We start from the raw sequence: 70160 nt of genomic DNA on the forward strand, positions 1-70160 counted from the left end.
GCAAATAAAGTACATGAACGACACACAGTAACAATTTATCCAAATTGTACTGGCCACTTCATCATCGAGAATCACAAAAGAGCGATGGTTGCAAATCGCTGAATTTTTGTTTTTACATAGTTTGTGCTCTATGACAAATGTCCTGCCCAATGAAAATGCTTATGCCTCAATTATTCTCATTTGCAATATTAAAATTAACCGACATATAAGAACTTGATAAATGTGATCCATGGTGGATCGGTGGATTCGGCCCGGCGGAACTTAGGACGATTTTACTTGTTTTAATTTATAATTTACACGTTGATAATCATAAATATTTTGATCTACACATGATAATGGAAATAAAAACTAGAATGTCAATTAGGAAGTGTCCAGACATAGTGAATATGGAAATAAAAACTAGAATGTCAATTAGGAAGTGTCCAGACATAGCAAGTGACTTAGACATAGACTTGAAGTAGCTCCACAGGTAAAATCGCACGATCAAGGCGGCCAATCGACTGCACCATTTCGTGAGATAACACGTTCATCCAATAAATTGCGACATTCGCTTATTGTCGAAGTCACTTAGCTAGAAATGAGACTCCTCGCTATATTGGACTCCTCGCTTAACGTTGAGGTCACTGACTACGAATTTTAGTAGCTCGAATATGTTTCCATCATGAAAAGGCAAACATTACTGAACAGAAATGTCAAAAAAACCGCCAAACCATTTACCTTTCATTTAAGTCTCGATTAATCTACATATCATATTGGGGGGCATTTTGTGGAAACGGTGATCACCAGACTCTATTTGCCTCTGGACCATACAAATTTCGCTTAAATCGATGAAGCGATCTCCGAGATCTACGGTTTTTTTTAATTCTAAGTTGTACACTACTCTTAAATACCTTTCATTTAATACCCATATTGTCCCAATCGGCAAACATGTCCGTTCGGCTGGGTTTTGAGATGGGGCGTCCACCCAGGTTATTTGACCAACATTTTATACCAATTCCGTGTTTTTGGGGTACCATAAGATGGCATGCAAAATTTCGCTTAAATCGGTTCACCCATTTTCGAAAATAGGTGTATGGGTGAGGGTCCGCCACCCCTGCGAATAACGAAAAATGTTGAATCCTATTTTCCCCGGGGGGTTCAAACTCTACCATCTGCGAAAATTTTATGAAATTGATTCAGCTGTTTTTGAGTCTATACGGAACAGACAAACAAACTAACAAACAAACAAAGCACAGCAATTAACAAGTAAAAAGGCGTTATGTTCGGCCGAGCCGAACGTTGGATACCCACTACTTCGGATATATACATAAATCATCTTTCGTCCAAATCCGGTAAAAAATCCATATTTTATGCCCCAAAGCAGGTTCCGATTTGGATCAAATGTTATTAGTATTTGGTCAAGTCATTGTTCAATTGTGTATAACAAAATATTGGTATTTTAGTAGCTATATCTAAAAATAAACCGATCTGAACCATATACGACACGGATGTCGAAAAGCCTAACATAAGTCACTGTGTTCAATTTCAGTGAAATTGGATCATAAATGCGCCATGAGGTCTTTTATGACTTTAAATCGAGAGATCTATCTGCCATATAGACCGATCTCTCGATTTATATCCAAATCTGAACCTATTTGGGCCAAGTTGCAGAGAAATGTCGAAGAGCCAAACACAACTCACTATCTCAAATTTCGGCGAAACCGGACAATAAATGCGCCTTTTATGGGCCAAAACCTAAATCGAGAGATCGGTCTATATAACAGCTATATCCAAATCTGGACCGATCTGAGCCAAATTGAAGAAGAATGTCAAAGGGCCTAACAAAACTCACTGCCCCAAATTTCGGCGACATCGGACAATAAATCCGCCTTTTTTGGGCCCAAAACCTTAAATAGAGAGATGGCAGCTATATCCAAATCTGGACCAATCTATGCCATATTGCAGAAGTATGTCGAGAGGCTTAACTTAACTACCTGACCCAAATTTCGGCGACATCGGACAATAAATGCGCCTTTTATGGGCCCAAAACCAGAAATCGGGAGATCGGTCTATATGGCAGCTATATTCAAATCTCAAATCTAGAACGATGTGGGCCAAATAGAAGAAGGAGGTCGAAGGGCCTAATACAACTCACTGTCCCAAATTTCGGCGACTTCGGACAATAAATGCGCCTTTAATGCGCCCAAAACCAGAAATCGGGAGATCGGTCTATATGACAGCTATATCCTATCTGGACCGGTCTGTGTCTTATTGCAGAAGTATTTTGAGGGGATTAACTTAACTCCCTTTCCCAAATTTCGGCGACATCGGATAATTAATGCGCCTTTTAAGGGCGCAAACCCTTAAATCGAGAGATCGGTCAATATGGCAGCTATATCCAAATCTGGACCGATCTGGGGCAAATTGATGTAATATGCCGAGTGGCTTAACACAACGAACTGTTCCAAATTTCAGCAAAAACGGACAATAAATGTGGCTTTTATGGGTCCAAGACCCTAAATCGGAGGATCGGTCTATATGGGGGCTATAGCCCATTTTCGAACTTAACCTGCTTATGGACAAAAAAAGAATCTGTGCAAAGTTTTGATCTCAATATCTCTTTTTTTAAAGACTGTAGGGTGATTTCAACAGACAGACGGACGGGCATGGCTAAATCGTCTTAGATTTTTACGGCGATCAAGAATGTATATACTTTATAGGGTCGGAACTGGATATTTCGATATGTTGCAAACGGAATGACAAAATGAATATAGCCCCGTCCTTCGGTCGTGGGTATAATAAGGCTTGAAGGAATACAAAAATTGGCATTATTTTTAGTGCCATACATAAATCGCAGCTAACATGCATCGCACATTCGGCCAAATGTTTTCACTATGTTAGCTATTCATCACTTTTGAATATAAATATGTATGTAAACAAAACTTTTAATGGTCTTATCGCCAATCGTCATAATGTTTATGCTATTTTCTATACAAGTGATTGATGACGGCTGGCGTGTTAAAGGGTGTTTATATTAAACAACATATGAATATGCATTTTACTATTTAAAATATTTAATTATTTATTTGCTTGTGGGGTTTGTTGTGGTTTTTCTTAATGCGTTAAATTATATTTAATGTGAATATTGTTTTATAAATATAATCTTATTAAAATAGGTAATGTTCACCAAACCCCACGCCGAAAGCCTGAATTCAAGTCCTGGCGGAATAATTCAATCTATATTTTTAAACCTACCCCATACGGTGGGGGGTATACTGTCAATGTTATTATTGTTTGGTTGGCGATTTGTGTAGCCACCACAACTGGATGGAGCGTACACTACTATGCTGTTTTTAAAACCTCGAATTATTAATCTCTGACTCTACAAAGTATGTATTTTCATTATTGATCGTCGTGACATTCTAAGTCTATCTAACACCCATATAAACAGTTTTTTGATTTAACTTCTTAAACCTCTAAAAGTCTCCATTGAAAATCCATGCAATTAAGTTCGTTAACTATATTTAAGACCATACACCCTAGAGGAAGAGAGATAGACTCATTGCTAAGTATACCGATTGACTCAAAATCAATTTCTGATTCGATTATGCCCGGCCGTTTGTCTGTCCATGTTAATCACAATTTTTATCCGATCGTCTTCAAATTTGGCACAGACATCGGTTCAGATTTGGATATAGCTCCCATATATGTGTTCGTTTGCCAGCCGATTCTCACGAAATTTGGCACAAAGGATTCCCTTATGCTGCCGTCATGTTGAATTTCATTAAAATCTGGTCCGATTTAGATATGGCTCCCAATATTCAATTTTAGAGCCCTTGCCAGCGTATTTCTGAACTTACTTTCCCAAAAGGTTGCACAATGTGACTTTTACTACATATGTGTACCAATTTTGGTCGAAATCGATAGTGATTTTGATATAGCTCACATATATTCGTCCGATTTTGACTAATACTGCAACAATACAGTCATTTGTTACCCGATCCCCACGATTTTGGCACGAAGGTTTTTCTGATCACTGGTAAATCACTTAGAAATCGTTTCGGGTAAAGTTAGGCTGGCTGTGCCTAACTTTAACCCATCCTTACCTGTTAAGCTATATCTTGAATGTGCATAGAAATATGTGTTTTCTTTGCAACTATGCAAACAAAAACGCCAAAAAAAGAAATCGGTCCACGTAAAGGAAATTTTCAGCAAGCAAACTTCTTTTGTGAAAATTATTTTTTGCAATAAATTCTTGCAAGAATATGAATATATATTCGTTCTTGGCATAAAAAATATATACCATATTTCATCTAGTTTTTCATTATTTATAAATTTAATGTCATTCTTATGTACATACATATATAGATTATGCATATTGGAATGGATGACATGTTCCATTTAATGTTGCAACATACTTCAAACTCCATTTTTGCCAATTATAAGCATATCTCAGGTGGTAATTCAGACTCTTTCATAATTTAGTTGGACTTATTTCGATTTTAATTATATTAAAAGCCTTACGTTTTCGCAATACTTCAATATGGTCCCGTATTATGATCTTCTGTATTCATTATGCTATAAATAAAATAAAATTTACTTTTGGGAGTAGTTGTTTTCGCACATTTAAATACCTACTTTGTGATGGATATTTCTTTATCTTGTGAAAATTACCAAACAATGTTCTTTGTGCCTTAGAAATTCTTGTTTCGTTTTCTTGTACCTGGCAGCCATTTGTCTGTTGTTGTAATGATTTTTGTCATTTGGCATAGCAGCATTTTGGTTTCTAAGGCGAAACTTTTAAAATTTTCACTTTCTGAGCTTACGATCCGCACTCGACCAAGTTGCTCAACGTTAGATTAGGTGAGGTAAGTGAGAGAGGCAGTTCTTTACAGACTTACTTAGACAATTTTAAGTCCATTGTGATACCACAGAAGCCACAGACCAAGGCCCCTGGAGGGAATTGAACCTATAAACCCCGCCTTGGCAATCCGAGCACTATACCAACGCCGTTAGCGGGCGCCTAAACATACTGACTGCCTTTTACTCAGTCGAAATAAAGGGAAAATGTTGTGTGTAAGAATGGCTCCATGCCAGTGACGAGCCCACAATTGCGATTACGTGGAAGCTCATAGATTTGATTGGGATTACTTTCTGTGTACGCCCACCGTAAAGTGCAAAAGTGTGAGTATATTTGCCCATCACTCAAATACTCACCCAGCATTAGGAGAGACACAACATAATAATTACTGGTCCGGTAAACGAATAATAGTTTGCGCCTATAAAAACACTTTTGCTATTAAAGAGTTTTTGATTTTACAACAAAAGAAAGGTCGTTTTACCGCAGGTGAAGCTGCTAAAGGGATTACATTAAAAAAAGTTAGTTACGTTTATGGCTGACGTTCGATATGTTGAAGCAAAACGTTACACATTTAAAATAAAAGTATTTTGTTTGTCATAAAAATATCTCAAACACGTGTACCCATTGGGTTTATTATAGCTAAACGAAATATATTATATTGATCGTTCTGCGTTATCATCAGTTCGTCTGCTAACATTTCAAAGTGCTAGTAAGGCCGCTTGAAATTTGCATAAATAAATCAAGTTGATGTATTGTTATATGATTTCTTAAGTCCCCTGGTAAGAACGTCGAAAAGAATATTATTTTTTTGGAATCTGCTACAACGTTTTTTGATTTAAATCCAACTTCCGGTCTAAGTCTTGAGTACCTGGGGACCAAATTCTTATTTAATTAGGTTGAAATTGTTCATATGATGTACTACTAAGCCTTTCAATATTCATGCCATGGTATCAAGAGTAAGAAATCGCCCAGAAAACTTGTGTATTAGGGTTGATATTCTATTCTGCTTTCGGAATTGTCGGTGAAATGTTAAATTGTTTCGCGAGTGAAATTTGACAAAAATATTTTTTTTATTTCGCTAATAAATATCATAACAAAATGAAAAAACGAACCATTGAAACTAATAAAACAAACAAAACTGAAGTCGACAATGGTTTCAAGCATTGCCACTAAAATTTATTTTTGCCATTTTCCTCACTGTAAACAGACTATTATTTTGTGGTCTATTTTGCTCTAGTGTTCCGCCGACGTTTTTTCATAAACAGAATACTCAGCTTTACACAGAGGAGGATATATTTGATTCGAATCCGCCGAATAATACGCCTTTATAGAGTGCCACTTTTGCGCCACCCTTTTAGAAAAATTATGCTACTTTTCCAATGAATGTTACTTTTTTGGGCCGTTTTGACACGACTTACTACAGGTGTGTTCGTTAAACATTGTGATTTAAAATTCTTTCCATAGAGAACAAGTAAAAATGTGTTAAGTTCGGCCGGGCCGAACTTTGGATACCCACCACTTCGGGCATATTACATATATGCCCGAAGTGGCATAGTAATAGTTTTCGTCATAGTGCGGTAAAATGCATAATTTATGCCCCCATAACAGAAATATGGTCCGATTTGGACCAAATTAAGCACGGATATTGTGTGGTCTGATAAGTACAACAAGTCATTGTTCAATTTTATAAAACAAAATATTGGCCTTTTTGGTAGCTATATCCAAATATAGACGGATCTGAACCATATACGACATGGATGTCGAAAAGCCTATCAAATTTCAGCGAAATCGGATTTTAAATGCGCTTTTAATGAGGCCAAGACTTTAAATCGAGAGATCGGTCTATATAGAAACTATATCCAAATCTGAACCGATCTGAGCTAAACCGAAAAGAGATGTCAAGGGGCCTAGCAGAACTCACTGTCCCAAATTTCGGCGAAATCGGACAATAAATGAGCCATTTATGGGGCCATGACTTTAAATCGAGAGTCTTTATGCCAGCTTTATCTAAATATAGACCGATAGAAGCCAAATTGCAGAAAGATGCCGAGGGGCCTAACATAACTCACTGTCTCAAATTTCGGCGACATCGGACAATAAATCCGCCATTTATAGGACCATGACTTTAAATCGAGAGATCGGTCTATATGGCAGCTATATCCAAATCTGGACCGATCTAGGCCAAATTGCAGAAAAATTTCGGGGGGCCCAACACAACTCATTGTCGCAAATTTCGGCGACATCGGACAATAAATGCGCCATTTATGGGCTCATTACCTTAAATCGGCGAATCGGTCTATATGGCAGCTATATCCAAATCTGGACCGATCTAGGCAAAATTGCAGAAATATATCGAGTGGCCTAACTCAACTCATTGTGCCAAATTTCGCCGAAATCGGACATTAAATGCGCATTTTATGGGCCCAAGACCTTAAGAGATCGGTCTATATGGCAGCTATATCAAAATCTGGACCGATCTGGGCCAAATTGAAGAAGGATGTCGAGTGGCCTACCACAACTCACTGTCCAAAATTCCAGCAAAATCGGATAATAAATGTCGCTTTTATGGGCCTAAGACCCTAAATCGGCGCATCGGTCTATATAGGAGCCATATCAAGATATAGTCCGATATAGCCCATCTTCGAACTTAACCTGATTATGGACAAAAAAGGATTTGGGCAAAGTTTCAGCTCAATATCTCTATTTTTAAAGGGTGTAGCGTGATTTCAACAGGCTGACGGACGGACGGGCTAGATCGTCTTAGATTTTTACGCTGTTCAAGAATATATATACTTTTTAGGGTGGGAAATGTATATTTCGATGTGTTGCTAACGGAATGGCAAAATGAATATACCCCCATCTTTCGATGGTGGGTATAAAACTCTTTATGTTTTAGCAATCTTTTGTGTATGTGAATTTAAAAAGCTCTCAAACAGAATCAACAACCCATTGTACCTGACAGCCGGCAAGTAGCGTAACGAAGAAAGCACTCGACAACCGTTGACCAATACCCATGCTAGTGGTAGTACTCTGCACTCTCGATTTTTGCTATTTCAGTCAAGTCTTTAGAATCGGACGGTGCAGACGTGCTGGAAAATAAAATTTTAATTTGCTTTGCTCCATTGCATTGGAGCATTGAATTACGCGCGTAATAAGGCGACACCGAACACTCGCGGCCAACGCTACTATCAACGTCATAATTGTTACGGTCATTATTGTAATCAACGACATTCTCTCTCTCTCTCTCTTTCAATATCATTATCATCTTTATTGTCATAAGTACGATGTGGGAATATCATTCATTCATTTTTAAAAATATGCAAACATGTGTGTTTGTATACCTTCGGATGTGCATATGAGCGAGAGCAAACCGATGCATGGATAATTAAATATTCTTATACGACGATTGTGCTTTAATCTCATTGTTGTTACTCGCTTTTAATTATGTGCCATTAAAACAACAAAAATAAGAAGGGGAATTCAAAACAAGTTCGTTCTACAGTCCAATCATCACGAAACTTTTTAAGTCCACAATAATTAGACGTAAATAAACATCGACCTTTCGATACAAAAAAGAGAATAAAATTGGAATGAATTATGGCTACCAATTAACATACTTACTCCAGGATAATGTTGATGCATTAAAAAATTTAATACAAATGATGGCTGCCCTTAATCAGAAAGACAAAATAATAAAACTACAATCTCTATTTTATTGCCGTCATTTTAAAATAAAAATTAGAAACGAATTTAATCACGGCATTGTTCGATTCAATATTTGGTTGAACATTTTGCTTTGTTGTTGTTTTTTAGTTGATTTAAGGCTAATGCCCAAATTTAATGGTATACGTTTAGAGCACGGTTGAGTTCCGCGACCATATCGCTAATCTGAAGCATCTTAATGGGCTTTCATCCGCCAAATGACCGCTTTACAATTGGAGCTCAATGTCAATGATTCGGAATTCGTCTTTCCCAGACTGATGTTTTTGTTGTTGCTGCCTTCTGAGAATGGCAAACGCGTGATTATTTGTAAATCAAAAACATAATCGGTGAGAATCCATACAGTGAGTGTCATCGCAAATTCGTTATCACGTGTGTTTTGCTAAACTGAAATGAAACATTGGATCGCAGCTAGGTGTTTGTGTTGTGCATACTTTCTTTTTAAGCAAATACTACTGAAAAATAAGTATTGTTGAAATCATAGTTCGGATCGATTGATCGAAAATATGAGAACCGTACATAAAACAGACGTAGAGCATGGGCAAATATAACCAAATATTTAAATTTGTTCTCAAGGTATAAAATCGGGGTATCAATCTCAATGGTTTATATAGATAAGTGAACCTATTAATACAATAATTGGCGAGGATGTCGAAAAGGCTAACACAACTGATAATTTTGAATTTTATCACAATCAGATTTAAAATACACCCTATGTGCCCTTGAGAAGTCAAATCGGTCTATGTGTGGACTGTATCGGAAAGTGGACCGTTGCTTTAAGGTTATCTTAAGTGAAAGAAAAATCATCTTATGTATACACGCAAAAAATATTAAAACGGTTCGGACTTTTTTACGATAAACAAATTGTTTTTATCACGAAGTTTTTCTTTTATTGTAATCGAGTAAGGTTTCGCTTTAACATATTAAACGTTAGCCTACGGTAAAAGGTCCTTTCTTTTGTTGTAAAACCAAAAACTCTTTATTTGCAAAAGTAATTCGATAGCCGCAAACGATTATTTGTGTACCGGACTAATAATTATTATCTTGTGTCTTTTCTACTAGAGAGAAAGAATGAATATTTGGACGTATGGTCTCAGTATTTGGCAAAAAAAAAAACCATCTTATTGCACATTGCTTTGTGCGTATACATGAAATCTCAAATAGGCCCATGGGCTTGCAAATAATTGTAATTGTGTGATCCTCACTGGTATAGACACATTCTCACACACATACTCACATTACTGTGTACGTACAAGAGAAAATAATCCCAAGCAAGCCCATGGGTTTGTATATAATTGCAATTGTATGCTTGTCAATGTTTTTTTTGTTATGACTGAGCAAAAAGCAATCAGTATAGTGAAAAGCTCAGTCGAGAGAGGAACTAGTTGAAATCACGAATAATATGTTCTAGATATCAAGAAAGAAAGTATTGTCAAGGTAAAAGAACTTCATATTTGTCACAAATTCTTGCAAAAATTTATTGCAAAAAAGCATGTGCTTTTATAGTAAACAAAGTCCAACGTATTTCAGAAAATAAGTTCACTTGGCGAAAATTTCCTTTATGTGAAATAATTTTTTTTTTTGCGTGTATTATCGTCAGAATTTGAAGCCATTTTGCCAAAATGTGGGGATGATTCTGTGAATTATTGTTGTTGATTTTATGCACCGACCGTTATGAACATCATCCCTATGAAATGTGTATGTACACCCATTTAAAGTTTGAATGAGTCTGAAAACATTTTATGTACATTAGAGTGTCCCAAAAAAACAAAAAAAAAAAAGAAATTTTAAACGCATACCCTCGTATTTTCCATAGTGAAAATACGAAATATTATGGCGATCGGTTAACGATAACCCGACGTCCAAAGTTGGATATTGAGTATTTTAAGTCTTAGCATAAAATCGTTTAACTAAGTATACATTTATATGGAATTTATTACAAAACCACAAACTGTACCCTGCACCACTACTGTGGCTGTAATAAAATGTAAATATCGACTCAAAAATTTCTGCTGGTTCGGCTTAGCTATGTTCGCCTGTCTGGATATCCCTTATTTTACAAAAAAAAAAATTAAAAATTAGGTTCAATTAGGAAATTTGAATATTCAAAGTTCGAAAATGTCCACAGCCGTTCATATACGGACAACGTCTAGTGCACCGTTTTTTTAAAGATTTCAAAAAGTTTTTGTGGTCTTCTGAGTATAAAACCTGTTTTTCATTGACGCTATGATTGTGTTTTTACAATTGCCTTACCACATTGCATCGCCTTTGTACATTAGACCGTCCCGTCCTATAAGTAGATATTTTTTTTTTTTTGCAAATAGAAAACGCATCCCTTCCATTTTTTTCCTTTTGGTCCTAATAATTCCAATAAGAAATAGCATGAAAATACTTTTTGGTAAATACTAAAGAAAAGTGACCTCGAAAAAGAAAATCTAAGTAAGAATTCCGTCCTACTTGTGGAAGTAAATAAAATTTCAGAATCTATTTGCTTTTGCTCGATATGCCCACCTTTGGCCTCAATTCGGTCTGAGTTCGTCAAAAAACGAGTTGCAAGCTGCACGAACATGGTGAATTTTCGAACATCATGTTCTCTGAGAAGAACGACTTTCCAATCGTAAACTACCAAATTGATCGTTATCATCTAACCGAATCAAGTTATTTTCGATCTCAAGTGACGGTATGAACAGCTATGACCGCCGATGGACATACCAACATGACTCGAGCCGTCATATAAAGCACGTGCAAACCATGATGGTCAAAAAAAGTCCCGTACTTCATTTCGTCTACTCAGTGGCTGTCCTATTTGGCAGATGTCAATCCGAAGGACTTTGTAGAGAGCAATGCAGGGACTAAAATATATGCCAGTATGGATGCGCTGAAGAAAGCCATTGTACGGGAATGGATTAATATGAAGATGACTGACACGGAGCAAGTGTCAAGGCAATAGTCAATATATTCTGAAAATAGGATTGCTTCCATACATTTTAAATAGCCTGAATCAATAATAAATATTGTCAAAAGTATTTTCACACAATAAATCATATCGTTTTTAATTGGTAGCCCTTCGTGTTAGTTACCCAGTATAATTCGTTTCTAATATGATAGGTAAATCGAATTCTGAAAATAACACATCCTAACAAAACCTGATCGGCGGCTTTAAACCTTTTATAATTATTATACCTTACACCACCACTGGAGGCCACCGTAGCACAGCGGTTAGCATGTCCGACTATGACACTGAACGCCTGGGTTCGAATCCTGGCAAGATCATCAGAAACAATTTTCAGCGGTGGTTTTCTACTCTTAATGCATGCAACATTTGTGAGGTACTATGCCGTGTAAAATTTCTGTCCAAAGAGGTGTCGCACTGTGGCACTCCGTTCGGACTCGGCTATAGAAAGGAGGCCCCTTATCATTGAGCTTAAACTTGAATCGGACTGCACTCATTGATATGTGAGAAGTTTGCCCCTGTTTCTTAGTGGAATGTTCATGGGCAAAATTTGCATTGCATTTACACCACCACTGTGGTACAGGGTATTATAAGATTGTGAATTTGTTTGCAACGCTAAGAAGTAGAAGAACAAGACCCCTTGATTAGTATACCGATCGACTCAGAATGACTTTCTGATTCGATTAAGCCATGTCCGTCTGTGAGTCCATGCATTCTTGTAATCAAAGTGCAGGTCTTATTTGCTGTCCAATTGTTTGGCCCAAGGACGAACGCTATTGATTTTGGTAAAAATCGTTTCAGATTAAGATATAGCTCCCATATACAATATATGTATTGCCCGATTTTTACTTAAATGGCCGTAGAAGATACAATTTTCAACCGATCTACACAAAATTTGGCACGGATTTTTTTATTGATATTAACATACTTGCAAGATTTCATCAAAATCGGTTCAGATTCGGGTAAGCTCCCATGTATATGTATCGGCCGATTTACACTTATAACATTGTAATAAACACAATTTGTAACCGATCTACACAAAATTTAGCACGAATTGTTTTGTTACTGATCTTAACATATCTGCAAGATTTCATCAAAATCGGTTCCAATTTGGATGAAGCATTCATACATATTTATCGCAGGATTTGCACTTATATGGTCGTAGTAACAACAAATTTCAAACGATCGGTTTGAAAGTCGGTTCAGATTGAGATATAGCTCTCATATACATATTTATGTGTATTGCTCGTTTTTGTTTCGCTGTGTCCCGTTTATGACGACTTTGAATGCCACTCACTGTAGTCAACTATTAAATTATATGTTCTCATATAAAGTTATACACATTCATACATGCTAACATATGACATTCTCATTATTGTGTAGTGTACACGCTGTTGTGCTTTAGAAAGAATGTGTGCAAAAATATTCTAAAGGAAATGAACGTTTTTTTATGTTTCTCCTTTATTCATCAAAAGCACAGTGTGTGATTTTTTAACGCATTATTTAGGCAATTTAATGTCGTCAATCTGTTTTTTTTTCTGTTAAGAAGGCAAACTTTTGAAAAAAAGTTAATTCCTGAAAGATGCCAAATTGAAAAAAACAATTTGCTAAATGTGTGATTTTTTATAACAGGGAAATAAAAATTTTCAATATAAAATTTGTTGTTGTCAGATTAGAGAAGACGCCCGGTAGAATCCAATATCAATTTGTCCTTGCTTTATTCTTTTCAAATTCATAAAATCTCTCTTAATTTAAAAACGGAACACCATTCAGGGAAATAACTTTCCTGAAATCTAGATACCCTCTTGAAAGTGGTTGTTACTCCTATTAGTTATTGCCGTTTAAAATAGCCATTAGGTGTCCCAATCTTTCCCATAACCCATAAAGATCTTCTTAAACTTGCACACTGTTTAATATCCTGGGAAATAAATTTAAAAATCTAGGCACCTTGATGATTTTTAATTGTGTTCCTGACTGGTCATGCAGATTTTGAATGAAACCCAAATAAGCATTTCTAAGTTTTTATACGCTCCACCATAGGATGGGGGTATACTAATTTCATCATTCTGTTTGTAACTCCTCGAAATATTCGTCTAAGACCCCATAAAGTATATATGTACATTCTTGATCGTCATGACATTTTAAGTCGATCTAGCCATGTCCGTCCGTCTGACCGTCCGTCTGTCTGTCCAAAGCACTCTAACTTTCGAAGGAGTAAAGCTTGAAAGCCGCTTGAAATTTTGCACAAATACTTCTTATTACTGTAGGCCGGTTGGGATTGTAAATGGGCCATATCGGTTTATGTTTTGATATACCTGGCATATGAACCGATCATGGATCTTGACTTCTTGAGCCACTAGAAGGCGCAATTCTTATCCGACTTGGCTGACATTTTGCATGACGTGTTTTGCTATGACTTGCAAAAACTGTGCTATGTGTATGACTGTAATCGGTCTATAACGTGGTATAGCTGCCATATAAACCTATCTGGGGTCTTGACTTCTTGAGCCTCTACAGGGAGCAGTTCCTATCCGATTTCGCTGAAATTATGCATGACGTGTTTTGCTTTGACTTCCAATAACTATGTTAAGAATGGTTCAAATCGGTCCGTAATCTGATACAGCTGCCATAAAAACTGATCTGGGATCTTGACTTCTCGAGCCTCTAAAGGGAGCAATTATTATCCGATTTGGCTGAAATTTTGTGCAACGGCTTTTTTCATGACCTTTAACATACGTGTCGAATATGGTCTGAATCGGTTTATAGTCTAATACAGCTCCCCTATAAACCGATCTCCCTATCTTACTTCTTCAGCCCCTAATGGGCACAATTCTTACTAGATTTCGATGAAATTGTGCAGAATGACATCTACTATGGTATGGTTCTTTTCTTTTATCCTTTATTTACCTAAAAAGATTAGCCGGGAAAAGAGCTCGACAAATGCGATCCATGGTGGAGGGTACATAAAATTCGGCCGGGTCGAAGTTAGCACACTTTTACTGGTTGCAACTTTTGTTTATTTTTTGTTTTGTTTTCAAAACATATTTTTTTTATGTTTGCGCCAAAATGGGCCAAAGCATGTTTACACTGTGCGAAATGCTGCCGCCTTTAATCAGTTTTCTACTAATTTAGAATCTTGTGCGATAACCGTGAAACCGCTACTCACACAACTGACTAAAGTCGGCATATCGGTGGTGATAACACCTTTTTTGTTTCTATATTTTGCGCGTAAAGCAGAGAGACAGCAGAGAAATTCAAAACGATTTTTTGCCACAGTCGGAAGATAGTGTGTAACGAGCTCAGACATACGGAAAAATAAACAAAAAAAAAAAAAACGGAAGAGCAGTCGACATACAATTCAAAATAAACAAAATTGAGGATTTTCGTAATTAAAAGCAAAAGTAGTGAATCGAAGGACGAGTGCGCGAAAAAAGAAAAGAAAAAAAACTGCAACACCCACATCTGATAGCTGACCGCCACGGCCACAGTAAGCGTTTGGCTTTTGTGGGACCTAGACATCTCACGCTTGTGCCTCCCAAGACGATTGCCAATTCAGTTGGGGGACCGGCACTCAGACAGACAACATGTTGGGCGTTAAATATTTAACGGAAGCCCATTTGAAGGGCTTCGAGAAATACAAGGTAAGTACCTCAGTGTGGAATAGTCCAAAAGAGCAATAATTTAATTTAATTCTATTTACATACAATCAACCCCTCTGTAGACCCCCAAGGGTTGGTTGTTGGCAGCGAGGGAAACGAACCACATGCAAAATACAAACTTACAATTCACATGGTTGTGGCTTTTGTTCTAGGCATTCGCAATGGATTATTGTCCAACATTTGTGTCAATTATAAATGTCTATGACACTTAAGAGCATTTCAAGAGGGGTTAATAATACCCCATTTAATTATGCATAAAGTGTGGGTAGTGCATAAGAGATGTGCGAGTGAGTTTCTCCCGCGCTAACAAACTCACGTGCTAAAAGAGATAGTCACGCAAAACACACACTGACAAAAAAGGTTGACTTAATTTTAAAGATTCGAGCCAATTTTAAATTTAAACATGTTTTCCAACATTTTAAGGAACCATTTCCTTTGGGGAAAAGTATATCCTTCATATTAAAGATTTTTTATTTTAAATAGTGGGGTAATAAATCCTTAACTTTGCGTCTTTTCATTAAAGACGCAAATCTAAAATGAAGGTCAATATATCGTTGAAAGTTAGGAAAATGTCTTCGGGACAAGACAACTGTGAACCGTAGTTAAAGACGCAAAAAAGCCTCACAAATGGAAGCGTCTTTAAATGTTTTTTTTAGGATAAGATGCCAAGTTTAGGAATATAATTTTTCAAATAATAATAATTGGAGAGTCATTTATAAAGTAAAATAAGAATCATTTCATTCAAGTTTTATTCTTTGGCTCGTTTTCATTGCTAAATTCCCACGAATAAGAAGAATCTTAAATTTTGGGTCAACTTTTCTTCAGTACAGTTTTCAAGAACAAAGTTGTCATACATTTGGTGCTCTGAGAAAACTCAAGTACATACCAAACATTGGATATTAATTTTTATGGGAGTTAGTATAGAGTCGAGTGCTCGAGTTGTTGGCAAGCTGGGATTGACAGTGTGGTGAGTTCGATTTCCATCAGAGGCTTTGGTCTGTCGTCCCTGTGATATCACAATGGCCTACAAATTGGCTAGATGAGCCTTTGTTAAACCATGTACAATAACATTAGGAAAGAGATATACTGTTATACCGCAATATAGCTATTATGTTTTCTAGTTAAAACAAGTAAAAGCGTGCCAAGTTCGGCCCTGCTGAATCTTATATACCCTCCACCATGGATCGCATTTCTCGAGTTCTTTTCCCGGTTTCTCTTTTTAGGCCAACAAAGGATAAAAAAAAAATTATTGCTAAGTTATTGGAGCTATATCAAGTTATGGTCCGATTCGGACCATAATCGCGTTGAATGTTGAAAACCATAGTAGAAGACATTTTGTAAAATTGCAGGCAATTCGAATAAGAATTGCGCTTTAGGGGAGCTGTATCAGGCTATAGGCCGATTCAGACCATTTTTGACACGTATATTGAAGATCATGAGAAAAGCTGTTGTACAAAGCCAAATTAGCCCTCTAGAGGCTCAAGAAGTAAAGATCCCAGATCGTTTTATATGGCAGCTATATCAGGTTATGGAGCTATTTAAACCATAGTTGACACAGGTGTTGGAAGTTATACCAAAACACCACGTGTAAAATTACAGTAAATCGAGAATTGCGAATTGCACTCTCTAAAAGCTGATGAAGTCAAGACCCCAGATCGGTTTCTATGGCAGCTATATCAGGATATGAACCGATTTGAATCATACTTAGCACAGTTGTTTACAATCCCACCGACCTACACTAATAAAAAGTATTTGTGCAAAATGTTAAGCGCCTAGCTTTACTCTTTCGAAAGTTAGCGTGCTTTCGACAGACAGACATGGCTAGATCGACTTAATATATATATATGGGGTCTTAGACGTATATTTTGAGGTGTTACAAACGGAATGGGGAAATTATTATACCCCCATCCTACGGTGGAGGGTATAAAAATGATATCGGTGAGATGGTGTTCCACTTCCTTGAATGCAGATTTAGTGAAACGTTTGCAGGGTTAAATTACCTTAAACACAGTGTAAACGGTCTGGATTTAGTCACATAAATCAAGATCTATAAATTTGCATTTTAAACGTGCTTCAACATTGCATCGTTTCTTTTTATATTCATTGGACGTTTGCTTAAATCACCCGTGACTTAATAAATTCATTTCACGCTCCCACCTCCTTCAAAAATGTTTAATAAAATATACACATGTACGAGTATGTACATATTAAAATCCGAGCAAATTCGACATTTATAACCTCAGATTATAATTTAATCGCCGGCGAATCGAAAAATTCATTTATTTTTGTATTCCTCACTTCATATGAAGCGGATATTGCCCCATGGCTGATCATAATCAGAGAAAGGTGTAGTGAAACATCAAAATTTCAGCGAAGGTTTAGCTAGGCAAAGGCCAATGAAGTGATTCGTATGGCTCTACGATTTAGAGTACAGAATATAAATTATGGGATATATGTAAGTACATCCGAGTAAATGTCAAAAAATAAGAAGTTTTAAGAAATGTGGATCAAGTTCATACTCTAGGAGTTATTTTATAAGAGATACATATATGATTTCAATTCGAAAATTTTAAAGCAGACAGCATTTAAAATTTAACTTCTATCTTTAATATTCAAAAAATTTAAAAATTCAAAAAAAGTTTTAAAATTTTGTTCTTAATTTTTATACCCTCCGCCACAGGCTGGGCGGATCTGATCTGATCTGAGATCCAGCAAGGTATATTCTTGATCTTCACGATATTCTACGTCTATTAAGTCATGTCCGTCCGATATTAACTATCTTTAAGTGTTGGTCGGTTGGGATTGTGAATGGGCCATATCGGTCTATGTTTTGATAGAATTGCTATTTAAACCGACCTTGGATCTTGACATCATGAACCTTCAGTGGGCTCAATTCTTTTCCGATTTGGCTGAATTTTGTTTGAAGTGTTTTGTATTGATTGTTAACAACTATGCGAAGTATGATCTAAATCGGTTCATAACCTTATATAGCTCCCATATAAACAAATCTTCCCATTATACTTTCTAAACCTCTAGAGGGCGCAATTCATATCTGATTTAGCTGAAATTAGGCATGAGGTGTTTCATTTTAACGTCCAATATGGTCTAAGAATGGTCTTAATTGGTTCATAACCTTGCTTAGCTCTCATTTAACCGATCATAGGACGCCGAATTCTTATTTGATTCGACTGAAATTTTGTACCATGACGTTTTCAATGACATTAAACATATGTGCCTAGTATGGAATTGGAGGTCATACCACCGAAAAAAAAATCGCAAAATTTTTTTCAATTAAACTTAAGGCTAGTTTGTACAATATAATAGGTAAGGAGATATCAAAGACCCATAGTCGCACATTTCGACAAATCTATACCAATACCGTGGTTGCCATGCCGGATCAACCTGATGGAGTCCTTCATCCGCAAAGGGCTACCGACTTTGTGCACAAGACACTACTACGATAGCAAAATTAAATCTATAGGGCACCCCTACCATGGACCATTGCCCAAACAATGCTCCTCAAGTTCATGTCCCAGGAGGTAAACATCTGTGTACCAAATATAGAAATTAAATCAAATTTTCGAAAAATTTCAATAATTTTTTAATTGGATCAATTAACAAATAAATTCAAAATTTTAAAAATTTCAATAATTTTTTAATTAAATCAATTAAAAAATCAATTGAAATGCAATTTTTTTAATTGAAAAATTTCAATTACTTTCTTAAAAACCAAGATCGATATTATCACTTTTGTGATACAAGCAGTTTGAATCAAAAAATTTATTGAATCAGTTATTTTTGTGATTGAAAACGATTATTATTTTTTTCTGTGCGTAGCGCAGAGGTTAGCTTGTCCGCCTATGACGTTGAACTCTTCAATGTTGTCTTCCAATGCGTCAATTGAAGCGGGCTTGTCTGTATAGACACAAGATATAGAATAATATTATAATAACATAATATAATTATGTCAAAGTATAGACATGAGCTTTAACATAACCCCACAAAAAATAGTCTAATGGCATTAAATCGCACAATCTAGGCGTACAGGATCCGAAAGTGAAATAAAATGTTTACCGAACTCGCCTCTGGCATGTTGTGTGACATGTGTCACCGTCTTGTTGAAACCACATGTCAATGCAAGTCAAGCTCTTGGATTTTGGGCGATATCATCTCACGATAGCACTCATCATTCACAGTTATGTTACGATTCGTATCATCTTTGAAGAAGTATGGTCCAATGATGCCACCAGCCCATAAACCGCACCAAACTGTGACATTTTCTGGATGCATTGGTGGCTCTTGCAATGTTTCTGGCGGATTTTCACTCCAAAAGACAATTCTGCTTATTTACGTAAACTGACGTAAACTGACGTAAACTGACCATAAAATTGAAAAAGTGCTCGATGAACTTTCTTAACAGAGCACGCATTTTGATATTAAAATTCGATCATGCAAGCAAGCGTTGTTCGTTTAAAAGAAGATTCATGGTGAAATTATAGACCAAAGAAATCGAGAGGTCGACTTTTAATCTCTGCTTGACTTTATTTTAAAAATATTAATTTAAAAGTTCTCATAGCTGGTGGCCATAGTAGCCAAAGCTATATATCTAACTTTACTTACTTACTTTAATTGGCTATGACAGAACATTTGTTCCAGTAGCCGAACGCAGAATAGCGTTCCAAGCGCCTCGATCTTCTGCGCTCATTCTTAAATCTCTGACACTAAGTTTCGAGGTGTCTCCCACCATTTGATCTTTCCATCGGGCTTTTGGTCTTTCCGGTTTGCGCGTGCCACCGTTTTTGCTTTCAAAAGACTTCTTTGCTGGATCGCCGTCAAATTCTAAGACGATTTAACCATGTCCATGTGTCTGTCCGTCCGTCTGTTGTAATCACTTTAGAGCCTTTAAGAATTGAAATATTGAGCTGAAATTTAGCACAGATACGTCTTTTTGATGCGCGCTGGTTAAGTTCTTGAACGGGCCAAATCGGACCATATTTGGATATAGCTGCTATATAGACCGATTTTCCGATAAAGGGTCTAATGCCAATAAAAACTTTATTTTTCATTCGATTTTGCTGAAATTCAAAACAGTGAGTAGTTTAAGGCTTCCCGACAACTGACCCAAATATGGTTCAGATTGGACTATATTTAGATATAGCTATCATATAGACCGGTCTCCCGATAGAGGGTCTGAAGACCATAAAAACTTTATTTGTTACCCGATTTTGCTGAAATTTGCAACATTGGTTTATTTTAAGCCTCCCGATATCTAACGTCAATATGGTTCAGATCGGACTATATTTAGATATAGCTGTCATATAGACCGATCTCCCGATAAAGGGTCTGAAGACCATAAAAGCTTTATTTATTACCAGATTTCGCTAAAATTTAAAAAGTGGGTTATTTTAAGCCTTCCGACATCTGACCTAAGTATGGTTCTGATCGGACTAGATATAGCTGCCAATAAAGGGTCTGAAGGCCATACATGCTTTATTTTTTTTATCCGGTTTCGCTGAAAATTGGAATAGTGCGCAGTTTTAAGTCTCCCAATATCCGACCCAAATATAGTACTGATCGGACTATGTTTAGATATAACTGTCATATAGACCGATCTGCCAATAAAGGGCGTGAAGCCCATAAAAGCTTTATTTTTTAAACGATTTCGCTAAAATTTGAAACAGTGAGTTATTTTTAGCCTCCTGACACCCGATCTAAATATGATTCAGTTAGGACTATATATAGATATAGCCGCCATATAGACCGATCTGCCGATGAGAGGTCTGAAGCCAATAAAAGCTTTATTTATTACCCGACTTCGCTAAAATTTTAAACAGTGAGTAGGTTAATACCTCTCAACATCCGACCTAAATATGGTTCTGGTCGGACTATATTTAGATATAGCTGCCATATAGACCGATCTGCAGATAAGGAGACTGAAGCCCATAAAAGCTTTAAATATTACTCGATTTCGCTGAATTTTAAACAGTGAGTTTTTCTGAGCCTCACGATATCCGTCCTTAATGTGGATCAGATCGGTTTATAATTGTATATATCTGTCAAAAAGACCAATATTTTGTTCTACAAAATTGAACAGTGAAATATATATTAGACAACTTAACGTCCGTGTCGAATTTGGGTGCTTAAGTTATGGTGGGTATCCAATGCCTTTTTACTTGTTGTATTTACTATAGGCTTAGTATCTATTAAATTAATAAATAAAGTTCTCATCTTAAAAAAAGGAATTTAGCGTCGCTTAAACAGACGTTTAAAAACACTGACAACAAATGACCATTTAAATGCTATTCATTTGAATTGAAGGTAGTTATTAATTGGCCAACCAAATAGCAACAAGGTGCACAATTTTATTCAAGTTTGATAAAGAAAGTAATCAATGGTCGTGATAACAGGCGGGCTGCAGTTTTTTTCTTTGTCATTATATTGGGCTAATAAATCATGGATTTTCATAAAGTTTGCCTAGCAGACAGATTGATCGATAAAAATGTCTCTATGTTCTTATCGTATGCTAAAGTAGACGAAATATTATAGAATATCAAATGTGACAGGGAATCAATATTAAAGATCATATATTGCTTTTTTGGGGGCTACGTAAAGCCAATGGTAGTTAATGCATAATGAAATGCAAGCATAAGTAAACCGAAAAAGAACTGTGGAAAGCACCTTTGAGGGTTACAAAATATATATTTTCTGAAGAACTTTTTGATTTGCTGCTGAAAGTTGTGTCATTTCATTTAGGTCATCAACATCCGTGCAGCATTCCGTTAAGATTTTTTCAAGCACATGTACTTTTAAGGTAAAATCGTGTTATCACCATGACGAATGGAATGCGAAGTAAACCATCGGTTTATGGTTTTAAGTTTATTTCGATAATGGAAAATGATTCATTTGATTTGTGTAAAGGTTTTCAATTAGCTCAGCTTTTCCAAGCCAACAATATGCTGTAATAGAAAGTATTCCATGAACCGAAGTAAATTGAAATGTCTTTTAGAAAACTCGTAAATTTCTTTGAATAATCCAATACTTTTGGTTCCCCTAGCATACCGGTGTTGTGGATAACAGCTAATTGCAAATTTTCTCAAAAACATTCCATGAAGAAACAGCGAGGCTTATCCCACATTAAGCAAAGTTAGATAGGCAACCGGATATCAGACCCAAAAAGACAAATTTGTATACCACATCTAGTCGTTGGTGGTAATAGAATTTAAGCTCCCTACCAACGCGGTCGCCGAAAACAAAACTTCATCAAAATGTCTTTCGAAATATTTCATAGAAACTGTTGTTGAAAAAAATGTTATTGAAATGTTGTGTTTAGAAAAAAGTCCTCAAGTTCTTTTTTTGAAATTGTATATGGATTTTTTAAATTTTGTTTAGAGGAAAATGCTCTTTAAAATGTTTCCTTAGATTTTTTTAAATCCCTAAGAGATTTTATTGAAACTTCGTTTACATCTGGAATTCAATTTTATAAGGCCTAAAATAATATTGGGATCTAAAAGCAAGTTCGTTTTCAAACCGGATCCATCTGTTTCGTTTCCTATAGCATGATAATTGGCTCAAATTTAAAATTTTTCATTTTGAACCATAGACTCTGCTAGTTGGTTGCTCTTCTCTGTGGCTGTTATCATCTTATCATCACCAGTTCTTAGCGTTTATTCTATTTATTGTGCTGCCTGTCGGTTTTATTTATACTATTTTACCCATTTGTTGCTGCTGATGATGTTGTTGTTGTTGTAATTTTTCAAATGATCAGCAATCTTCCATTCATTCCTCCAATCCGCCTTAGCCAGCCTAACGTCGTTGATATGCAAAAAAGCGGGGCAAATTAAATGAAATGTCATTGACCACGTGAAGAGCTGAGCTGATATATTCTCTGGTTATGCTCTCTTCTCACAATTGTTTGTATTTTTTTCATATTGTCCAGCTACTTGATTAGAGATTTTTCTCAATGAGATGAGGTTCTCGACGCTTTCCCATGTAAATCAAATCAAAATAAATCCAAAGACACTGCGTCCCAAATGCGATAAGAGTTGTAGGCTGTTATCAGCATCATCAGCAGCTAATGACACATTGCTAACATACAAACTACATATTAATTAATTGTTGTTGTTGTTTTCTGTGCAAATGACCCTCAAATTAATTGCGTTAAATAGCTAATCATATTAAATCGATTTTCCTGGGACCTCATGCACACATGTATTTGAATTGATAATAAATGGAAGGAATGACTTAAAACATTCTCCGTCTAAAGGTTGTCTTTTACGTACTGAAGGCCAAGAAACGTTTTTACAAATTTGATAAGCATTGTGATTTTTTTAGACGAAAATATTAATACCATGGCATAAAAAAATTCGGGGGATTGGGGTCTCCCCCGTATGTATATTGAGTTGTGAAGTTACAAAACAAGTAATAGTTCGATTCGGACCATAAGTGAATTGAAAGTTGTAGAACATAGTAGTAGTCATTGGGTAATATTTCAGGGCATTCGGATAAGAATTGCGCCTTGTAGGGGCTCAAGAAGCATAATCGGGAGATCGGTTCATATGGCAGCTGTTTCAGGCTATAGATTGATTAAGACCATATTGGACATGTATGTTGCAGGTCATGGAAGAAGCCGTTGTACAAAATTTCAGCAAATTCGGATAAGAATTGCGGCCTCTAGAGGCTTAAGAAGTCAAGATACCAGATCGGCTCCCTCTACTGGCTCAAGAAGTCAAGATCCCATATCGGTTTATTATATGGCAGTTATAACAGGTGATTTGAACCATATTATATACCATAACCTGGTATAGCTGCCATATAAACCGATCTGGGGTCTTGACTTCTTGAGCCTCTACAGGGAGCAATTCCTATCTGGTTTGGCTGAAATATTGCATGACGTGTTTTGTTATGAGTTCCAACAGCTGTATTAAGAATGGTTCAAATCGGTCCATAACCTAGCTGATATTTTACATGAGGTGTTTTGTTATGACTTTCAACAACTGTGCTGAGAAAAGTTCAAATCGGTCAATAACCTGATATAGCTGCCATATAAACCGATCTGGGGTCTTGACTTCTTGAGCCACTAGAGGGCGCAATTATCCAATTTAGCTGAAATTTTTTACATACATGTCGAAAATGGCATGAATCGGTTTATAGCCTAATGCAGCTCCCCTATAAACCGATCTCCCTATTTTACTTCGTCAGCTAAAGTGCGCAATTCTTACTAGATTTGGCTGAAATTTTACACAATAACTTCTACTATGGTCTCCAATATTCAGTTCAATTATGGTCTGAAATGAACCATAACTTGATATTGTTCATATAACAACGCAATTCTGGGGCCAAATTACCTGGGGTCAGATTCGAACTCTACTCCCAAATACGCTCCATTTGAAACCTATTTTGTCCCTAATGACTTACATGCCTACTTAGTTGATTTTAAGGTAGGGCGTTCCTCCCGGTTGATGGACTCAAAATTGTTTATATTTTTCGTATTTTGGGTTACCACAAAATACTAAACACTACTCAACTCCAGAAAATTACACGTTTTACTAGAATCTACATATCCGTTGGGAACCAAGTCTTTCGAAATTGGTTAAATCATTTAATGCATCGATTAAACACAAATTTATTTGCACTTTCATGGTATCCCAAAACAAGAATTTTGTATAAAATTTGGTGTTCAGTAAACTGGGTTACACAAAATTTCGGCGGAATCGGACAGTAAATGCGCCTTTTATGGGCCCAAAACCTTAAATCGAGAGATCGTTCTATATGGCAACTATATCCAAATCTGAACCGATCTCGACCAAATTGATAAAGGGTGTCGAAGGGCCTGACTATCCCAAATTTTGGAGACATCGGACAAAATTTTTTTTTCACCTAACCAAAACGCAGGGTATGTCCCCTATATATGCAGTGCATTGCGTTGGCAATTAGGAAAGTTAAGGGTTGGAGGGGGGAAGAGAGAGTAGTGTTCATTGATATTAGTCTTACATTTCTGAACGTCGATGTCAGTGGGAAAGACATTAGCCGGAAGTCGATTCCACATACGAATGGTTCGGACGAAAAATGAATTTTCTCGGTAATTCATGGTTCGGTCGGCTGGCCAATCAATTATTAACGGGTGTGAGTTCCTGGCAAATCTTGTATTCCTGGTGAACAATCTAACGTCAGGCATAAGAAGACGAATATCCCTGGAACACACGCCATGAAAATAACGATAGAGCAATACAACGCTACCCACATTCCGACGATGTTCAAGGGAAGCAATAGAGTTGGATACCCTATCCTATCCCCAATCAACACCATCGCTCTCCGTTGAACCCGGTCAAGTAGCTCCAAGGATAATTTTGGAGCTCCTGCCCATATATGAGAGTTATATTCCGTCCTCCTTTGTTAAATAGTGTATTTAGCACTCATAATTAGGTTAGGTTAGGTTAAAATGGCAGTCTGCCATCAGACTAACTTAGACGTTTTTGTCCATTGTGATACCACAAATCACCGATAATTAGCCTCTTTCCAATGGGAGACATCATTTACTTTGCCCACCAAGGTCATTATTAGGTATATCTTGCCTGCTCTGTTCGTTTCTGTGCCAACCAACTTAAGTCAATAATTTTAGAAACTTTATGAAAACAAGTACTACTAATAATGAAATTCTCATCTACAGTACAGCAGTATTGACACAAGTTATCTGAGCGTCTATGTTATGCATCCTTTTTGGAACAAATGTGTGGAGGTATGTATGTCTAACATTTAAAACTCGATATAATTCTATATTCCTAAAATCCAAGTACATCTTATTAATTTCAGTTTTTACCCATGTGGCTGGCGCCGAATATCCTGACTTTTGTGGGATTTCTTATGACAGTCATTAATTTTCTGCTGTTGGCCTACTATGATTGGGATTTTGCGGCGGCGAATCCAGCTGAAAACACAGTTCCCCGTTGGGTGTGGTCGGTGGCGGCCTTGAACATAATGCTTTACTACAATCTGGGTACAGTAGTATCCATAGGCTTTATCTTCATTAACCGATTCTATGACATAATTCTTACTTGCAGATGGCATGGATGGTAAACAGGCAAGACGGACAGGAACCAGTGGTCCTTTGGGTGAATTATTCGATCATGGCTTGGACTCGTATTCAGCTGTACTCATACCCATCTATATGTTTTCTTTGTTTGGCACTGATGACCTGCCACCTTATCGCATGTTCTTTGTGATATGGAATGTGTTTCTGAATTTCTATTTGACGCATGTGGAGAAATATAATACGGGTGTTATGTTTCTGCCCTGGGGATATGATTTTACCATGTGGGTGAGTGAAGCAATTGTCATTGTCTGATTATCAATCTCTAATGCGGTGCTATGTTGCAGGGTGTAAGCATTACCCTTTTCTTAACTACAATTGTGGGGCCGGGTATATGGCGCTATCGTCTTGAAACCTATAACATTTCCATGGCAAACATCTTTGAAGTTATACTCATCGGTTCGGGTATTGTTACCAGTCATCCTATAATTCTGAAAAATATTTACATGTAAGTATTAGGGAAATGTATGCTTGTTATGTTTTTCAATGACAATCTTCAGCATGTCTCTATAAAATTATGATTTAACCTTCAGTTGGCTTAATTTCAAATAGGTCTATATTATAGAACTGTAGAATTAACCTATTTTAAGGCTTCATTAAGTTTTGTGAATACGGGCTTAAGCCTATTTTGTCAACCTCCCTGCAAATATTTTTAATAATTTGGGACGAGCGTTCGTCATCGTAATGAAGAAAACAATCTTCTGGAGAATATTTATGCAGTTTTTCTTCCGCATGAGTCACGAAACCCTCTTCTACGATATCACTAGGAAATACATTGCGTATGTGGTAGTTTTAGGAACTCTTCGCGACGGTTTTCATACGACACATTGCATTATAATCGTCCGTAAGAGTCGCGAAACACTCTTTTAGGATATCATTTAATAATCCATACGCAAGGTATTGCTTCAAAAGCAATATAAATCGGCTAAGTTAACTGTTCGCGATGGTTTTTATATTTGTACCTGGAGTGTAGGACTTGCATTGAATTATGTTATGTTTGAAGTGGACAACTTCCACAACACCAGGTATTATTCTTACTTTGTTTATATGATGATTGGTATTTAGTATGACCAATATGACGAGTAATAGAATATATATATATAAAGGGTGATTTTTTTGAGGTTAGGATTTTCATGCATTAGTATTTGACAGATCACGTGGGATTTCAGACATGGTGTCAAAGAGAAAGATGCTCAGTATGCTTTGACATTTCATCATGAATAGACTTACTAATGAGCAACGCTTGCAAATCATTGAATTTTATTACCAAAATCAGTGTTCGGTTCGAAATGTGTTCATTCACCGTAACGTTGCGTCCAACAGCATCTTTGAAAAAATACGGTCCAATGATTCCACCAGCGTACAAACCACACCAAACAGTGCATTTTTCGGGATGCATGGGCAGTTCTTGAACGGCTTCTGGTTGCTCTTCACTCCAAATGCGGCAATTTTGCTTATTTACGTAGCCATTCAACCAGAAATGAGCCTCATCGCTGAACAAAATTTGTCGATTCACTGAAAATGATTTCACTGAAAATGATTCACTGAAAATGATTTGCAAGCGTTGCTCGTTAGTAAGTCTATTCATGATGAAATGTCAAAGCATACTGAGCATCTTTCCCTTTGACACCATGTCTGAAATCCCACGTGATCTGTCAAATACTAATGCATGAAAATCCTAACCTCAAAAAAATCACCCTTTATTTCTTGACTCTTGGGTGAACTTGTCCGCAAACTTAAACTTAATGTGGAAGAATCGCGGAAAATTTTTTTTATAATAGAAAATGTTTGCAGGGTTGCTGGGTTAATGGGTTGTAGAGAAAACTTGTTTCATTCATTTCAATAAATTTTCAATATAAACACTGTGTTTATAATAGTTTCTTTTTTAAAGTTGACTTTGCGTGCAATTAATTGTATTTTATTTTAATAATGTTTTGAAATTAACGCCCAGTATTTAGCTGTGAGGGGGTTTACCATTCACCCCTCACAGCAAAGTACTGGGAAGTGAAATAAAGGAAAACTTTTGAAATGCTCACTTATTGTGTTTTGCGATATATATAAGCTGTGAGAAAGAATGCAAATTTTTCCGTTAAGGAACAGCGGCAAACTTCCCACCTATCAATGAGTGCCGATTCAAGCACTTCTTTGCGTGGCATAGTACCTCACAAATGCCGGCAGCATTATGGGGGGAAAACAACGACTGAAATTTTTTTTCTGATCAGGATTTGAACCCATACGGACATGATAATACACAAACCATAAATAAATTTAACCAAGTGTCAATTTTATATCGAGATCATCGGAAGATACATATGTTTATATGGCATATACATTTAAATATGATCAAATATTGACCATATTAGGTTAGCGTATCGAGGGGCTAGCACAATTCAATTTTCACCGGTCTATAGGACAGCTATAAAAAAGTATTGTCTGGTCTGGGCAATATTCGGTTCGGACAATATGATACCTAGTCCAACTCACTGTTCTAAATTTCAGCGAAATGCGTCTTCTATGTGTAGAGCGATTTCAACGGTAACTGTTGGTCGGTAAGAAGGCCATTGGTCGGTAAGAAGGCCATTGGTCGGTAAGAAGGCCATTAGACTCTAAATACCTCACATGATGGTGATAAACCATACTCTCCATAACCTTGGAGAGAGCGGAACATTTCGCAAGTGGCTGGTAATTCGCAGCAGTGCTACCAGTTTTGCTGATCTTCCGATTTTTAATCTAAAAATGTCGATTTTTAAGAAAAGAAAAAAAAAAATTTTTAAAGTGGTATTTTTATTATGGACAGATTTAGTTCGAAGATAACCGATCTTCAGATTAAACCGATCTTTAGATTAACCCGATCTTCAGATTAAACTTCTTCAGTTCACAAAAGGCGCATTTTTCACTAGATTCGACTAATGGGGTGCAGAGAGTAATAAGGGACCAAATGGTATATAACTGCCATAGATACAAGTCTGCAGATGAAATTTCTCTCTGTTAAAATCCATTTTTGACCCAATAAACTCCAAATCTGAAGTAATTTGGATCGTATTTTTAGATTAATTTGCGAGAATTCGGTTTACGGTTTATTTGACATCTTAAATCCACGCCAAATCCGGTCTAAATACGATCATATCTCCCCATATCTAACTTTTAGGCCTATCTCCTGTTTGATCACGTGAATGACGCATTTTTATGATTTCTCCAAAAAACAAATTTGGAAGAATGAGTTGTTTTGGACTCCTCTATATCCGTGGAAAATATGGTCATAGTTGAAGATCACATAAGGTGTATTTTTTATCCGTGTTCAAAAATATCTATTATGGTGGGTAAGTTTGGCTAAGGTTGGGTATAAACCTAAGCCAAACTTAAAACTTTTAATTATTTTTATACCCACCACCATAGGATGAGGTATACTAATATAAATCTTCCGTTTGTAGGGTTAGGTTAGAAAAGAGTGGCAGTCCTTTACAGACTCACTCAAACAATTTTAAGTCCATTGTGATACCACAGTAACGACAGACCAAGGCTTCTGGTAGGAATCGAACCCACGACCACTGCACTGGTAATCCAAGCACGATACAAACTCGGCTCCCGGGGCGCGTTTGTAACACCTGGAAATATTCGTCTAAGACCCCATAAAGTATATATATTCTTGATCGTCACGTCGTTCTGAATCGATCTAGCCATGTCCGTCTGTCAAAATCGGTCGAACGCGTAAAGCTAGCGGCATGAATTTTTTTACAGATACTTAATATTCATGCAGGTCATTGGGGATTGCAAATGGGCCATATCGGTTCAGATTTAGATATAGCTCTCATATAAACCGATCTCCCGATTTGACTTCTTGAGCCCTTACAAGCTGCAATATTCGTCCAATTTGGCTGAATTTTTGCATGTGGTGTTCTGTTATGACTTCCAACAGCTATGCCAAATACGGTTCAAATCGATTTATAACCTTATATACCTCCCAAATATACCAATCTCCCGATTTGACTTCTGTAGCTCATGGAGCCCCAAGTTTTGTCCGACTTGGCTGAAGTTTTACATGTGGTGTTCAGTTATCACTTTAAACAACTGTGTCAAGTACGGGCCGAAACGGTTAATAACCTGACATAGCTCCCATATAAATCGATCTACCGATTTGACTCCTTGAGCCCCTTGAAGCTGCAACTTTTGTTCGATTTGGCTGCAATTTAGCATACGGTATTTAGTTACGACTTTCAACAACTATGCCTAACACGGTGCAAATCAGTCTATAACCTGATATAGTTCCCATGTAAACCGGTCTTCTTATCATCCTTGTTCGGTTCCTAGAAGCTTTAAATTTTGCTGGTTTGACAAAAGTTTCGCATCTAGAATAAAATTATGCTCTTCAACTAAAATTATTTTGTATACATTTTTAGCAGAATCCATAGTGGTGGGTTCCCAAGATTCGGTCCGGCCGAACTTAGCACGCTTTAACTTTTTTATTACTCTTATGGTACTTTTTCACGATCTTCTTAAAATCATAAAATTTTTTACAGGTCATACAAAAACAAAACCGGCAAGATGAGACCCTTTTTGGAGGCAGCACGTCCCATGTTTGCTTTCCTATGGTTGTTTTTCATTACCACAATATGGGTTTTGTTTTCGCGCAACAATGTCATTAATTTAGAACCTCGCATTATGTTCATTTTATTTGGTACACTTTTCTCGAACATAGCGGTCAGTAGAATTATAATCAAATTATGAAAATATCCAAAAATGTTTGATCTGTATCGATTTTGCAGTGTCGTTTGATAGTGTCCCAAATGTCGGATACACGATGCGATGGCTTTAATATTTTGATGTGGCCACTGGTGGCCACAGTTGGTGTAAGTTGTTTTCCCTGGTACAAACAGGTAATGGGTAGTGAAATAGATGCCACTGTGGAACGATTGCTGGTGCAGGGTCTGACGATATTTGTGACAGTTGCCCATTTACATTACGGTCAGGGAGTGGTGAGTACTGCTTTAAGACATAAAATCCTTTTGAGATTTTAAGTGTCTTTTATTCTTGTTATTTATAGGTTCGTGAGATGTGTAGCCATTTCAAAATACGCTGTTTCAAAGTAAGAGAACGACCTGCTTTAACTAAGGAACCGAAGCATGAATAAAACTGCTCCATCAACTTACCCAAAACATTGAAAGGGTTTTTTCATACACTAATACCCAGAGGGCGCCAAAATGAATTAAAAAAAAGAAACAAAAGAAGTCGTATTGTTCGTGTTGGTTCATGGATTCCCCTGGTTGGCATCCTTGTTCTCTGTGTGTATTGTATTGTGTCGTCCGACAGAAGTTGGGGGCCTCCTCCATTATGCCTCAAATTTTGCCACTGGGATTTGTTTCAATAAGCGGAATGTGATCATTATTTATAATTATTTGTTTTGTTACTTCCATCAATTGTTTAATCATTTGTTTACTGTGTGTGTATGTGTAAGTTTGTTAATGTACATATGTATATGTTGGAATGTATTTACACTGTAGGTGTATACGTGGCGATCAATATTATTCCTAAGTTATTAAATCTAAGTAATTTATGGAGTTTTCCAAATTTAAAGGTGGGAGAATTGGAGCATTTGCTATGTGATAAGCTTCTATTTATGGGGCATTTGAAAAATTAGTGGTTATAGCTTTTTGGTTTTGTAACAAAATGTTCTTGGGTTTCTGGAGCATATGGTATTAATTGCTATTTTTAATGTAATTATCACTGGCTGATTGAACAAGTGGAATAATTATGATATTACGATATGACGCTCCTCACATATTGATTTGTTACAAAACTAATCGTCCAATGTTAACAAACCATGACATTTTAGGCTCACATTGTGGTTGCCCATTCTTGATATTAGATAAGGTTCTTTGTAAGTAAGGAATTGAGCCCATGGACTGTGTAGTAATGTAAAGGTTGCGTGTGATATCACAAGAAATATAAAAAAATCGATTTCAGTTGGTTTTTACTTTGAGGGGTTTGGTAAATCGATAAAGTTTTGCAACCATGCTTGTTGTAGATATTGACACCATTCGTTGACCATCTTTTAGCCCTATTTTCGATCGGAGAACTTAAAACTTCCATTTATATAATCGATACAAAATTCCTATCTATTTAACCCAACCATGAGATACATTTTCATACATCTTAATAGTTGCATAGAAAATTTTTACAAAATGTATACAATCTACAAAAATGAGCAAAAATATGACTTTATGTTAACGTCACATGGAGGATATATTGAAATATTGGTCTTATATTGAAAAGGTTATATATTGGTGCAGCCTCCAGAAAAATCATTTTCAGATTTATAATTCGGAGCTAAATGAATGCTCACAATGCTTACTGACTCTGACATATAATTCAATACCTTGAATTTGGTAAGGTTTGAAAAATCCATGCTGGTAGCTATACAAAAGTTTTACCTGGCCAGATAAACAGCCTTTCCTCATATTTCTACCAATAAACTCTGATATAATTTAAAATCCAGTGTGAGAACACTTGAGAATACTTTCTCCAGCTTATATCTATACAGCACTACAAAAATAAAAAGTTAGAATTTTGCGTATAATATTCGTATGTTCAGGTACCTGGCTTATAGGATAGGTACTTTATTTCTGTAGACCATTCACTCCTTGAGCGTTGTTTGTATCGTTTAATACAACCATTTTGATGCACCTGACTGCGAAATTTCTATAGTCCTGCAATTTTTGGCCTTGAAACTCCAAGGGACCTTTCAGAGATTTGATTGTTATTTTAAATATTTATAATAACGAAAATTTAAATGTATCTGCATACTAGCCTTATAGTAAATCCTTTACCTTTTCCATAGGCTCCATGTGGAGATGGTTCCTTGCATCAATTTATTATGCATGTCAGTTGTTTGAACTTCAGGGAGTTATCTTCAATTAAATTGTTGCATTCACAATTGTATTTTAAAAATATCATCACAATCTATTTTACTATTCTTAGCAAAAGTTTACAGAGCCCAAAATAAGGGTCTGCATTGAATCTGAATATGATCTACTTTTAAGATAATTTAGTTTTTTAGACTAAAAATATTTATAAACTTTATAGCTGTAAGTACTATTTAAAAGAATGCTGGGTTTTGCATGAGCTACAGGCCATATTTAAGACTACCAATAAGAGTTTACTGACAATGTGTCTTTTCTTCCTACTTCCATGTGTGGTCACAGATCGTAAAACCTGAACCAGCAGAACAGGAAATGGAAACGCCAGAGGAAATTGTTTAGTTGTATGTCAGACTTTCACACAGCAGACAAAGTCAAAAGTAAGGATCACAAAAAGATTGATCTTTAGCCATAGTGTAAACCAACCTATAAGCCTGGCAATATTATTTAGATTTAAGACACATACAAACAAGTACATCAATCATCTGAATTCTTTATTTAACATTTAATATGTGAAACTTATTTATAGTTGATGACAATGACAATGAATGACATACTGAATGACGATGACAGTGACGGCAATGACAATGACAATGAATGAGAAATAAAAAACACTTGTAAATTGTTAAATATTTCGTGGTTCACAAAATAAAATAAAGACCTTTTCGTGTAGACGAAAACCGAATTTTGTAAAAAGATTCATAGAGGTACGATTCATTTCGTTGATCATAACTCGCACGCATTCTCCCTCCTTGGCCAAGCGTTGGGAGAATTCATTGATAAGCAGCGATGCTAGTCCATGTCTGCGATGTTCTTCACGAACATGTAAAGTCCCCAAAAAACCACAAGGGCATCTGCGCAAAGACAAATTTAAGATTGAAAAGAACTTTCTTACGAGGTTCATGATACATACCTTGTGCACCATGCTATCAACTCGTTGGTGTCCTTGCGATAGACACCAAGGCTTATATTGTAAGTAATTACCGATTCCAGAAAGTCCAGGGAGCCATCTTGGCGAGAATACCATAAATTATTTACGGTTGCCGCGTCAGAAACACTAAGGGGTCGCACTTCAAATCCTTCGGGACACCTGACAATATTGTATAAATAAAGTTGCCCATGAGATGTTATAAAACAAATTTGAATGAATTATTATTTCACTAAAATAGGCTGACACAGAAATTTTATGGGATGTGTACCAGACTTCTCGGCAGATTGTTGAAAACAGCAATTGTGCAACTTTTTGATATATTGAATATAAAGAATTGCGCTATTCAATTTATAGGTAAGTATCAATCGAAAAAGTAAGTTTTTATCACATAACCAACACACGGGGGATGTCCCCAAGCTTAGGAATTTCCATAAGGGGAAAGGGAAGTATACAAAAGTATTGAAACCACTTTTTCAGTTATGATCATCCGGTCATTAATATTTGCAGTATTCCAGCTATATAGAGGTGTCGCTTTCAGTTTGGGACGTTACCATTAAAAGTAAAGTTACGAGGTCAGCTGAGCTAAAATCACAAAACGATTTGGTGTTCTCTCACCAAATATTTTTTATAATTCATATTATAACTTCAACTGTGGAATTGGGGTATACTATCTGCGTCATATTATTTGTAATACCTCGCAGTATTGGTCTAATTGTTATGTCATTTTAAGTCGATCTGGTCCTTCAGTTCGTCTATCGAACGTACGCTTGCTTTCGAATAAGTAAAGGATGCTACTCAAAATCAGAGATGTCAACTTGGTGCTTTTTAGATCACCAAAAACCAAAAAAGTTACCACCTAGTGCTTATCGAAAAAAAGTGAACGCTTTTTGCATTTCTAGTTAATGCTTTTTACCCTTTTTGTAAGATTGAATTTTTTCCTGTCGGAGGCCATCGTAGCGCAGAGGTTAGCATGTACGCATATGGCGCTGAACGTCTGGGTTCAAATCCTGGCGAGATCATCATAACTATGCCATGAAAAAACTTCTCCTCAAAAGAGGTGTCGCATTGCGTCAAATTTGCAAATTTATTTCCGTCAGTTTATGTCATGGGGACCTTTACAGCATAGTTCATTAAATGTAAATTTTCCCACAAACATTTTGCTCTTTTTACAGTTTTACGCTTGGTAATGTTTTTTGCTGGTAAATTGTTGCATTACCTTTCAAAATAATGTTCATTGAGATTGGAAATGGGCTAAATCGATCAATATTTTAATATAGCTGCCACATAAACCGATTTTCCGATTATAATCATTAAGGCGAAAAGAAAATTCTTATCCAATATGGCTGAGAAAATTGCAAGATGTCTTTTTTATGGCTTGCAACATCTGTACCAGGTTTGGTACGAATCGGTTCACAACCTACTAGAGCTACCTTACAAAACTTTCCTCCGGTTTTATTTCTATTATATGAGAAGTTTGCCACTGTTCATGGGCAAGCCACCAAAAAGTAATTGCTTCTCCGTTTATTTAAAAAGAAAGTTATTCGTGATGAAATTTAGGAGTAATAGTGTGATTGCGTTGTATTTGGATGGAAATCACAACTGGCTTTTGCTGGCGACCTCAAACAATTCTAAATGATCAAATTGTTTGTGTATCGCACCATAAATCGCAATAATGATACTGGCAGCGCTGGTATTGACCAACTAGTAAACTCGCAAATTGATCGTGTTGAAAATTTAAGTCTACGAATGCCCAAACGAAGTAATTTTCTACTTTTTAGGTGTGCTTATTTTGGCTTGTCTATGAATTATGTTTATGTTATTTCTCCCAAAGGCGAGTGAGTCGAGCTAACGTCATTGTTTTTGTTGAAGTCACATTTTTATGTGGAGGTGGCGATCCTCGTCAAGTTCGTTCCGGACTATAGGACCGATCGCCGCGGGAATAGGGTGGCCGCTGGTTATTGAAAGGCGGCAATAACCCGCATCATAGTATTTGTGCAAGAGCCGGTGCCGCCCGGCCTCTCACTGAGACTCTCCGCTCGAATACCGCTGATTGTCCGCGGCTGCAGGTACAGCTACTCCGAATGGAGCATTCCACTATCGGCAACCTGTGATCGCGTTCGGTAGCTCGCAGCTAAGCTTCTCGTTACAGCAATGAACATCGCACAGATCTGATCTCAATGTTCCGGCCTGTGTGGTGCTCACAGCTTTCCCGTGCCGGGAGTCGAGCTAATGCTCATGGTCAATGACTACCACCGGAAATCGAAGGATTTAAATGGCGACTAAAAATATATTGCCAGACAACAGATGGATTTGATCACAGACAACACGGGTTTGTCTTCTTTTTTTCCCGTAGAAATTTGCAGTATCGAACAATTGTTTTATGAAAACCAGCAGTTTAATTTAAACAAATAATAGCGTGCTAAGCTCGGCCGGGCCGAATCTTTGGAACTTACCACGATGAATTTTGCTGAATATGGGAGCTATATCTAGTTATAGACCGAATTGGACCGTACTTGGCGCAGTTGTTAAGAATCATAACAGAACACTATATGCAAAATTTCAGCCAAATCACGGCTTGTAAAGGCTCAATAAGTCAAATCGGGAGATCCGTTTATATGGATGTTCTTGACCGATTTGAACCATATTTGGCACTGTTTTCTAAAAGTCATAACAGAACACCATGTGCACAATTTCAGACAAATCGGATGAAAATTCCGGCTTCCAGTGGCTCAAGAAGTCAAATCGGGAGATCGGTCATAACAGAACACTATAACAAATAATAAAAGAGAGTAAAGGCTATTCTCACTCTCCTGAAAATTTTGTACTGAAAGAGTACGCGAACTGATCTAGTTACTAAAAAAAAGTAGGGGTTGTTCTTATTATCCTGCAAATTTTTCTGGTAATTACGGAAAAGGACGCGAACAGACCCAATATTTTGTTGGTGGCTTCTACACATCGGGTTCTTGTGCAGTCTTCTACTTATTATGGCTGCCTATTATGACAAGTGACGCTAGGGGCAACTGTGACCGCCGATGTACAATAAGACTCGGCACCGTTACATAAATCATGTATAAGCAAGCCAAGCTAAACATTCATGTTTCGCACTTTACTGTCAGCCATACCAGCAGATATTATTCGTGCAGCTTGCACCACGTATTTTGAAAGATTCAGACCAAATTGATTCTGAATTTAAGATTACTTCCACACATTTTTGTCGCTTGAATCAATAAAAAATAATTTCACACAAAAAAATGTAATCGTTTGAATTGGTAACACTTTGTGTCAGCTTCCGATCCCCCGATTTGACTTTCTAAGCTACTAAAGGGATCAATTCCGATTTTGAAGAAGCACCATGATTCCTTCTATCTCTAGTATATATACTAAGAGTGGTCTGAGCATATTGAGCAAACAAGGAAGCAAATCTTATCCAAGTATATAAAGAAAATCTTTTGGTAAATAGAGATCATGCAATGAACTGAATAAATTTTGAATATTCCACAATTCTAGCCGAACGGGAGCAAGGGTGGCGTTATATTAGATTCAGCCCAGTCGAACTTAACGCTTATACTTTTATAACATTCGACTCAAGAATAATATTTTGATTTGATTTCATAATGTCCGTCTTAACGTCTGTCTGTCCTTCTAATTTTGTTATCAAATCAGTACAATTGTCAACAAATTCTGCACATATCACATGTTTGGCCGAATAAAGAAAGCTATTTTTGACATTAGTGAATCAGTTTTGATTCAAATACATCGCTCACACTAAGTTCGCCCGACATGCATTTATAAAGGCATAGTTAAACAAATTTATCATCAATTTGCCCAAGATTTTCTGTCGTTTCAGTTTTGGATACAACACTTCTGCTAAATGCTACTAAAATCAGTTCAGATTTAGATACAGTGTCCCTATAAAGATACCGGCCAATGCAGACTGTAGGTGTAGGAGTATGTGTAAAAAAGAGGGGTGTTCTCTAGTCAGCTCCGTTTGACATTTGCCTTTCCTTCCATGTTGTTTTCAATTTTTTTTTGTCACTTACTGAGTTGTGTTGAGTTGTATTGCCTCTCGGTCTTGCTCGTACGTCCATAGAGTGGTGTGTCTGTATTTCACCGGTAGCCCCTGTAAGGTTTTCTCCACTATGTCCATGAGTATGGCCGGCAAAGCTGTGATTTTGTAGGCGCGTTTCCAATCCATGGAATTGATTCCCATTGTTATTTCCTCCTCATTATATACCACACAATTGATAAACAGTTGATATTGATCCTGTAGTGTGATTAGACAATTGGCTTCATGTGATCAGGAGAAGAAAAAAAAACATCTCCCATCTACTTACCTCTATGATATAAAAACCACTCTCACGCCATGTGCTACTTACCACATACACCTTGACAAAGTCCAAATGAGGATTTAGCTCGAACCAATTTATGAAATTGGTCAAGGTGTAGTAGCCATGGCGCGTGGCCAACGATTCCTTTTTGTACAAGTCGCGCAATAATTTCAAGTCTTCAATGTTTTTCAAAATTTGCAATTGTTTCATATTTTTCTTTGTTCGACTTAAGTGAGTTAAGGGGCTTTTGGGGGTATGTGTAAATGAAATTACAATTATGACAAACAGACAGGAGAACGGACAAACGACAACTAAAAGTTTGTTGTTCTTATGCTCTACCATCTAACTGCTATGCGTTGGAAAAGAGTAAGCGATCATGGCTCTTAATTACTCTTTGATTATTATTCGCCATCGGGCCATGCAAAGTTTTCCACGGTTGGATATGTTCGTAACCAATAACAGCGATCAGTAACAGTGAAACCCAAGTTTTCAAACATACCACGAGAAGGCCTGTTCTCCTCGTTCACAAGGGCCATTACATCGTTGCCTTGTTCGGCTAAGCGAAGAGATGTGGCTCGTGTAACAACACTGCCCAAACCTAAGCGCTGGTAATTGTCTTTGACTTGTAGTGCTCCAAGAAAGCCACCCTGTAGACTAAAAGAGAATAATATTATAGTGGGGAGTCAATCAATAGTCATTACATTTGAGAACTTACCGCAGACACCAGGCAACCAATTCATTGGTTCCTTCTACATAGACGCCCATATTTGTGTTCCAATCGATGAGACGCCTTATGAGAAACAAAGAGCCGTCATGTCTGTTTGGCCACAGTGTGTCAATAACCTCGGCATCAGAGGCAGATGATAAGGGCTTAACATAAAATCCTTGGGGACAACTGAAAAAGTTATGAACATTGGGTAAAGGGTGGTCCAACCTTAACGCATTACATTTATTTTGAATAAAATAATAACGGCCTTATTCACAAAATTTAATGAAGCATTAAAAAGGTTTATTTGACAGTTCTACAAAGGAATTTATTAACCTAATTAATATCTATGTATTTTGAGTTTTGTGAATACAGTTGTAAGTATTTACAGAATTATTTTTTTTTACAGTGGAACTTCCATAACTCGAACCACCATTGTCCCGAAAAACTTTGACTTATGGGGACTTCGAGTTACGTAATTATTAATAATATTTTTTGCACATTAAAAAACAAGTACATTTATTCGAATTAATACATTTTTGTTCTATTCAGTTATAATTAGTTGTGATAAGTACAATTATTCGAATTTATTCATGTTTATTCTATACATTAATAATTACTTGAAATATTGTGTATTTAAGGGATTACCTCTTTTTGTTGCGGTTGTAATGGTCATTAGTTGGGCTTTCATTCGAGTACAGACACAAACTTATATTTTTTAATGATATTTATAAAACTTTATTAGATGGATGAATAATAAACTCTTCTACCGAGTTCTGTTGTAGCCACATTTTCATGTGAAGGTGGGGATCCTCATCAAGCTTCTGTAGATGAGCAAGCTCGTTCTGGATCTCGCCGCGGGAACAGGGTGGCCATTGGTTATTTGAAGGCGCCATAACTCGCCTTGTCATCGAGCATCGATTCGCCCTTAGCTCTCGTTATGACGATGAAAACTTATTGTACTTTCTGCGTAAGTAGCAGATTCGGTGCACAATGTTCAACAATATCGTCAGTCTGATACGACAATGTAATCTTGAAGAGTAATATTGTACTCAAAGGTAGACCCACAAAAAAAAAAACTTAACACGGCTTTGTCAAAGTGACCATATTTGTTCATAAAGGCTGGTACTACATTCGCCTTTCGCGATATTTTTCGCCGATTACTTTTTTAGATAATAGATTTTTAAGGAAAAAAAACTTGCTGAGTTTATTTTCAGTAGGACATTCTCTCATTACTTATGGTAACATTCTAATAATATTGTTATTCTATCATTTTTATTTGTGTAGTGTTTCGAAAAAGTTATCGTAATAATATGGGTTTTCAACGGTGAAGAAAGTACCATAGTACCAGCCATAAAAGTAAATCAACACACAGATGTTAGCTGATCAACCACAAATGTTCATAAATCAACAACAGTTTTTGACTACTGGCGTTCACATTCTGTCAACGTCTTTGGCACAGGTTTTGCTTTTTGAAGATTGCAAAAAGATCTTGTGTGCCGCTGAGAATCGAACCTGTGTTCCATCCATCCCATTGTGTGTTTGCAAATGCCTTACCACATTGCACCACAGCGGCTTATGTACAAACAATGCTTTAAGAGTCATTTGAAAATAAGCTGGGTATACATACACATTTTGTACGGATGATGCTCATAACGGTCAGTGCATGAAACAACAAACAGCGTTCACAAAATCAACCCCGCATGTTGACAATATTTTCAACAACGCCTGTGTATGACAATGACACCATTAGTGCATGAATTTGCAACATCTTTTTTCTATCAGTGTATGTCATCTTCTTCTTTCCATACTGAATGCTGACCAAATCCTGCTTTCTTAAAGCAATTTGCAATCGTTTGACTAGTGACATCAATGTCCCATGCCTTGGTTATATGACTAATGGTAAGCAATAGTGTAGTAAAGTTTTTTTTCATCTATACGCTTCAAAGCATCCTTCATTAATTTCTATAATTAATTAATTAAAATTGATTATGTGGTTGATGTCATATGTTCAATTACATAAATGGATTTCAGTTTACTCTGTGAGTGACTCTCTCAAAATGAAAACCGGCCAATATATATGTTCGAGTTATAAACCGTGATTTTTATTAGCTATTATCTTTTTTGCAACAACTTTAAACTGCTCACTCACGTTTCGTATTTTGTTTCACTGTTCAACATCTTCAGTTTGGTCTATAACTTAACCATGAATCGTCTTGCAAACGAACAACGCTTGCAAATTATTGAATTTTATTATGAAAATGAGTACTCTGTTAAGAAAATTCATAGCTCGCTTCTTCCAGCGACGAAGCTAATTTTTGGCTCAATGGGTACGTAAATAAGCAGGATTGTTGATTTTGGAGCGAAGATCAGAAGCATTACAAGAGCTACCTATGCATCCAGAAAAAGTCACAGTTTGGTGCGGTTTATGGGCTGGTGGGATCATTGGACCGTACTTCTTTAAAGATGATGCGAATCGTAACGTAAGTGTGAATGGTGATGATACATGGGATAATATCCAATTTTTTTGCGCAAAATGCAAGAGCTTGGCTTGCATGACATGTGGTTTCAACAAGATGGAGCCATGCCACACAGCACGCGTGACAGTGGACTTATTTAGAGGCGAGTTTAATGAACATTTTATTTCTCGTTCGGGACCGATCAATTGGCCGCTTAGATCCTACGATTTAACGCCTTTAGACTATTTTTTGTGGGGTAAAAGCTCATGTCTATACAGACAAGCTAGCTTCAATTGACGATTTTGGAAGACAACATTGAAGCATTTATTCGTGAGATACCGGCCGAAATGTTGGAAAGAGTATGCCAAATTTGGACTAATCGTGTGGACCATTTGAGGCGGAGTCATGGTCATGGTCATTTGCATGAAATGATTTTCAAACATTTAATTATATGGACGGTACTATCGATTCAAATAAATATTTCATGCATTTTTCTGAATTTTATGTCTTTTTTTTATTTTCCCAAAGCTCTTAAAAAATCTCCCTTTGCGAAAAGAATTTAAGCGAATTTGCCTCCTTAATGCCATTGTCACTACATGAGCTTCGACTTAAAGAAAATTCGACTTATAAAAGTTGGACTGTATTTATTTTTAAAGGAATTTTCTTGATAGTCCCACATTTACACATATTTTCCTATGCCAGAGAAAAATAATATAGAATGGTCTATGTGTATGTCCATCGCTGATCGATAGCACTTACTCGCCAATTAGCTTGACTCACATTTGTGCATTATTGTTTTTTACTGCTTTATTGTTCGCAAATGTTCGCATTTAAAAGTTATTCAAACAATTTTTTTGACATTTTAATTTTTTCACGTTATCGGATTTATGTATTATCTCAGATTTAGTACTTACCCTATCTCCAGTTGCTTGGCTTTGTCACATGGCATGTAGTATAGCAGAGTCAGACTATCGTACTCACACTGCAGCCCCTTGCTTTGTACCACACTCAATACTGAGGGTCTGTGGCACTCTCGAAAAGAGCTCACCTTAAAACCAAGAGACCAATCTAATTGCTCCAAAGCATTTGTGAGCTTCGTACAGTCTGTTGTGTTGAGAGAGCCACAAAATAATTGATAGCGGTCGACAATGACATAGAGACCACTGTTAGCACCATCCTCTCCGCTCACAGTGTATATTTTCAAGTGTTTGTTGTTGCCATCCAAATTCATCCAGTTGTAGAAGTTATCCAAGCAATAAAAGCCAACACAATGCTGAGGCCAATCTTTAAGATACACGTCTCTTAGTTTTCGAACAGCTTGAACCTGGGTAATTTGCACTAAAGACATCTTAAATGTAATTTTCGAGATAACTACGAACTAATGAAAAAAATATTGAAACTATGCCAAAATATCTAAGGCTGAAGCAAATGCGAATACAAAGAAAAGCTGTTGTGCGTTACATCAATGGCAGAGTGCTTGCCCAGCGTATGATTCAAACTGAGATACAATTATAACTAGAAGAGACCAATAAAGAGTTGCTGAGTTGGTAGCAGGCAGTGTTGTCAGATTAGGGAAAATTTCCCTAAACATGGGATTTTTTCTCATTTGGGGAATTGGGATTTGATTGGGTGAAAAAATAAAAATTGGGGTTTTACTAGAGGAGATTCCATCAGCATAGCTTCATATTTAATTTTGTTGATAATACGCTTGGATTAGGTGTGATTTAATGCATATGCATATTCGCCTACGAGGCCTGATCAAAAAATAACCGTAATTTTAAATTGTTTAATATATATTTATTTTTTCATCAATAACTATCTTGTCCCCTTCAAATATTTTTCCAATCCTCGAAACACTTCTGAAACGCGCGAAAAATTGAGGTTTGTAAGAACTCAAGAAGTCAAATCGGGAAATCGGTTTATATGGGAGCTACATCAGGTTATAGACCGATTTGGACCAACCAGACACAATTGTTGGAAGTCATGACAGAACACAGAACATTGCGGCTACCAGGGGCCCAAGAAGTTAAATGTGTGTGTGTATAATACACACACAACCAAAACTCGTTGACAGACAGTGCACTTCTCGAAAAAAAATTGTACTCACCTGATGGGTACGGTACACTACCCAGTAATTATGTCATGCTTGCTACTGAAAACTTGTTTTGACAAAAACACTTACTATGTTACATTGATTGAATATGTAAATGTCTTTTGAAGCATTTAGTATGGCAACCATGTTGTAATTCTCTTATTTAATTCATTGTTCTCTTAAGAGACTATTATTAATTACAGAGCAATAGTTTGAGAATTCATTACCAGAGTTCGTTTTTGTCTCTTAAAATAGGGAACAAATGCTAAAGTTGTTGTATAATTAATGTAGGCTATAAATAAAGAGCACTGTTAAACATGACTTAACAGAACTAAGCTTTTTATAACCCTGGAGAGAGTTAAAAAAAGAAAAATAGTTTTAATATCGAGCAGATCCCCAAGGAACAAAATGCCCTTAAATACGCTGAGAAATAATACGCATGCAGCTTATAAGATCAATGAATGAAATACATTGGAAAAAAAGATTGTAGTATCTTTCATATAAAATGATCCCTTGATTTGCCTTTATGAACCACTAGAAATCTTAATTGTTCCTCAACCATCAACACCTAGAACAATATAGCGCCTATTTGTGACTCATACCACTATTTGACATTTTGTACATTCTAAAATATAATTCAAATATAAACTGAGCTAAAGCTGCCGTTAGACTATAAGACATGTCATATGTAATTTCAACAACAGAAACTCTGAAAGCTGTACAGATCGTGTGATACGTACAAAAAATTTTAATGTAATAATGCAGATAAATGCATATAAAAATGCAGATATATGCATATAAAAAAAGTGAAAAGGCATTAAGTTCGGCCGGGCCGAACTTTGGATACCCACCACCTCAGGTATATATGTAAACCCCCTTTCGTCACAATCCGGTGAACATTGGATTACTTATGAACCCAAATTCGGCACGGACATTGAGTGGTCTAATAAATATACATAAGTCACTGTTAAATTTTGTAATACAAACCATAAAAGACGCGAATATCGAAAAGCCTAACATAAGTCACTGCGTCAAATTTCAACGAAATCGAATAATAAATGCGTTTTTTATAGGACTTTACCAATCGCATTGTCTCATTTTGCCTAATCCCAAAGAAGTATTTCTTATTTTGTTTCCCGTTTTCATCCAATCTCCCACTGTGCGCACACATAAAAATACAACATATGTCAAACAATTATCTGTTGTTTGTCCGTAGGCATGCTCATAATTTATGCCGCCTTTTCTTTCCATCATCTATTTGTGGTGTTCTATTTTTAGCTTAAATTCCCACCAGCCATTATCGATTGCAGGGAATCCAAATTGCAACATGATGGAATATTCCCAAAGTCCTATGTTACAGCTGCTGTTATTTCAACACCTTCTTTGGGAAAATTCCATAGAATTTAAAAATAAAATTTCAGAAATAAATGTTAGGAACATGAGTATGAATCGTGGGCGGTCTTATCTATAAAAAAAACAGGCATGTGAATGCGTTTTGATATTTATGCACGCGTTTTCTTTTTATAAAAAGATTTTAAAATATTTTAAAATTTGTCGTCGACCATTGGGTAGTGGATTAGCAACATTTGATATAAAAATTATATCTTGCGATATATATTTATATATAGACGAAATGTTGCCGGTAGTATTGTCGGTAGTAGAATTGACAAAAAAACATTAAATTTAAACAGCTAAAAGGAGATTGACTGAAATTTCGGAACAAGAGACATATATTATAAGTTTGTAGAGCAAGTTTCAAGAAAGGAAGGAACTCGGAGGTTTCTGGTAGTGGAAACTTGTGTATCTTGTCAACTCAAAAAAAGAAAAACAAATAAAAAAAAGGGGCCCGAAATGTTAAGCCCACGAAGTTTAAATTGAAAATTCACGTTGCTTTTTGCCCACAGTTGATGGCACATACCAAATAAGTACATACCATTTTGTAGCAAAATTTAATAAAAATTGAAATCTAGAGACTCCAGACGGAAAATAGGCATCGATCTATTTATGAACTTATACGGACATGAACTAATTTGCCAGTGGAGGGCATTTTTATACTCACCATCGAAGGATGGGTGTATATTAATTTTGTCATTCCGTTTGCAACACATTGAAATATCTATTTGCGGCCCTATAAAGTACATATATTATCTAGACCGATACCTCTAATTAAAGTCTTGGCCCCATAAAAGGCGCATTTATAATCCGATTTCATTGAAATTTTACACAGTCACTTATATAAGGCTTTACGACATTCGTGTCGTATATGGTTCAGATGCGTTTATTTTAAGATATAGCTACTAAAAAGACCAATATTTCGTACTTATTATTAATTGATCCAAATCGGAACATATTTCGATAAAGCTGGTATGCATTTTTCACTGGATTTTGACGACAGGTGATTTACATATATACCAGAGATGGTGGGTATCCAAAGTTCGGTCCGGCCGAACTTAACGCCTTTTTTACTTCTTGTGCTTTAAATACCATTCAGACGGGAAAAGAAAACCCCTAGTTTCGGTACACTATATAATGGATTTTTGAAAATATTCACCAAAATTGAAGTTTGTACTTCGAAAAACGACCTGTACAACTGTAGGCCGATCGGAAACATGGACATGATTCACTATGGTATTCATCGAAACGCGTTCACCAGTGGTGTGAAATCTGTGTCCTGATTTGTCTGAAAAATTGCCAAAAATAATTTCTGCGTTCTATGTAACATTCTCTTGGCAATTAAAGCTCGACTCCCTTAGGGGTAGGCCCCGGTAGCCGAGTTGGTAGCATGCTTGGATTACCGGTGCAGGGGTCGTGGGTTCGATTCCCGCCAGAAGAATTGGTCTGTCGCTACTGTGGTATCATAATGGATTTAAAATTGTCTAAGTGCGTCTGTAAAGGACTGCCTCTCTTACCTAACCTAATAACCTAACCTAGGGGGTAATCAACGCAAGTATATGTATTTTTTTTAAATATTTTGAAACTCGGGCAAGACTTTCAGCAAACTTATTACCCATATTCAAATAAATTTCGTAAAAGTATCATATCGGATACGACATTTTTATATCCTCCACCATAGAAAGGGACATACAAATCTAGTCCCTTGGTATCACTTTAAAAAAGTGATCGAATGGATGTATACAAATCTAGTATGGTATCATTTCAAAATATTGATTTGTGACCCTGTAAAGCATATATACGTGCGACCCTCTGTCCTTCCATCGGTTGAAATCAGTACAGTATAAAGCAATTCACTTGAGATTTTACTCAAATGCAGGTCATTGTGGATCATCAACGTCCATAATCGGTAAATTTTTTTCAATTTAGCTGAAGTTTTACGCAATGACTTCTCCTGCGATCTTGCATGAGGTTTTTTGTTATGACTTCCAACAACTGTGCAAATATGGTGCAAATCGGTCTATAACCTGATGTAGCTGCCATATAAACCGATTTGGGATCTTGACTTCTTGAGCGTCTACAGGGCGCAGTTATTATTAAATTTGGCTGAAATTGTACAACGGCTTCTCTCATGACCTTTAACATACGTGTCGAATATGGCATGAATCGGTTTATAGCCTAATACAGTTCCCCTATAAACCGATCTTCTTATTTTACTTCTTCAGCCCCTAAAGTGCGCAATTCTAACTAGATTTGGCTGAAATTTCACACAATGACTTTTACTACGGTCTCCAATATTCAGTTCAATTATGGTCTGAAATTAACAATAACTGGATATTGTTCCAATAACATAGCAATTCTTTTCTTTTCTCCTTTGTTTGCCTAAAAAGAGATACCATGGCAAGAGCTCGACAAATGCGATTCTTGGTGGAGGGTATAGAAGATTCGACCCGGCCGAACTTATCACATTTTTACTTGTTGAATGTATAGAGGGTACAATACTTATCCAAATAGACTGAAATTTAGTACTATGGCTTCTTCTGCACGAATCGGCCCATAACCTGGCATGCAATTTTGAAATTGAAGGCAAACTCCTCACATATCAATTAGTGCTCCCCTATTAAAGTTTAAGCTCAATGATAGAGGAACTCCTTTTTATAGCCAAGTCCCCTTTTTGGGGAAATTTTAACATGACATGGTACTTTACAAATCTCGCCAGAATGAGAGGGGATAGTCACCGCTGAAAATGTGTTCTGATGTTTTCTCCAGGATACGAAAGCAGGCATTCAGCGTCATAGGCGGACCTATTAACCTCTGCTCTTCGGTGGCCTCCCATTCAACAAAATTTTAACCAAATTTTTTGTTTTATAGTATATTTTACTCGTCATTCTTTACATCGATTGGTATAAAATGATATCATAATTGCAGTTGATTTAACAAGAATTAATACATTTTTAAAGTAATACTAACAGATATTGATAAATATATAAATTTATTATTATTGTTGTATGTTGCAAGGTATCATATTACATTTCTACTATCTACATCTTATAACGTATTTATTCTCTAAAGGTCCAGTAGACATTTTCATTGGCTTTAAATCCAAGTTGTTGGAACATGCAACGGGAGGCCACATTACCAAATACTACAGCCGCCGCTACAGGAGCATTATTTTCGGCCAAATACTTGGAGATGAGTTTTGCAGCCAGTTTACCCAAGCCACGACGCTTGTGGGACTCTTCGACTTGTAATAAACTTAAGGATCCCAGGGGCTCTCTAGGAAATGGTAGAGGAAAAGAAAACTCTTATTTGAGCATATAAACTGTTAAGTTGATCAACTTACATCAAGCACCAAGCCACCAAATTATTGTCCTCAAATATACCCACACTCTTATTGTATTTTATGAGATGCTTGACATAGTTTAACGAATCCTGGCTTTTGTGGGGCCAAACATCGTTGATCTGTTCAGCATGACTTTTATCCAAATCTTTTGTGGTTATGTTATTGGGAAGACTAGAGAAATGAGAATAGTCACATTTTTTCAGTTTTACGTCTGTACGTTTAGAAAAAATCATTTTGCCTTACACTGTATTAAAGTTTAGGGCTTTTTCTCTGGAAATGGTTTTCCACTCTGCACCTACAGATAAAAACTGTTCCCTGGTTAAGCCAGAATCCAGAAAATGATTTTCTACAGCTGGCAATAAACGCTCCTGGAAACCTGCCACCATATTTGAATTATCAAAGCAATTTAATCCATGCACTAAATCGGACAAGTCATCTTTGAGGGTGTTACAGTATAGATAGTCGAGGGGAGGTAGCTGTTGTTGAAAACAATTTTAGCTATGAAATATCGTGTAATTTAAATTATTTGCCTTACTTACATGGGCTATATATGTTCCATCCTTGTCCCACTCGTCACTGGGCGTGTAGATGGTAAGTGGCACATTTGGATCTAGGCTATACCAATCGATGAATGTTTGTATGGTATTGTAACAAGAGGGACTATCTATGAGATGCCGATATAAGTCTCGCAATTGCGGCCATTTCTCAAATGGTATCTCTTTTAGTTTGTTTCCCATTATTTCTCTGGTGTTGACAGATGGTATGTGCACACAGTTCCTTACTCGTTCAAGTTCAGCAGCGAACTGAACTCAAATTTCCACGGGAGTCTGACATTGTTTCTAACAAACTCCCATATGGTCATTTATTTGTTTGAGTTGTTTTACAACAAGACTAAAATACAACGTCATGAGGACACGTTTCGTTTATACCTTACCATGGAGAATATGGTAAAATTAGATTTTTTGTTTATTTTTTGGTACACTCTCAAATCTCAGGAAAAACTATTTCCATTACCTGGATGGCTGTTAGGTGCTTAGCAAATTTAATTAATTACATTGTATGTAATTACATTGCAACTACGAGTTCTAATAGAGTAATAAACCATGAATGATTTTTGCTCTAGATTCAGCTATCACCTTATAATACTGATCTGACTCACCACAAGTATTGTGTATTAAGGTCTAAACTTTGTCTACGTTGATGCATACAAAGTCTTCTGGGTCCCAATAAATGAGGGGCCCCTGACATCTGAAAAATCTTCAAAAGCTTACATGCAGTCCGATCGAAGCAAAATGAGATTGAAATTGAAGAGTTTTTGGGAATGAAGTAGGAGTCTGACATAACGTTTTTGTTAAATTTCTGGGAGGCAGTCCCACCCTCAATATGGGACTCAAATGAGTACAGTAAGAATTTCTCCGCCAAAGATGGGGTCAAGTAAGTATTTCCGAGAAGTGGGGGCAGGTGTATCAAAAAAGGACACAAACACATTAAAAAATGAACATATAGTCTGACATATGGACTAAAAAAACACGTAAATCCAAATAGGGAATCTGAAAATTTTTGGATTTTGGAGTTTGAGAATTTTTTTTTTCAAATTTTTTAATAAAAAATTGCCAATTTTGTGGTACATATAGCTCCCGTTTAAGTTGACATATTTTTTTCAAGTTTCACTTTAAACGCATCTAAAATATGCACTCTTTACAAAAAATAAATAAAAGAGTATTTAAGCAAATTTTTTCAATTTCAATCTATAAAAAAACTTTTTTGACCAATAAATGCCAAAAAAAAATGTTTTTTTTTATATTTTTTGATTTTCAAACTGTATAACTTTTAACTTAATTATCAGGAACTCATATCCTGTTTAAAAAAAAAAAAATCATACCACAAATGCCTTCTTAAAAAAAATTAAAAGTCGTATATCCCCGAAAGCAGTGGAGATATTGTAGACCTCAAGCAGACTTTTTTGTAGGGATTTTTGAGCATTATCTAAATTTTTGGAAATCGGATCGCAAACCCCAACAAATTCTCGCAGCCCCAACAAATTCTCGAAATACCGAGGTGGCCAACTTTAGAGGCCTGCCAAAAGACGCCCGGGCAACCTAGGATCTTGAAATTTAGCACACTATCTCCGGCACCTCAGCTGTAACCATTCCAAATGTCAAAGAGATAGCTCTATCCGTTTCCAAGGTTTCAACAGAATTTGGTGTTTTTTTGCTGTGGAAATTTCTGTAAAATTGTATATCAAAAAAAAAAACTATAAATTTTTTTATACCCGTTTAAAAATCTAATTTTATGAATAGTTCGAATTTTTAGGAAAATATTGGTTTATATATGGTTGTAGTACCTAGAACAATTTATTTGACATATTGTAATAGATGCAAGGTATTTTGTATATACCAAAGTACACTCACTGCATCATAAAAGCTTGGTTTGAAATGCTCATTTAAATACTTGATATCCAATAAACGTGATATAAAACTGATTTTCATTTGCAGCATTTTTAAGTGATGATACTTTTCGAATAGAAGTGCTAGCAATACAAACATGACCAATTACTTTACGTTATAAAACATTCTTCTTCAAAGAAATTGATATTAATTGCACAGGAACATTATTTGAATTAAACGTTTTTGTACAAGCAGAGAAAGTTTAAGTCGTCTCTGTCAGCTCATTCTATAAGTCATTCATTAATAATAGTTGTGTTTTGTTAATCATTTGAAAACTTATTTTAAATATACAAAACCAATGAAAGGTAATGGAGGAAGTAACAAACGTTCGGTTTCGGCCAAAACGTGACACCTTGTTATTTTTACTATTTTCCAAAATTGCCACGTAACTGTCGCTGAAATCGTATACAATAATTTTGATGATTTTGTTAAGTCCTAAGGCTTTGCTAGTGTCTGAAAGAAAAATGTTATGACTCCCTTTAGAGTAAAAAAGGGAATAGTGCCAAAGAAAAGGGTAAATATCAAGCCAAGCTCAACGACAAAAAAGTTTATAAAAAGAACTGAATAAAAATAAAAAAAAATTTAGAGTGAAATATTCCTCAAATCATAACTTAAAGCGGCTAGTCTCTTTCTTTGGAAAATAAAACACGCCTAGTACAAAGCCAAGCTTCATTTAAGTATTTATATACTAAGGCGAGTCGAATGATAAAACTACACAGAAAAAATGAAAATCTTGATTTAATTAAGAAATTTTCATATTCAATTAAAAATTTTGCTGAAATTGGTCCTATAAACAATTAAACCGGTTATCAACTCAATTAGCCAATTTATTGGAAAATTGTTTATTCTTTCAAAAACACGTTAAATTGACATAATTAAAATTAAAATAAAAAAAACCACCGAAGCGCAAAAAATAGCATGTTCGCCTCAGACGCTAAGCGCCTGGGTTAGAATTATGGCGGGACCATCAACAAAAATTTTCAGCAGTGGTTATCCTCTCCCAATGCTGGCAAAATTTGTGAGGTACTATGACATGTAAAAACTTCTCTCCAAAAAGGTGTCACAATGCGGCACGCCGTTCGGACTCGGCTATAAAAAGAAGGCCCCTTATCATTGAGCTTAAATTTGAGTCGGACCGCACTCATTGATATGTGAGAAGTTTGCCCCTGTTGCTTAGTGGAATATTCATAGGCAAAATTTGCAGTTAAAATAAATAATTGGTACTTTTCCTAAAAATAAACCATTTTTTACTTCAGTCAATTAATTGCAAAAACAATATAAATTAAATCAATTGCATTAAAATATTTGCCTTTTTATTAAAAACAAAATACTAATTAGTATGACAAGAGATGAGGATCTTAAACCAAAAACTTCAAACCAAAGCAATATGCGCAGCAAGGTGGATTTTAGAAGGTGGTCGCATGCGAACATCTGTTAACAGCCGGCAAGATTTGACGGTATTAAGATGCCAGATTTTTGTTCGCATTATCTATGTTGTTAACTTCTCTCTCGCATATTCTCTGCTCACTTACGCACAATTTCCGCACACGTACACACATTTCTTTGTTTGTGTTGTGTTGTTTTATTTTGTTGTACAAATGAGACAACCTTTAAAATAATTCAGCCATGTATGCGCAGGTAGATGGAATATAAGCGAACGGATTGGACTGTACGTCGTTCACTTGGGTATTTCCTTTACGTCTTATAGAATTTTCATCGCCATCTATCTAGATTTTTTTGCCAATTTTATTATACCCACCACCATAAGATGGAGGTATACTAATCCAGTTATTCCGTTTGTAACACCTTGGAATATTCGTCTAAGACCCCATAAAGTATATATATTCTTGATCGTCTCGACGTTCTGATTCGAAATAGCCCTGTCCGTCCGTCCGTCTGTCGAAATCACGATAGCGGTGGAACGCATAAAGCTAGCAGCTTTTGCACAGATACTTAATATTGATGTAGGTCTTTGGAGATCGCAAATGGTCCCTATAGGTTCAGATTTAGATATAGCTCCCATATAAACCGAACTCCCGATTTGACTTCTTGGAAGCTAACATTTTTGTCAGATTTGGCTGAAATTTTGCACGTGGTGTTGTGTTATGATTTCCAACAGCTGTGACAAGTACGGTGCGAATCTATAACCTGATATAACTCCCATATTAACGGATCTCCCGATTTGACTTCTTGAGCCTCTGGAAGCCGCAGTTTTTATTCGATTAGGCTGAAGTTGAGCATGCGGTGTTTTGTTATGACTTCCAACAACTGTGCCAAGTACGATCTAAATCGGTGTATAACCTGATATAGCTCCCATATAAATCGACCTCCCGACTTGACTTCTTGAGGCCCTGGAAGCCGCAAATTTTATTCAATTAGGCTAAAGTTGAGCTTGCGGTGTTTTATTATGACTTCCAACAGCTGCGCCAAGTACGATCCAAATCGGTGTATAACTTGATATATCTCTCATATAAACCGATCTCCCGATTTGACTTCTTTACCCGGGAAGCCACAATTTTTTGTCCGATTTGGCTAAAATTTTCCATGCGGTGTTCTCTCGATTCTCCCCGGTCTCCCGATTTGACTTCTTGCGCCCTTACAAGCCGCAATTTCTATAAGATTTAGCTGAATTTCAGCATGTAGTGTTTTGTTATTAAATACTTTCAACATCTGTGCCAAATACGGTTTAAATCGGTCTATAACCTGATATAGCTCCCATATAAACCGATCTCCCAATTTGACCTCTTAAATCCTTACAAGCTGCAATGTTTTTCCGATTCGGCTGAAATATTTCATGTGGTGTTCTATTACAACTTTCAACAACTGTGCCAAATACGGTCCAAATCAGTCTATAACCTGATATAGCTGCCATATAAACCCATCTCTTGATTTGACATCTTTAGCCCCTGACATCTTTATGCCACCGGAAAGTTGTTCATTTTGTCATTCCATTTGCAACACTTCATATTATTAATTTTCAATCTTTAAAGTATACATACTAGATCGTCGTAATATTCACAGACTATTTATTGTAGCCTGTTTCGTAACAATGAGCTGCATGGTCCCTCAACATCCGAGTATGGAACAGATCGGATCATATAGTCCTATTTTCCGATTGAATGCACTGAACGCACAAAAGACGCATTTATTACCCTGAATTTATAAAATTTCGCACTTTCTTCAGTAAATTAGTTGGTATTTATATGTTGGAAAAACCTACCAAAAATTGAGGTAAGCCTACCAATCTATTAAGAGAATAGAAACTTGTCAATTTTGTTAGGAACCTAGGAACCAACCAAAAACGGCAACACTGGTCATGATTCAATGGCCAATGGAATTTCAATGTAAACAATTATCAAAGCTATTCATAACTTTGTTAAAAAGTCAATATTTTTTTCGGTGCAGTCTCGATTTGTAAAAGTATGCTCTAAAATTAAAAAATGGGTTATGGAGTTCGACTTCAACCATAACTATGGTATCATAGTTTACTAAAAATCGTATATGGTCATTTAGACATATATGGTCATTTTTATACCCTCCACCATAGGATGGGGGTACACTAATCTACTCGTTCCATTTGTAACTCTTCTAAATATTGATCTGCGATCCTCTAAAGTATGTAGATTCTTGATCGTTTGGACATTATAAGTTGATCTAGCCATGTCCGCCCGCCTGTACATCGAAAGCACGCTAACTTTCGAAGAAGTAAAGCTAGGCGCTGGAAATTTTGAAAAAATAAACTTCCTATTAGCGTGGGTCGGTTGGGATTGTGAATGGGCCATATCGGTGCATGTTTTAACATAGATGCCATGCCGTATAAACGATCTCGTACTGCACGTGGCTCTAGAGGGCGCAATTAATATGGGGCATGGATCTATTTAGCTATATCGACTTAGAATGTCAAGACAAAGAAGAATGCTTGAATTTTTTATTTTAATTGATTACGACAGAACCTAACCTAACCCTATAGGGTCCAGGTTGATATCTAAAAGTGCTTTAAAAGGAGTGAGTAGATTAGCATTCTCCATCGCATGTGTTGGGTATACAAATTAAGCCCGCCTTGCATATTTAATTACCCCTGATTTGCAATCCATGCTTGGATTGCAAATCAGGGGTATATAAAACATATATACCCTAGATATGTATGTTCTTGTTCATAAATTTTTAAATGCCACCTCACTTGACGGCATAGTAAAAGAGGTAAAAGTTTTCAATATGTTTACCATAAACATTTTGAAGAACACGTGACCAAAATGTTGTTTTGTCACATTTTAACGTTTTTTCTGCGACCTTTTTCTTATAAAAACTGAAAGAAAGCCGTTGAGGAAACGTGTTGAAGAATTTGACAATTGTTTATTTAGAATTTGGTTAAGTTGGATCAATTACAGTCTGCCCTAATTTTGTGTGCCCTCCGTCATGAAAAGTATGAAATACGTTCATAGGGCAGTTTAGGGTTTAGGAATACTTGAAAACCACCATTTAGACAACAATAAAGAAAAATATCCGAAATTTTCGTATAAAAACGTTTTATGAGTGATACGTCGAAAACTTTTAAATCTCAGGTTTGGAGGTCCCTTATGAACCTCCATTCAAATGCAACTCTATTGAAATTAAGTAAGTTCAGACCATGTCCAACATGGATCTTGAGAAGTCTCGTACAACTCCCGGTTGTATGACAAAATGGAAATACAAATTTGCCATGAACATTCCATTAAGAAACAGGGGCAAACTTCTCACATATCTATGAGTGCTGTCCGATTGAAGATTGCGGTCCTTCTTTTTATAGCCGAGTCCGTACGGCGTGCCGCAGTGTGACACGAGAAGTTTTTACATGGCGTAGTACCTCATAAATGTCGCCAGCTTTAGGAGGGGATAACCACCGCTGACAATTTCTTCTGATGTTCTCGCCAGAATTTGAACCCAGGCGTTTAGCGTCCAGGCAGACATGATAACCTCTGCACTACGGTGGTTTCCCAGTTATATGACAGCTATATGTAGCTATATTCCGATATGGATCTTCCTCAACACTGGTGTAGTGGGTTTTAATGTAACACGCTCTACCAAATTTAAGCGAAATCGTATGAAGAAGCGGGGCTATTATTTGCATTAAAACACTTACTTGGCGCTCTTACGGTCTGAATAGTGATTTTGCAAAACACTAATTATTAAGTCCAAAAAATGGTTTTTTAGATACTGAGAGAATTAAAAATACTTAAAGAGAGTAATACACACACACAGTCTCATTTTCATTTTGGACATCGCAGATTTAGAAAGAAAATGAGGAGAGGAGAAAAGGTTGAGCACAAAAGGATAACCCTTTGTTGTTGTTTATTGCAAAAGCTGTATGCAAAATAATTTTGAGTGTCTTTGCTCAAAATTCTTTTTGGGCACATGCGATATATTTATGATATTGTAAACAATACACAGCATACATGCGTCATAAGCATCAAGTAGGTATGAAGCACTTATGCGGCGTTTCCCTGTTTAAAATACCTTTGCTCCATTGTTGTTCTACTTTACTACACACGAGGAATGGATAATGGCAAAATATCAGAAAAACCAAATAAATGGGTTTCCTCGCAGAAGTGGAAAGTAAGAAGGGACAATACTTTGACATGCATTGCACACATCTATAGGTAGACAAAAAAAATTGGCACAGCCAGATGTAAGGACATTTTTTAATGAGATATTAACCAATAGGCAAATGGAGAAGTGTGTGTCGCATAGGTAGACAAACAAGAAATGTTGGCAGAGTCAGACTTAAGTAAGTTTTTGTATGAGGTATTAATCATTTGGCAGATGGAGATTTGTGTCTGAGTGGCTGCCTACATACCCTACAGCTTTTTTCATATAACACCCTCTGTAACACCTCGAAATATGCATCTAAGACCCCATAAAGTATATATATCCTTGATCGTTAAGACATTTTAAGTCGATCTAGCCACGTCCGTCCGTCTGTCGAAAGCACCGTAACTTTCGAAGGAGTAAAGCTAGCTGCTCGAAATTTTGCACAAATATTTCTTATTAGTGTGATTGTAAATGAGCCAAATCGGTCCATGTTTTGATATAGCTGCCATATAAACCGATTTTTGGTCCTGACTTCTTGAGCATCTAGAGGGCGCACTTTTTATCCGATTTGGCTGAGATTTTGCACGTGGTAATTTGTTATCACTTCCAACAACTGTTCAAATCGGTTCAAATCGGTTAATATCCTTATATAGCTGCCAAATAAACCGATCTTGGATCTTGACTTCTTGAGCTACTAGAGGGTGTAATTCTCATCCGATTTGGCTGAAAATTAGCATGAAGTTGTTTGTTATGACTTCAAATCAATCAAATCAATCAAATCGGTCTATAACCTGCTATAGGTGCCATATAAACCGATCTAGGATCTTTTTTTCTAAAGCATCTAGAAAGAATCTAAAAAAGATACCGGGAAAAGAACTCGACAAATGCGATCCACGGAGAAGGGTATATAACATTCGGCCCGGCCGAACTTAGCACGCTTTTACTTGTTGTATTTAAAGCAGCTGAAATAGCTGTACGAAATGTTTGCTTAACGAGCAGCATTATGTTTGCTGGAACAGCAGTCATGTATACTTTTCATAGCAAACAAAAACTGTTGTTTAACAAGCATTTGTGCAGTTTGCCACATTCTATATGAAGCATATCGTTATATACTTGGTTTAATTGTCTAGCATCTATTATGTACACCTTTTCACTTTTGTTCTTTTTGATGGCTCTTTTTTTAATCTCATTCTCAAGTTATCTTAGTGAGAAGAATTACGGCGCGCAGACAGCTGGACAGAGAAGATAAGTGAGTAATTCCCCCCTTTTTTGTGGCAGTTATAAAATTATTGTCTCAGCTACTTTTGTTCAGATAAATTATAACCATTAAGACTACAAACATTTTCAGCAGTTATTATTTTGGGATATCAGAATAAATACAGAAATGCCCATAGCACCCGTATGAGTGCGGGGCACACAATTGGTTCGGGATAAGAATCGACCTATCTTAACATTTATTCATCCATTGCACGTGCTGATAAGGCATTGAGCAATTAATGAAATTTGCGCTCACAGATTGACAATTTAAAACTGAGTTGAGTATAACGCCAATAGAAATTGCATTTGACAGCTGATTAGAAAAGCTTCCCTTGTTATTTTTTTTATTCAGTTCCCATCTAGACTTGAATTGGTGAAGAACTCGGCGCTGTTCTAGCTCGTTACAATTCCTAATGCTAAAAGAAAATGCAGAGCAAATTGATTGAGATACCATTTGAGAAATGGGCCCAATTACGCGATTTATATTTGCATCAAAAAGATCGCTCCTCCTGCTATAACACCATACAAATATTTATCGATTGGTATGAACAAGATTCCAATGTTCCTTTGAAGATTTATGCTCCAAATGACAAGTGGGTAACCGATGGAACCTATGTTGCCCATGTGAGTAGTGTGTGTTTGGAAAAGGTTCTCTGTTTTGAAATTAAACTTTCTTCCATTTAGCTCATACTCGGCAATCATTTGTACTGCAATACTTTGAATAAGGACTTCTCTGGGCTGTTGGAAGCTATGAAATGTTTTGATAATTCGAAGACAGTGGCCGGCTTTCAAGAGCGCATCCTGCCTGCAGTAGAAAAATTCTTCATTGACTCCGGCCTCAGCAGCCAACAATTCTTATCGGTGGGCACTACTTGGGTGCGCATATCGAGAGAAGATGCCTTAAAATTTGATACAGAGTGAGGAACATGAATATTTTTGTGACATCAAAACACTTAACCTCTCTGCTTTCTCATAGATTGCCAGAGAACATAACCGTTAGAGAATTGGATGAGACCCATGCAGAACAGGTCAACGCTGTGTGGCCCCACAGAAGTGAAGGTTCAGTAAATTTAGTTCGACATCTTATCAAATATAACAACAGTGTGGGACTGTTTGAGGGCGATAAGTTGGTCGCCTGGTGTTTGATGTATGTCGACTTAGTGTGCAACCTGCAAAGGTGTTTTGTATGTTATACTAGTTTCTTTTTTCAGAGTGGCTTTGGGGGCCTTGGGTTTGTTACAAGTCGAAGAGACCCATAAGCGCCGCGGTCTTGGTAAATTGGCCACCAAGATTATGGCCAAACATTTAGCCCAGAAAGGTGTTGAAGTTACTGCTGCTATAGTTTTTGAAAACTCACCTTCGCTTTGTATGTTCAAACAACTTGGCTTCAAGGCAATCGACAATGTCTATTGGAGTTTTAAAGTATAAACAGAAACAATGCCAAATATAGGGGTGGCATATATGGCCAGCAACATTTCCTTTCGTGAGAAAGTTTCTTTTTTTACTGTAATTAAACTTTGGAAAGAGTAATCAGTAATCATATGCAATGAAATGTCAACGTTAATATTTGCTGTGTTTTATTTCAGTACTGGAAAGACAAGCCGTGAAGTAGCAAAATAAAAAATGATTTGCAAAACTTGTGTGGGCATAGAAATCAAATAAAATTAATTGAGATTTATGCACGTAAATTAACAAATAATTGGCTCAATTTAATTTTGCCATTCACAATAGAGGTATTTCTGCAGGTGGCCACACTATTTGTGAAAAACATATCATGACAATCGTGACGACAGATGTTCTACATAAGCCTACACTGGTAATGTATCCAGAACTTCAATAATGAACAACAACAAAGAGAAGCAAATAGTACAATCCTTCGTGTATAAGAATCACTTTTTATACCCTCCACCATAGGATGGTGGTCTTCTTATTTCGTCATTCTGTTTGTAACTACTCGAAATATTTGTCTGATACCCCATAAAGTATATATATTCTTGATCGTCGTGTAATTTTAAGTCGAACTCGCCATGTCCGTCCGTCTCTCTGTCGAAAGCACACTTACTTCTGAAGGAATAAAGCTAGCCGCTTGAAATTTTGCATAAATAGTTTTTGTTAGTGTAGGTCGGTTTGGAATATGAATGGGCCAAATCGGTCCATGTTTTGATATAGCTGCCATATAAACCGATCTTGGTTCTTGACATCTTGAGACTCTAGCCGATTTGACCGAAATTTTGCACGTGGTATTCTGGTATCACTTCCAACAAATGCGCTAAGTATGGTTCAAATCGTCCATGTTTTGATGTAGCTGCCATATGAACGGATCTGGGGTCTTGACTTCTTGAGCCTCCAGAGGGCGCAAATCTCGTCCGATTTGACTAAAATTTTCCACGTTTTGGAATTTTTTGTTTTGGTATCACTCTCAACAACTGTGTTAAGAATGATTCAAATAGGTTCATAAACGGGTAAAGCTGTCATATAAACCGATCTTGGATCTTGACTTCTTGTCCCAATAGAGCGCGCAATTCTCATCTGATTTAGCTGAAATTTTGCATAAGGTGTTTTATTATGATTTCCAATAACTGTTCTAAGTATGGCGCAAATCGGTACATAACCTGATATGTATATTTTGCCTATGAACATTCCACTAAGGAACAGGGGCAAACTTCTCACATATTAATGAGTGCAGTCCAATTCAAGTTTAAGCTCAATGATAAGGGGCCTCTACTTATAGCCGAGTCCGAACGGCGTGCCGCAGTGCGACACCTCTTTGGAGAGAAGTTTTACACGGCATAGTACCTCACAAATGTTGCCAGCATTAGGAGGGGAAAACCACCGCTGAAAATTTTGTTGTGATGGTCTCGCCAGGATTCGAACCCAGGCGTTCAGCGTCATAGGCGGACATGCTAACCTCTGCGCTACGGTGGCCTCCTCACATAACCTGATATACTTGCCATAAAAACCGATCAGGGATCTTGATTTCTTGAGCCTCTAGAGGGCGCAATTGTCATCCCATTTGGCAGAAATTTTGTTCAACGGTTTCTCTCATGACCTTCAATATACGTGTCTAATATGGTCTGAATCGATCAATAGCTTGATACATCTCGCATATAAACCTATCTCCCGATTTTGCTTCTTGAGCCCCTACAAGGCGCAATTCTTATCCGAATGAACTGAAATATTACGCAATGACTTCAACAATGTTCAGCATTCATTTATGGTCCAAATCGGACTATAACTTGATATAGTTCCAATAGCATAACAGTTCTTATTCAATATTCTTTGTTTGCCTAAAAAGAGATACCGCTCATAGAACTCGACAAATGCGATCCATGGTGGAGGTTATATAAGATTCGGCCCGGCCGAACTTCGCACGTTTTTAGTTGTTTCTTCATAGAACGTTGTCTTTAGAGAAAATTACAAAAAAAATATCTTTAGAGAACATTTCAAAAAACTAATTTGAATAATGTAACACTTCCATGAGCTAGAGAAAAATGTCCGGAAAATTTGTTTTGTTACAAAAAACCGTAGCGCAAAGGTAAGCATGTCCGCACTACGGCATAGGTGTCACACTGCGGAACGCCATTCGAACTCGGTTATAAAAAGGAGGTTCCCTATGGTTGAGCTAAAACTTGAATTGAACAGCGCTCAGTTCCTTATTGAAATGTTAAAGGGAAAATTTGTAATTTTGCAAAAAAAAAAAAAATGGTGAAAAATTATTTGCAGAGAATATTAAGGAAATTTTGTTTCTAAAAAAAATTTGTTAAATTTGTTGTACAATTTTATAGTAATTTTATATTTAGCTAATATTTTATGGACATTTTATTTAAAATTTTTTTTTAAGAAATGTTTGCCTTTAGGTAAAATTTCATGGAAATTATTAACAGGAAAATTAGTGAAAATTTTCCCTTTAAAAAAAGTTTCATAAAAAAAAATTAAATGTTTAGAGAAAATTTTATGAACATTTTTAAGAGAACATTAGATGGAACTTTTGTCGTTAGAAAAAATATTTGAAAGAAATTTCAGGGATTTCTCTGTAGAAAATTTAGTAAATTGTTTGTCCTTAGATTATATTTCATAAACATTTTAGCTTTAGAGAAAATTTTGTTGGCAATTTACCTTAAAAATTATTTTTTATTAAAATTGTAGTTTTAGGTAAATATTTCATTCAAATGTTGGTCTATGGAAAACTGCAGAGAGCTATTTGTCTTTGGACCACTTTTTTTTCCTTAATGAACTAATATAAAAGTTTGCACGTAGACACTGTTCCCAAAGAAAATTTTCGCGCCTAATCACTCTGGCATTCGACGTTTTTGATTATTTTGGCAGCAGCTCAGTACTGACAAATTTTGTTTCTATACGCCCCATAATTTGATCTGGCAACATCCACCACATGTCTGCTTAAATCAGCTTTTGATGATGATAAATTTCGATTAAAATTATCTTCTCCATCATTGTGACCGCAGTATAAGAATGTCTTTCTTGGAAACAATATAATTGAGAATTCTTTTAATTTTAAAAATTTAATAAAAGATTCTTTCAAAAACATTTTTTTTTTATAATTTTTAAAAATAAATTCTTGTTTATTTCTTTTAAATTTAAAGTGAGCGTCAAATGTCTAGTCAACGTACGCAACTGATTGCATTTTTGTTTGTTTGTTGAAATGCGATGAGTTGGTCATCATCTATTTATTAGAACATCAAATTCATGTCAAAGGGGACCTGTTTCAAACAAACAAACACGAAAAAACACAAAGAAAATACAAATTGTTTTTATGGAAATTTTGGTTGATGACATTTTTTACGCCGATTTGAAATAAAACACAAACGTGAAAAAATCAAATGGAATTTCTGTGACGTCAGAGGAAAATTTAAAAGCATGGCATTCTCGTTTTCGCCACTCAAATGCCGATGATTTGTGAATCTTATCCAAGAAGTACTATGTGTGCTACGAGGTTTCGTTGCTGAGATACCGGCACAGTCTGAATGCTTCACGTGCGCTGCGTGTAGGATGTGCAGAATATTCTATCTGAAGTGCGCATAAGTCGTATGTATCCCCCATGGCAGATGTATTGAAATTTGGTACATATTGAATTGGGTGGACCGAAGGGTGTTTTTTCCACAAGCTGGTTCAAAATATATACTATGTCTATTATCGCCGATTACTCAAGATATATGCGCGTTAATTATTTTTTCAATGCCTGTTAGCGTCAATCAATGGATTTGTATACCCTACACCAATTCTACTCCAGATAGGTGTTGGGTTGCCCAAAAAGTAATTGCGGATTTTTTAAAAGAAAGTAAATGCATTTTTAATAAAACTTAGAATGAACTAAATATATATATATTATACTTTTTTTCTAAAGCAAGCTAAAAGTAACAGCTGATAACTGACAGAAGAAAGAATGCACTTACAGAGTCACAAGTGAAAAAATTTGTCAACGCCGACTATATGAAAAATCCGCAATTACTTTTTGGGCAACCCAATATAATTGGAGTGTGAATTAGTCTGAAAGATGGTGCTCTTGAGTGCACGGCATCTTGGGTTGCGAATTGCGGGCTCAGGGTGAATGCAAGGGAGAAGAGCTGGGCCTATTTACACGGATGAGAAGGATTCCAGAGAACCAATTTTCTGATTTGATACGATCGAATACTAAAATGTTTCTGGGGATTCTTAGGTTTTTATGCCTATAGCTCCCACATAAGCCTTTGTTGGGATTTTACTTGTTGGCTCACAAAACTCCAAAATTATGTTGAGTACCCAGGGACTGAGATCTGTTTTTGAGATACGATTCTGCAGGCAGAGATCCGGGCGATCATGGAATGCCTGAGGTGATGTAGTTTTCACTCGAGGACACCGAGTGTGAACATCTTTACGAACAGTAAACTAGCCATCAGGGCAATAACAACCAGGACGGTAAGGTCACGAACAGTCTTGGAGTGTAAGAATGAGATTAATGCCTTCTCTGAGGATAGCACGATCAGCATCGTATGGCTGCCGAGCCATAGCGGAGTAAGAGGGAATAAAAAAGCAGTCGCCAAATCGTGATGACCAGAGGATTGCCATCAATAAACTTGGTTAATCCGAAGCCATTCTGGTCGACGCAGTTCGAGTTAAGGGCGTGGGCTACGAACGTGTATTTAACACTGGGAACAGCGAATATGTCGGTAGGATGGCGAAAATCCTATGGGGAGATCCGGATCGTGAGAAAGGAAGTATAGTGCGAGATAAAAAACTTCCATGAGGCAAATTTTGTAAAGACTTGTCAATAAATGCTTATACAATTACAATAGTATGTAAATGCATTTAAGACAATGCGTGTATGAGACAGGTATACCTAAATCTTTACCAATTGCGACGAAATGTGATATGTGTTTTAGAGGTACAAAAAACTTTGAACGATGGATCCTTATGGGTGGTACATATATATTGCAGCTATATCCAAATCTGAACCGATTTGTACCAAATTCAGTATGCATAGATGCTAAAGAAAAGAATCTTTGAAATTTCCGGAATTTTCGAAAATCGGCCGTACATGTAAATGATATATATTACTAAATCTGAACCGATTTCTATAAAATTCTTCGGCTACATTAAGAGTCTCAAGAAAATAGTCTGTGTCACATTTCATGAGGATTGTGCACAGATGTGCATGACAAAGCAATTTTAGTCCAATCGGATGACATATATATGGTAGCTAATATCGCTCTTTATAAGGCACAATAAAGTATATACATTTGACTTAATTTTGTTCATCTCGATGAGTTCTTTCGATACAAGAAAGAAATTATGCGATTTGGTCTTGTATTTCAAAAGTTATAAGTCTTTGAATGTAAACAATGATAACAAGTGAAAACGTGTTAAATTCGGTCGTGCCGAAATTTGGATACCCCCCACCATGGATAAATTATTCATCCTCTTTTGTAACAACTCCACTATCGTATCCCTTGTGATATGCAAATCGGAGCTGGTCTGGTTCATATTTGATTGAGGTACTGGGAACTCTTATACAAGTCACAGTTTCAGCGATATGGGGCAATAAATCCGCTTTTATGGGATTAAGACACTTAATTGGAAGATCAATCTGTATTAAATTAAATATTGGGTTGACCAAAAAGTAATTGCGGATTTTTCATATAGTCGGCGTTGACAAATTTTTTCACAGCTTGTGACTCTGTAATTGCATTCTTTCTTCTGTCAGTTATCAGCTTTTACTTTTAGCTTGCTTTAGAAAAAAAGTGTAAAAAAAGTATATTTGATTAAAGTTCATTCTAAGTTTTATTAAAATGCATTTACTTTCTTTTAAAAAATCCGCAATTACTATAATCTAATCTGAACCATATGCTGGTTGGATGAGATTATAGGCTTAATACAAGTCACTGTGTCCAATTCCAGCGAAATCGGTCAGTAAATTCAGCTTCTATGGGCTTTAGACCCTAAATCGGGAGAACGGTCTATATGTCAGCTATATCTAAATATAGTCCGATCGAAACCATATTTAGGTCAGAGGTTGGGAGGCTCAAAACAACTCACCGTTTTAAATTCCAACGAAATCGGATAAAAAATAAAGCATTTGTAAGCTTTAGACCCTTTATTCGGCAGATCGGTCTATATAGCAGCTATATCCAAATATGATCCGATTTGGCCCATTCAAGAACTTAACCAGAGTGCATCAAAAAGACACACGCACATCGTTAAATCGCCTTAGAATTAAACGACGATCCGCAATATATATACTTTGTAGGGTCGGAAATTTATATTTCGATGTGTTGCAAACGGAATGACTAAATGAATATACCCACTTTCCTATTTTTGACACCCAGTTTTGCACCCTGTACCAATGCAGGGTGTCTTAATGTCAAAATAGTAATATACAGTATATTGTATTTTCTGCAATTGTTTCAAATTTCATATAAATCAGAGAACTTTTGTGGGTTTTATCGAATTTTTGCCATATTTTCGCATTTCCCTCCATAGGGAGTGCGCATAACTGACTGCCTCACTTCTTCGATATTCCCTAAGTTCTGATGGTCCGTTAAAGTCCATTTCTGAGCCACACTCCCAAAATGAGTTAACCCCATACAAAATCAAATTACGGCCAGGAACGGGTCTGTGAGGAGGAATTAAAATGCGAGCGCGGAAAGCACGTTACGTAGCAACAAGTGAGCGAGGTTTTGGAGCAATTCAGACCACGTATGTTGTACAAGTCATTGTACAAAATTTCATTCGAATCGAATAAAATTTGGGAGAATTCTCTCATATCAACCGGGAGATCGGTTGATATGGGAGCTATATCAGGTTATGAAGCGATTCAGACCATACTTGATATAGTGGTTGGAAATCGAAGCAAAACACTGAGTGTACAAAATACTTTAGCCAAATCGGAAAATAATTGCTCTCTCTAGTGGTTCAAGAAGCCAAGATCCGAGATCGGTTTATACGGCAGCTATATCAGGTTATGAACCGACTTGAACCATACTTAGCACAGTTGTTGTAAGCCATAACAAAGCTATTGATACAAAATTTCAGACAAATCGAATAGAATTCTTCGTCAAAACACGAACCGATTTGCCTCATTTGCAATCCCAACTGACTTACACTAATAGGAAGTATTTGTGCAAAATTTCAAGCGGCTAACTTTATTCCTTAGAAAGTTAGCGTGCTTTCGGCAGACAGGCGGACGAACCGACGACCGGACATGAAAACATTTTTCAGCGGTGGCTTTCCCCTCCTAATGCTGGCAACATTTGTGAGGTAATATGCCATGTAAAACTTCTCTCCAAAGAGGTGTCGCACTGCGGCACGCCGTTCGGGCTCGGCTATAAAAGGGAAACCCCTTATCATTGAGCTTAAACTTGAATCGGACCGCACCCATTGACATATGAGAAGTTTGCCCCTGTTCCTTAGTGGAATATTCATGGGCAAAATTTGCAATTTGCAAGATACGTAAATAAGCATACTTTTTGATTTTGGAGTGAAGATCAGCCAGAAGCATTGCATTCAGAAAAAGTCGCAGTTTGGTGCGGTTTATGGGTTGGTGGCATCATTGGACCGTACCTCTTCAAAGGTACGGTGAGCGCTATCATGAGATGATATCTTACTTTGTTCTGCCCAAAATGTGAGAGCTTGACTTGCATGACATGTCAAGCAAGCAAGAGCTTGACTTGCATGACATTTTCAATCTTTTAATAATATGGATCGTACTTTAATTTGTTGGGGCTCAGTTCGATATATCGATGTGTTACAAACGGAATGACGAAATTAGTATATCCCCCATCTTACAATGAAGGGTATAAATAACATCCATTGTGGCACATAGGATTGGATGTTTGCCTATGTCGCCCCTTATGTCTGCGAACTCAAGCTACAGCTTAAAAGTATTTTCAGTGGTCGTCGTCCCCTCATTAGATGTTGGCTCCTCACGAGTAACTTTGCTTTGTGAAACATTTCACACTCTTCAATATGAGAGGAGGTGATTTGCAATGCAGTTTGTGTCTAGGTAGCTAGACACTGTATTCTGAAGAAGTTAAACTTTAGCTCTTTATTTTTCTTGGGGTCCATCGTGACGCAGATGTTAGCGTGTGAGCCTATCATACTTAATGCCTGGGTCATCCTGACGTTTGAATCTGTGGTTGTCATTCCTTCACTAATGTTGGCGAGGTTTGTGAGGCCTTCAGTCATGCAGAATACCTGACGTTTTGAATCAGTGGTTGTCATTTCCTTACTAATGTTGGCGAGGTTTGTGAGGCCTTCAGGCATGCAGAATACCAAACGAAGATGTTGTTTAGCAACTTTTAGCGAATTCAGCCATAAAAATGATGCCTCTTTAATAAGCAAAAATCTCCCTGTTCCTGTGTAGTACAGATTTTTAAAAATTTCTAGGTATGTATACTTTGGTGGATAAGATGTGCACCTGAGCCTTCTGCGTTACAGTTTTCAATGATCGCCTATAACACTGAACGCCCTCTTTGGACTCGTTTGTATGAGAGGCTCCTTTTCACTATGGTTCTGTTAATCACAAACTATGCTAGAAATTTCAAAGTAGATTTCAACGAATGGTGTAGGATATACAATAAACAGTGTTAGCCGACATTTGCTTTTCCTAAAGAGATTCTTGTCAAAGTTCATTTGGCAGCCATAATTTCAAATAAATCTAAAAATATTTCGACATACTACGTTTTCTATATACTAAACATTATACACTCAAAAAAATATGTATTAATTTTAAACAAGGAAATTTCTGCAGTATTATTTTTTAATTTCAAATCAAATTTCAAATAGATATCGTCCATTTTGAGTCCTCTTATGTATTGATTACATTCATGAAACGCATAGGCAAATATTGTTAAGGAAGTTTGGCAACCTAGATTTCAGAACCTCAGGACTTTCGAAAACCTAGATTTCAATATTCCATTCATAATTTCTACTCCTAAAAATTTCTTATTTTCCATTATTTGTAGACCACAAAGCTAAATAAAAAATTTTGTTATTAAAGAATGGTTTTTATAGTTTCTCAATATTAAAAATATTCAACACAGCTTCCAAAAGGAGATTTACAAAATTTCTTAGGTACTTAAGCTTATTAAGGAGCTTGTCAATGTCAAACAATAAAGATTATGAGTGAGCCTTTGAATAGCCGCATATCATTGTCTACAAATGTTTTACCTGCCGCTACCACATGCAATTTTCTTTGAGTGTATTGCGTTGCTTATTTATATCCCTTGTTGCTAAAAATTTTAATAGCTTTTATTCAAAATATTGACAATAATTTATGTAAACATTTTATTTTGGTCACCAACATGTAGAGAGGGACACAATACAACTTTTTGGTCAGCTGATGATCGCATGCTTAACTCGATACAAAATATTCTGAATACGGTTGTAAATTTAGTTTCAAATGATTTGTAACTTAAGTTTTGTTGATCTTGACCTGCATCAAACCATTGGTATGCTCTAGCATTATGAATGTCTTATTGACAAGCATTCAGAAAATTTGTTGATCAAATTGTGAGCGCAAAGTTGTCTTATGGAAATGCGCCTCAAAATCACCCTTGGAAGGGATACAAAAATTTGGCAAGTCAGTTATAACAAAAGAAGAAAAAAAGAAGACTTCGCTGTGATTATTGTTGGAGGTGCAGTTTGACGTCAAGTGAGTCTGACGCCAAAACTGCTGTTGAATTTTCTTTTGATGGCTTCGTTGATCAGCGTCTGCTTCGTTTTTGCGTTAGTACAGGGACGCTGCAATTGGGCCTTGAAAGGCGGAAAATAGTGCAAGGCATAAAAAAGGTTTTAAAAATTACGGTTCTGCAGGTTAAAGCACTCTACATTACTCGGAGCTAGGTGTTGAAGGCCACCGTGGCGCAGAGGTTAACATCTGGCCTCGAATACTGGCGAGAACATAAACTCTTCAGCGGTGTTATTTGCTTACTAATGTTGGTGACATTTGTAAGGTATTCGGCTATTTAAAACTTCTTCGTATAGTCTTTTGTGCCAATTGGTTGACAATTTTAAGTCTTAGTATAAATCGAGGAAACTGGGAACTGCATTTAAATAGGAACCGATTTTTACAACAATCAAAAAGTTTTGGTCATTAGACCCAAAAATAATAATTTTAGTGGCTAACAAATACAATAAATTACTATTACAATTACTTCGACAGCCTCACGATTTCTATATTTGAGGTCTTAGTCTAAAAGGAAGAAGTCGTAAGGTGTTGAATCGCAAGATCTCGTTGGCCAATTGTGATCACCTATTCCAGAACTAACATGGTCCGGAAACTTTTTCCAAAAAAGGATAACCCCTTAAAGCCATCACACCTAATATGGTTGAAAAGTCTTCTAACCAAAGACGAAACGTGTCCCATAGTGGTTGCTATGTGTTGCTATGTGTTGCTATCTTTGGCTTTCCTTTTCCATTTGCATCTCCGATCATTGAGCTCGTCTCGAAAAAGAAACAAACAAGAATTGTAATGATCTCGCCCTAACAGGCAAAAAACTTGAAAAATGGATAACTATTAATCCAACTTCATTTTCAAAAAAGCCAGGTCCAATGACCTAGTCGGACCTTAAACCACAACTAACAGTCACACGTTGAGGATGAAGAGGCTTTCCAACAATAGCTCTTAGTTTTTCCAAGCCCCAGATGCGATAGGTTCGCGATACGACCCGAAAATGTTTTAGTTTTTGAAGTTTGACTGCGAGTTTTTCACCATTTTTGTAGTGAGTTTGATAATTTTAAGGCGTTGTTCAACCGTATGGGGCATAGTTTCCAAGATCTTTAAGATATTGGACTTATCATAAAATTTCATTGAAATGTGGATCAGTGATGTTAGACAATTCGGCAATTCTCAAATATCTTCCATCTGAGTCCCGTATTGTAATGATTGGTCTATATATCCCGTTGTGGTTGCGACGGTGTCACAGGTATTTCAACACAAATTAGTATACCAAACTTTTTATTTAGGTTACT

At 36.5% G+C, this 70160-nt stretch overlaps 4 protein-coding genes across 11 annotated transcripts; 2 read left to right on the top strand and 2 right to left on the bottom strand.

Moving 5' to 3' along the window:
- The first annotated feature begins 7890 nt into the window (after window positions 1–7890).
- Window positions 7891–34311, top strand: LOC106092045 (ethanolaminephosphotransferase 1). Of its 8 annotated transcripts, none has more exons than XM_013258789.2 (10): window positions 7891–8119; window positions 14748–15154; window positions 25839–25907; window positions 25982–26165; window positions 26230–26486; window positions 26546–26706; window positions 30776–30956; window positions 31022–31231; window positions 31300–31341; window positions 33458–34311. In XM_013258789.2, exons 2-10 carry the CDS (start codon window positions 15098–15100, stop codon window positions 33512–33514), a joined length of 1218 nt encoding a protein of 405 aa, XP_013114243.1. In that variant the 5' UTR covers window positions 7891–8119; window positions 14748–15097; the 3' UTR covers window positions 33515–34311. The 8 variants fall into 8 exon arrangements, with proteins under 8 accessions (XP_013114243.1, XP_013114241.1, XP_013114242.1 ...); XM_013258787.2 differs by having other exon boundaries at window positions 7891–8057; XM_013258788.2 differs by having other exon boundaries at window positions 7891–8057; window positions 14751–15154.
- On the bottom strand, window positions 33646–38773 carry LOC106092048 (uncharacterized). Its single transcript, XM_013258797.2, has 4 exons — window positions 38438–38773; window positions 38144–38367; window positions 34086–34262; window positions 33646–34026 (listed from the first exon to the last, which is right to left on the bottom strand). Exons 1-4 carry the CDS (start codon window positions 38771–38773, stop codon window positions 33798–33800), a joined length of 966 nt encoding a protein of 321 aa, XP_013114251.2. The 3' UTR covers window positions 33646–33797.
- LOC106092043 (uncharacterized) lies at window positions 38614–49175 on the bottom strand. The gene is made up of 7 exons (XM_013258785.2): window positions 48963–49175; window positions 48667–48899; window positions 48424–48594; window positions 48155–48356; window positions 42511–42974; window positions 39147–39326; window positions 38614–39085 (listed from the first exon to the last, which is right to left on the bottom strand). The coding sequence occupies exons 1-7, from the start codon at window positions 49158–49160 to the stop codon at window positions 38833–38835; spliced, it is 1701 nt and encodes a 566-aa protein (XP_013114239.2). The 5' UTR covers window positions 49161–49175; the 3' UTR covers window positions 38614–38832.
- Window positions 49176–58051: 8876 nt separating this feature from the next.
- On the top strand, window positions 58052–59259 carry LOC106092042 (uncharacterized). The gene is made up of 4 exons (XM_013258784.2): window positions 58052–58319; window positions 58380–58612; window positions 58672–58842; window positions 58907–59259. The coding sequence occupies exons 1-4, from the start codon at window positions 58122–58124 to the stop codon at window positions 59121–59123; spliced, it is 819 nt and encodes a 272-aa protein (XP_013114238.2). The 5' UTR covers window positions 58052–58121; the 3' UTR covers window positions 59124–59259.
- Window positions 59260–70160: the final 10901 nt, after the last annotated feature.

The sequence above is a fragment of the Stomoxys calcitrans genome, chromosome 3, assembly GCF_963082655.1.
Source record: "Stomoxys calcitrans chromosome 3, idStoCalc2.1, whole genome shotgun sequence".
Lineage (NCBI taxonomy): Eukaryota > Metazoa > Arthropoda > Insecta > Diptera > Muscidae > Stomoxys > Stomoxys calcitrans.

What these genes read in the sequence shown, in the direction of transcription:
- LOC106092043 (XM_013258785.2), bottom strand. Translation starts at nt 49,160, where the DNA reads ATGGGAAACAAACTAAAAGAGATACCATTTGAGAAATGGCCGCAATTG. An exon ending in ATGGAACATATATAGCCCAT is followed by an intron (nt 48,900 to 48,962) that starts GTAAGTAAGGCA and finishes TTTCAACAACAG; the next exon opens with CTACCTCCCCTCGACTATCT. An exon ending in CCAATGAAAATGTCTACTGG is followed by an intron (nt 42,975 to 48,154) that starts ACCTTTAGAGAA and finishes TTTTTTCATTAG; the next exon opens with TTCGTAGTTATCTCGAAAAT.
- LOC106092048 (XM_013258797.2), bottom strand. Translation starts at nt 38,773, where the DNA reads ATGGTAGAGCATAAGAACAACAAACTTTTAGTTGTCGTTTGTCCGTTC. An exon ending in ATACAACTCAACACAACTCA is followed by an intron (nt 34,263 to 38,143) that starts GTAAGTGACAAA and finishes CAATATTGTCAG; the next exon opens with GTGTCCCGAAGGATTTGAAG. An exon ending in TTGATAGCATGGTGCACAAG is followed by an intron (nt 34,027 to 34,085) that starts GTATGTATCATG and finishes GTCTTTGCGCAG; the next exon opens with ATGCCCTTGTGGTTTTTTGG.
- LOC106092042 (XM_013258784.2), top strand. Translation starts at nt 58,122, where the DNA reads ATGCAGAGCAAATTGATTGAGATACCATTTGAGAAATGGGCCCAATTA. An exon ending in GCCTTAAAATTTGATACAGA is followed by an intron (nt 58,613 to 58,671) that starts GTGAGGAACATG and finishes GCTTTCTCATAG; the next exon opens with ATTGCCAGAGAACATAACCG. An exon ending in TTGGTCGCCTGGTGTTTGAT is followed by an intron (nt 58,843 to 58,906) that starts GTATGTCGACTT and finishes TTCTTTTTTCAG; the next exon opens with AGTGGCTTTGGGGGCCTTGG.
- LOC106092045 (XM_013258789.2), top strand. Translation starts at nt 15,098, where the DNA reads ATGTTGGGCGTTAAATATTTAACGGAAGCCCATTTGAAGGGCTTCGAG. An exon ending in AGGGCTTCGAGAAATACAAG is followed by an intron (nt 15,155 to 25,838) that starts GTAAGTACCTCA and finishes TCTCATCTACAG; the next exon opens with TACAGCAGTATTGACACAAG. An exon ending in TACATTACGGTCAGGGAGTG is followed by an intron (nt 31,232 to 31,299) that starts GTGAGTACTGCT and finishes TGTTATTTATAG; the next exon opens with GTTCGTGAGATGTGTAGCCA.